The sequence below is a fragment of the Typha latifolia genome, chromosome 12 (genome assembly GCF_019914945.1).
Source record: "Typha latifolia isolate L0001 chromosome 12, TyphaL0001v2, whole genome shotgun sequence".
Taxonomy (NCBI): domain Eukaryota; kingdom Viridiplantae; phylum Streptophyta; class Magnoliopsida; order Poales; family Typhaceae; genus Typha; species Typha latifolia.
In genome coordinates this window covers 5,173,333-5,245,421 of record NC_133097.1, presented here as the reverse complement: position 1 = coordinate 5,245,421, position 72,089 = coordinate 5,173,333, and the positions used below count along the sequence as shown (strand labels likewise).

The following is a 72,089-nucleotide window of genomic DNA, read 5'->3' as shown; positions in this document are numbered from 1 at the left end:
CTCATGCCAAGAACACTGAATGATTTATTTTAATCACAGCCCTCTAATTTGTTTAAAAGCTACTAAAAACGAGCAACTTTTTTTAAAGAGAAATTTGCATATAACATTCTTTCTTTTAACGAAATTATAATTTACGCCCAACAATTTTACTATTTATAAATCTGATCTTATAATTTAGCGAATATATGCAGAAAATAATCTGCTATTAGATCTGATAGTTATACTTAACAAAACATCTGAGTTAAGTTAACTATAAAAAATAAAATTATAAAAGTATCCTCAACCAAGTCATACTAAGGATATTTAAGTTATTTTAGAAATAATATATCTCTACTTAACTTAACGAAATATTTTCACGGTGTTAATTCAAATCTAACTCAGGATATTTTCTACGCATATTCGCTAAAGCTAAATTTGTAAATAATAAAAATATAAGGTGCAAATTTCTCCCCTTTTTTTTTTTAAAGAAGAAGAAAAGAATACCTACTCAGCTAAATAAATTTATAACTCATTTACCCCGAATGAAATATTTAGTAATTAAAAAAAAACAAAGAAAAATTGAGTGACATGCAGTTGGTAACAATGATATTTTGTGATTTTAATTAATAGTTGGCATATGGTTAGTCCTTGAAGCAATGATGCAAACTCCCATCCATTTCACTTCATTTGGGAAACAGATAAGATATGGCAGTGAGAGGCCTCACCATATAGAATTCAAGGACTTAAAAAGGGTGATAAAAATGAGGAATTGGAGCACTGGAGCAAATGCCCCCACTTTATCTATTGGAAAGTGCGAGGTGATTAAATAGCAAGCAATTGGAGGGGTGAACCAAAAATATTTGCTGCCATATATAATTATTTTACTTTATCTATTTATCATAATAGATTTTACTATGCATTTATATTTACTTGAATAAACTTTACTATATTTATTAGAATAGATTTTACTAGGGCTTTCTTTTGTGTTTGTTTATCTCTATCAATCCGGAGCTATCGAGTTGGAATTGAAAATAATTTCGAGCTTAGATTTAGGATTAAGATGAGTTCTAATTTAACTATAATAATATAGGTATTATAAAAATATAAACTAATAAAAAAGATATGATATGATTAAAATTTAGAACTAAAGTCTATATATCAGAGTAAATAATAATCAATTTAAGCAAAATTTAGAACATAATAGAATTATAGTATTATATAAAAAGTATAGATAATTCTTTTTTTATCCCATGGACTATCATCATTTTTATCAATGGCTCTTTGAACTCTTTTTTTTGTATATAATAACCCTCTAAACTTTTACTTTTAGTATATAATGACCATCTAATGAAGGGGTCAAGTGAGGTATTTCTGATAGTTCAGGAGATCATTATAAAAATGGATGATAGTTCAAGCGATGAAAATAAAATTATTCCTAAAAAATATTGCTCATATATATATATATATATATATATATATATATATATATATATATATATATATTCGAGCCTTATCAAGCCTACTTGATCAGCTAGCTCGCACATGATCAAGCTTGGTTTAAAATTATTTTGCCAGCACTAGCTCTATCAATAAAGTGAATTTATTTATATTTGTAGCTAAGTAAAATCTAAATGGTTTTCAATTTTGCAACATCACCCGTTTTTGTTGTAACTAAGTAATCACATGATATATATAACTAAGTTTCATTAGTTCTATAAAGTAAAACAAAAGCTAATCCTGCAAAAAGAAAAACCGTTTTGATAGTTGGAGAAAATGACCCTAAAAAGTTTAGTATTTTCGTCCGAGAAATTAATATTTGCATAGCAATTCAAAATTTCTTTCTCATTTAACTTTTTCTTTTCCCGTTTTAGTTCGATTAGATACAAAGTTTCATCATGTGTGCCAATATTACTATTATATCTATCATAATACATTTTAATGCTAGATGCCACCTTTGCCTAAAAAAAATCATGTCTATAAAAAAATAAAGAAAAATAATATTTAAACTGACTTAATATAAGTACACATATTAATTATAGTATTTTGAAAATATTTTTTATTTTTAATAATATATACTCACCTTATACTATTCTTCAAACTTAAAATAAAAATATAGGTTAATACATCGTACCATTCTATATTTATGCCTAAAATCACTTTACTCATACTTTAAAAAGTCTTAAATCAATCGTGTACTTATGACTAAAATGAGACTGTTAGTTTTCCTGTTAAATTTATTTTTACTGAGTACAATGGCTATTTTAATCATTTATAGTAGTATCTTTTTAAAACCTCAGTGTATTTTGTCTAACAAATGCGATGGGGGTATTTTGATCATTTTGGCGTTGCTCATTTAAGTTTGATAGAAAAAATTAACAGTCTCATTTTATTCATAAGTACAGATATTAGTTTAAGACTTTTTGAAGTAATAAATTAATTTTGTAGGGTATTTTATAAATCACACCCTATATTTTACCTATTTCGTGATTCACACATCGTCTTTGATGATTTTATAATCCGGCCCCTCATTTTTCTCTATAATTCTCATTTAAACACCATGAAGTTTTTTTGACTAACTAATATCGATCAAATTACTAAAATACTGTCACCACTATTTTTTCTCCTCTCTGCCCATCCTCTAAAAAAGGCATGAATAATTTAAGTATTTATAAATTATTTCATATATAACAGAAGATTTCTTTGCTGGTACCATTTAAATTAACGAATGATGTTAAATGAGAATTATAAATAAAAAGTAGGGGACGGGTTACAAAAACCTCAAAGACCGAACGTGAATCATAAAATAGATAAAATATATCGTGTAATTTATAAAATTCCCATATATTTAACCCTAAAAGTATACTTTCAAGCTATATATACAGAGAGAGAGAACACCTAGTTAAAGGAGAGAAAGTGCAAGAACAAGACCCATACCTAAAAAGTTCTAATCTGAATTGGATTCCACTTATTATGTCAAATCCTCTTGCCTAATCTATGCTCATGCGCAACAATACACACACACACACACACATATATAGAATTTAAATAAGCACACCAAATTCCATTGGTAAAGATATCCTTCCTCCCACTATATTTTGTCTGTCACCTTCACGGCCTCACCTTCAAATGTTTTGATATTTTTTATGAGTCGTAACCTCTTTAAACACATGCAGGATGTGGTAATCAATGCCGTGGTACGAAGTCCACCACTAGAGCAATAAACGACAACAAATGTCTCCAACTCTCTCTCAAATCTAATACCTAAAACGTGGGAGGAGATTAATTTTTAATGGGAGGAGATTTTTAATGGATGCTGTCGGCCGCTCTCCAGTATGTCTTCTTCTTCTTCTTCTTCTTCTTCTTCTTCTTTTGTTTTATATGGAATTAGTAGCAAACACTATGTGATTAGGTCACTTGGTGCATTGTTATTCTAGAATCGTCTGGTTTGAGTTTAGTGGTAAAGAAAAATATGGTGTTTAATTATGAAATATGCTAAGAGTATGATTATTATCTATCATCTAATATGAAAAAAGAATAAGGTTAAGGATCTGCTTGAAAGAGCGACATAGGGCTTACAATACAAGCATGTAAGCTCGTTGCACACTTGCAGCTTATAAGCTTTGCAATTAGGGTCACTATTTTTTCTTCATTTCACAAGGTTGCGAGCTTGTAAGCTTGCAACGAGCTTATAGGGTTTAAGTACAAGCCCATAAACCCGTTGTTAACTTGTAAGCTTGTAATTCTGCAGCCATTAAGTTATGTTTTGTTTCCAACTTTTAAGGTTACAAACCCCTAAGCATTAGGGTCACTGTTATTTTTTTAGTCTAGCGGGCTTGTAACCTGATACGATTCGATCCATATTGGCTCCACGCGTGGTATTGGGTTTATTGGGATAAGCCTATTTATCTAGTTGAGTTTGTTAGAAGCAATAAAATCATTTTTGTCGGGGCGCGTTCGAACGCAGGGACCGCATTCGAATGGGGGTGCAAACGCTTGCACACGTTCGTAAAAACAGATAATGCAAATTGCGCGTTCGAACAAAATCGAGCCGTTCGAACGCGGTCGTTCTAATGCTTGCATACGTTCGCATCGATAGAGAACGAAAATTCCATGTTCGAACACGATCAGGAGCGTTCGAATGCACCGCGGCAAAAGTGTGGGTTTTGTTAGGGTTGTTTGGAGTTATTTAACTTAGTTGAAGAGTTCTTAGGGTGAGTATGTGGAGGAAACCCTAATTGGAGTTAATGATGATGATAATTGAATTGGCATTGGCCTTTATCTCCTTCTCTACTTATTTCTACCCATTGGCGCCCTCTCCCTCATCCCTTCTTCCACCGCCCAAGTCTTTGGTCAGCCTCTTCTAGCTTCTAACTCCCTCTCTTCTACAACAACTTCTCCCCTTTCATACCAAGAACTAAACTTAGCATCTATCTAGCCATTGGTGGGCTATCAAGCTAAGATCTAATCGACCTTCGACCACTTTTTGATCGATATCTTGAGATCTAACCGTCTGAATCCCGTGATCTTAGATTCTTTGAAAAACTCTCTCCAAGAGAAACAATATATCTAAAATTTAGGAGGATCCATTGGTTAGATTGTTCGCAGATTCCCTTGGAAGTTACATGCTTCATCGAGTTTAGAACCGTTACGGATCGGATTAGGTCGTGTGTAAGATTTTTTTTTTTTTAAGAGTTCATCATTATTACAAATTTCATTAAAAAGCTATTCCGGGCATAGAAGCTTGCAAACCTATAACTAGCGGTGTAATAGTTCCGAGCTTGATGGAGTATGTATTTGTGAATGAGCTTGAATTAAAGTTATTTCAATTTGAGCCAATTTTAAGCTAATTTTGAGTTCAATCCTAAACTAGCCAATCAATAAACAATTTCAAACCTTAATCAATTCAAGCCAAATTTTGAGCCTGATCAAGCTTGAATTAAAATAAGTTTAACTTAGACTTGAATCAAGCTTAAAATAAAGTATAATTCAAAATTTAAAACTAAACTCAATAAGATCAAAGTACATAACAATCTACTTAAGTAAATCTTAGAATATAATAAAAATTATAATATAGTAGAAAATATTAATCATATTATATATATTAATTATTTTGTGTTTTATCGGGCCTTAGTGAGCTTATTTGATTGAGCTGACTTATAATCAAACTTTGCTTGAAATTATTTTGAGCCTATTTTAAATATCAAGCTCAGTTCAACTCATTTTCGAGCTCGAGCCAAGCTCAAGCCGGGTTGATTTTTTTGACAACCCTATCTATAACCACGTTATAAATTATTATGAGTCTTAATAAGTTTAGAATTTTTGGGCAGAAAATGTTACGAACCAGCCTAATCTGATTCGTAACGGTTCTGGACTCGATGAAATTCGTAACTTTCAAGGAAATCTGAGAACAATCTAACCAACGGATCCTTCTAAATTTTGGATATGTTGTTGCTCTTAGAGAGAACTTTCCAATGAATTAAGATCACAAGATTCGGACGGTTAGATCTCAAGATATCGACCAAATAGTGGCCAAAGGTTAATTAAATCCTAGCTTGATAGCCCACCAATGGCTAAATAGATGCTAGGTTTAGTTCTTGGTGTGAAGGGGGAGAAGTTGATATAGAAGAGGGTGGTTAGAAGCTGGAAGATGCTGAATAAAGATTTGGGCGGTGGAAGAAGGGAAGAGGAAGAGGGCGCAATGGCTAGAGACAAGTAGAGAATGAGATAAAGGCCAAAGCCAATTCAATTATCATCATACAACTTCAACTAGGGTTTTCTCCACATATATATAGAAGTTGAAACACCCACTTCCAAAAATCACGTGTTCCTCACATGGAGAGTTCCACATGACCTGTTAGTGAAATAATCTCATAAAGTATCTAGATAAGTCTAGAAATACTATAATAATCCAACAAATAATCCAAAGTTATAATTATCACAAGCCTCAACAAGCTTCTAGGAATACAAGTCCATACATAAATTTTTTAAGCATAAAAACCCTCGCAAGGGGCTAAGTCCAACTAGAAATAATAGAATAAATAATACTAAATAAAGAAATAAATCTGCTACTCCTCGATATCCATGTCCTCCATAATTAGCTCTGAAATATTTCTACCAAAATGGCGGTGAGCACGAGGCCCAACAAGTAAAACCCAATAGTAATCTATGAATATTGTATTACATGATAAATATAAATGCAAATTCATAAACATATCAAGGAAATGTGTACAGTACAACTTTTAATAACTTTCATCGTCATAGCTCAATTATATAAATATCTACACAGAAACTGAGTCACTAATGACATGTCTCATAAAGCAACATAGTATCGATGGGGACTAGTCATCTAGCGGTATTATCGCCCATACATGCCTGGCGACGCTACATATGACCAGTTGTCTATAGCCATCAGACTAACGACCCCAGTCGTAGGCCTATCATCACCGATCTAATAAATTATTGCACAGAGCAGTTTCATTACTTGTAGCTGAATCATCGTACAGAGCAGAATCATCGCATATGACGGGTAAGAGCACACAGCTCGATAGACGCACTGACCTTACGTCCTCGGGTACCGCTAGAACTATAACCTTACCTCTCAATCATCTTTTCTAATATCATACTAGGCTAGTCTTCAATTGGGGCAGTGTAATCACCTAAATGCTTCACCAGCTAACGATCTCAGGTGTAGGCTGCAAATATAATACTATATAATAAACTCTACCCTTAACCTCGGGTTGAGTAGGTGAGAGGGGCACTACCTAGTTAAGACTCGACTAACAATAATACATGCACGTGGTGCCATGACTTTGATACGATCATGCCTCTGGCTATGGAGCTCTGATACCAGCTTGATACGATCACGCCTTTTTGGTAAAGGGTCGATCTCTTCTAATTCTTGATCTGGACTAGATCTGGCACAGAACTTTGAAATAAGATCCCAAAATATTCCGCCGTTGGATCGATGTGACATTTTTATATATTGTCGCCCTAGAAAAGAGCTTTCCAACAAATCAAGTTTTAGGCGAATCGGAGTTGTGGATCTCGAGATACCGTCCGATTAGTGGACGAACATCAGGATGCTCTGTTTTGGATTCGTGGATGGAGGCACAAGATCCTAGGTAATGATGGTTGGTGGAGGACCGGCGTTAATGTGGTGGCACCGGTGAAAAGTGATGGTGGAAGGGTTGTGGTTGATGGAAGGATTAGGGCAAGTGTGGGATAGATTGGACGCAGGGGGAGAAGAGGGCCACCCCTAAGGGACTAGGGTGATTAGCCGGACGAGGGAGGTTAGAAGCGGCGTCGCCGGGGATTGAGAGAACGGGAGCGAAGAAGACGAAGGAGGCAAGACAGAACTCAATCTCAATAATCAATATCAATTTGGTTGCCTACCACATCCTTTTATAGGCTAACCAACAACTCAAATTAACCATAAAAACACAATTTTCGTCGACCGCGTTTGAACTCGCCCGACCGCGTTCGAACGCACCGAGTTCGCTCTTTTGGATTTGCGAACGTGATGCAGGCGTTCGAATGCGCGATCGAACGTGCCTGTCGGTATTTGCGAACGCGATGCAGGCGTTCACAGTGCGTTCGAACGCACAGTACATTTTCTTCACCACGTTCACAACCCCGTTCACAAACCGCGTTCGAACTCACTCCACCCGTGTTCGAACGCGACTTACAAAAAACTTATTTTAATGGAAATTAAACACTAAAACATGAAATAAAAATACTCCTAAAGTGAATCCATGCTCGAGACGACGTCGGTGAAGTCCGAATCGTATCAATCCACTACGCTTCCGTAACCTTGTCCTCAAGGTTTGAAGTTTGGAAAGCGATCCATGATATCTGACTCTAGCTCCCAGGTAGACTCGTCAGTAGATTTGCCCAGCCACTCAATTAGCACTTCAGTCTCTAATCTGGTCCCATGGCGTCTTCTCCTGCGGCCTAATACTCGGACCGGTTCAGTGGGGCCATCCTCCTCCATTAGTTCGGGTAAGGCCGAACCCACCACATGGTTAGGCCCGATCTGGGACTTCAATGCTGATACATAGAAGACCGGATGTATCCTGGTTCCTTCGGTAGGTCCAACCATGTAAGCTCTTTTGGACCGATTCGTTGTAGCACTCGGTAAGGACCGTAGTACTTGTAACCTAACTTTTGGTTCAAAATTGGTCTCAATGTGGATTGCCAATACGGTTGAGCTCGAACGAACACCAATTGATCCACCTCAAATTCTCGCTCACGTCGGCCTTTGTCATGAGTTTGCTTCATGCGGTTTTGGGCTGTGGCTAGGTGAGTCTTGAGCAGTCTCAATGTTTCATCTCGATCAGCAAGCTCCAAGTCAAGCTCGGTCCTATCCGCCGCCGCGAGTCTATCATAAGCACGCAAGACAGGGGGAGTGCGCCCATAAACCGCCTCAAAGGGGGTCATGCTGATGCTAGAGTGATGAGCAGTATTGTATGACCACTCAGCCCATGGAAGGAATTTGACCCAATCCTTTGGTCGTTCCGCCACAAAGCATCGCAAGTATTGCTCCAGTCCACGATTCACCACCTCGGTTTGGCCATCCGTCTCGGGGTGATAAGCTGAACTCAGGTTGATTTGAGTCCCTTGCAATCTGAAGAACTCGGACCAAAACTCACTGATGAAGATGCGATCCCGGTCTGACACTATCGTCCTAGGCATCCCATGCAAGCGTGCCACTTCCCGAACAAATATTTCAGCAACCCTTTTTGCTGAAAACGGGTGAGACAATGTTATGAAATGAGCATATTTGCTTAATCTATCCACCACAACAAATACCACCGATTGTCCCCGAACCTCCGGCAGCCCCTCGATGAAGTCCATGGAGATATCCTCCCAAATACGCTCTGGTATAGGTAGTGGTTGTAGCAGCCCGCTAGGCTTGAGTGCCCCTGATTTGACTCGTTGGCAGATTTGTCATTCACGCACATACTTCTTCACGTCCATCTTCATCGTTGTCCATGTACAGTTTTGGGCCAGCCGCTTGTAGGTACGTAATACCCCTTCATGCCTTGCTATAGGAGTATCATGGAAGTGTGCCATCAATAGTCTCCGTAGCTCTTCATTCCGGGGTACCTTGATTCGCCCGCACTCTAGTACTAACCCATCGCGCTCCTCGTGCTCGGGGTGGCTTGAGGGGTTCTCTCTCAACTCCTCCATGAGTTGGACCAGCTCACTATCCTCTGCACTAGCTCTCCGCAGATCTGAGAAGAAAGGAAAGGTGGGCGCCGAGAAAGAAGCGAGCTCCCTTGCGACCCCTTCATTTGGAAGTTCAAGCAGCGGTTGGCTTCCATCTAGCAGCACTCTCTTGTCATTTCTCCAAAACGTCAATGTGAAGCTTGTAAAATCAAATGTCACGGGCCCCAAGCTTCGGAGCCATTGGGTCCCCAAAATAATATCGGCACCTTGCAAGGCCAACGGATAAAGATCCAATGTGAAAGTTTGGCCTTGCACCTTCAATTCTGCACCTCCACAAATAGAATCCGCTCGCAATGTGGTGCCATCTCTAATCATCACATCGAACCCTTCCATGGGTTCCGACTCGAGCCCAATCTTCCTAAGGAGCCTCTTGTCAATGAAGTTGTGGGTGGACCCGGTGTCAATCAAGATTCTCACTGTGGTTTTCTTGACTACCCCGTTCACCCGCAAGGTCTTTGGCGCAGCTGTCCTCGAATAGGCGTGGAGGGAGATTTCGGCTATCATGTCCTCCACGGGTTGCTCCTCAGCTTCTTCTCCTTGATGTCTAGCCACATCTGCACCTTCAGGTGCAAACTCGTCCTCCGCTTCCTCCAATCCATCGATTAGCATCACCGATGCCATCGGTTTAGCACAGCGATGCCCGGGTACAAACTTCTCATCACAACGGAAGCATAGGCCCTTGGCTCTTCTTTTTTCTACTTGGGCTGGTGTGAGTGCTCGTCCTGGACCTCTATGTGCATACTTCACATCTTGGGATGGCTTCAAGGGTGCTCGAGGAGGTACCACTGTAGTAGCAACCCTTGGTACTCCGATAGTATTTTCCTTGGCTTGTTGAAGAAGGTTTCGGCCACGCCCGTATTTCCCACAGCATCTCCATCATCATTTGATTATTGATGGCCATTTGTCTGGAAAGAGACCCCAACACGGCTTGAACACTAGGTTCTTCCGTATTCCGATTAGATCGGGCGGTTCCACGGGTGGAAGTCCCCGCAACCGTTTCTCCCTTATCTATTGGGATAATCTCTTCTTCATCATCTCGCCATGCAGCCATGGATCTGGTTGTCGTCATTGGAAGCGCTTGTTGGAGGAACGGTGGCTCTGATACCAGCTTGATACGATCACGCCTCTTGCTATGGAGCTCTGATACCGGCTTGATACGATCACGCCTTTTTGGTAAAGGGTCGATCTCTTCCATTTCTTGATCTGGACTAGATCTGGCACGGAACTTTGAAATAAAATCCCAAAATATTCCGCCGTTGGATCGATGTGAAATTTTGATTTGTTGTCGCCCAGAAAAGAGCTTTCCAAAAAATCAAGTTTCAGGCGAATTGGAGTTGTGGATCTCGAGATACCGTCCGATTAGTGGACGAACATCAGGATGCTCTGTTTTGGATTCGTGGATGGAGGCAAGAGATCCTAGGTAATGATGGTTGGTGGAGGACCGGCGTTAATGTGGTGGCACCGGTGAAAAGTGATGGTGGAAGGGTTGTGGTTGATGGAAGGATTAGGGCAAGTGTGGGATAGATTGGACGAAGGGGGAGAAGAGGGCCACCCCTAAGGGACTAGGGTGATTAGCCGGACGAGGGAGGTTAGAAGCGGCGTCGCCGGGGATTGAGAGAACGGGAGCGAAGAAGACGAAGGAGGCAAGGCAAAACTCAATCTCAATAATCAATATCAATTTGGTTGCCTACCACATCCTTTTATAGGCTAACCAACAACTCAAATTAACCCTAAAAAAATAATTTTTGTCGACCGCGTTCGAACTCGCCCGACCGCGTTCGAACGCACCGAGTTCGCTCTTCTGGATTTGCGAACGCGATGCAGGCATTCGAACGCGCCTGTCGGTATTTGCGAACGCGATTCTGGCGTTCACAGTGCGTTCGAACGCACCGCATTCGAACGCACAGTACATTTTCTTCACCACGTTCACAACTCCGTTCACAAACCGCGTTCGAACTCACTCCACCCGCGTTCGAACGCGACTTACATAAAACTTATTTTAATGGAAATTAAACACTAAAACATGAAATAAAAACACTCCTAAAGTGAATCCATGCTCGAGACGACGTCGGTGAAGTTCGAATCGTATCAGACTTCTATTATTTATTATATTATGATCATCAAAGTAACATGTACTATGAACAATGCATGGAGTCTATTATATATGTGAAATAAGTAGGAATTGACATGTAATTAATGCAAGTAAGAAATAACATATAAATATTATAAGCAAGAAATGGCATGTAATTAATACAGGTAAGAAATGACATAAGTATACATTATTCGTAGCCTAATATAGGATTCTACTCGCGTGGGATATCTCTAAAATCCGTCTCACTCTCCTAATCAGTCAGCTCCTCCTAAATTTCGAGATCTTCCCCGTATAGTAATGGGTCTAATAATTTATAAATAAAATAAACATAAGATTGATGAACTTATAGGACTAACTACCTTATATAAATTAAATTTGATTTTCTAGGTTTGAGTAGTTGATTTGGTTTTGTATTTATCCTTTCTTATTAATATATTATTTTGCATTACTTTAAAATGATCATTTATGGTAAAATTAGAGTCAATCACATTTGCAAGCGTAAATGATAATTGAAAAGACTAATAAATTCAAATGACTATTTCAATTATGTATTGTTCCTAATTTTATTAATAACATGGTTGAGAAAATAACATAAATAAAGGAAATATAGCTAACAAAAGTTAAAGAAAAATAAAAGACTAATAATGATTAGCCTATGGTCCATATGTTGGACTGGGCTCAAAGCCCAACATTGCTTAGGTGAAAAGGAGGGTTGCTAACCTACCCACAGCCCACTAAGCCAAAAAAGGGGGGGTGGACTGAGCTCTAGAGACCAGTCCATTGAGGCCTTAGAAAAGGCTTGTGGGTGTGGGCTGCGGTCCACCCCACAGCCTAGATGAGAATGCGGTGGGGTTTGGCCCAACCCCCACCCCTTCTCATCGTCTCCTTCCTAGAGAAGAAAACCGAGGAGAAGGAAAAATTGAAAAGAAAAGTGGTGCTGTTGCCAGTGATCCCCGTCGCCAGCAGCCAAGATCAATCGGCTCCCCAAGTCAACTTGGGTTGTAGGTAAGTTTGAACCATCGGCCAGTGTGGCCGATGGTGAGAGTTGAGGAACTCCATGGCCGGCGGCCATGGAGCTTCCTAGTTTAGTGAAAGATAGGCTCCAAGCCTTCATCTCGAGTACCCACCTCTTCCATGTGAAGAGGTGAGTCAATCGAGGCAGACGAGCGAGGCCACCACCGCCAGTGTTGGTCGCTTGTGTCCAAGTAGCTCGGTGGTGGGAGGCGACATGGCATCGCCTCCCTCGCGCCCCGTGGGTACCCAAATTGGGTACCCACGGCAAGGGGCTAATGCAGGGAAACTTTCCGGACGGATTGGTAGTCGATCCGAAGTTGACGGCCAGCGAATTTCTCCGGCGAAGGTATAAACATTTAACTAGAATTCATCTATGACTTACAGAGAATTATTCAAATTAATTTAAAAGGGAAGATAGAGACTAACCCAAGGATTGAAGTGAGGGGTTTTGGTTGGCCGCTGGCGCTCCAGTGACCCGCTGCCTGTGACGAAGGCTTCAACGGCTCAGAGGAGAAAAGAGAGAAAGGGGTGGAAGAGCGAAAGGGAGAAATTGCGAGAAGTCCAAAACCGAAGGGGAGAGGTTTGGAGTTTAAATAGAGATGAGGCGGAGAGGGGAGCCGAGTGGAGTTAGCTCCACTCCAACGCACTTCTCTCCCACCTTTCGCAACTGACTACGAGAAGTGGGGGAGAAGGAGAAAGAGTCAGCGTACGCGCCAAGCGTGTGCGCTTGAATTTTTTTTTTACATGGGTGTTACAGAGGCTCACCCTAAGAACTCCTCAACTAAGTTAAACAATTCTAAACAACCCTAATAAATCCTAACAAAACCCATAGTTTCGCCGCAGTGCGTTTGAACGCGCCCGATCGCATTCGAACGCGTCATTTGCATTCACTGTTTTTGCGAATATTGTGTAGGCATTCGCACCCCCCATTCGAACGCGATCTCTACGTTCGAACTCATCCCGACAAAAATAATTTTATTGCTTCTAACAAACTCAACTAGATAAATAGGCTCATCCCAATAAATGCAATGTCACACATGGAGCCAATACGGATCGAATCGTATCACTCTACTAAGCTTCCATTCATCTTGTCCTCAAGGTGTCAGCTCAGGATATCAATCCATGAAGTCGGCTCCAGGCATCCATGTCGCCTCATCCAGTATGCGTCCTTGCCACTCCACCAAAATCTCAATCACCCACTCGTCCTGGACTCGAGTGCGTCGGCAAGCTAGAATCTAAACTGTAGTAGGAGTACTTGGTTCGGATTTAGACTCATCGACTTCTGTCATTGTTAGCTTGGGTGGAACAACTCCAATGGGCTCGGTAGAGGGGACTCGAGCCTTAAGATTTGAGATGTGAAATACTGGGTGTTTCCACGCCTCCATAGGTAAGTCTAGGCGGTATGCTACAGACCTACTTCTCTCGATCACTTGGTATAGTCTATAAAATTTTGGAGCTTACTTTTGACTAGGAATAGGTCTAACCGAGCTTTGTCGATATGGTTGGATCTTGATGTAGACCCAATCCCCAATCGAAAAGAACCTCTCTTGGTGCCTCTAGTTGTAGACTTGCTTTATCCTATTTTGGGCAGCCGCTAAGTGTATCTTGAGTCTCCTCAACACCTCATCACGATCTCGCAAAACTACAACCACCTTAGTTTGATCAGTTCGGGCTGATGGCAAGTATGTATGCAAGGTGGGAGGTGGCTGCCCATAGACGGCCTCAAACGGAGTCATGCCAATGGCTGAATGAAAAGCCATATTGTATAACCACTCAGCCCATGGCAAATAAAATATCCATTATCCCGGTTGCTTACCAACAAAACACCTCAAGTACTGTTCTAAGCAACGATTTAGCACCTCGGATTGGCCGTCCGTTTGAGGATGATAGGCTGAACTCATCCGAAAGGTAGTCCCTTGGAGCGCAAAGAATTCCTACCAAAATTGACTCACAAATATAGAATCACAATCTGAAATAATCAATTTTCGCATACCATGCATCTTGGCCACGTCGCGCACATAAACCTCCGCAATCTTTTTTGTCGTGTAAGGATGCACTAAAGTTGAAAAATGTGCATACTTGCTGAGACGATCTACCACCACCAATATAACAGAATGTCCTTTGGCCTTGGGTAGACCATCAATGAAATCCATGGTGACATCCTCCCAAACCTTCATTGGAATCGGAAGCGGTTGAAGCAATCCAGCAGGTTTTGCCGACTCCGTCTTTGCTCTTTAGCACACTTCACAAGCATTGACATAGGCATGTACATCTTTCTTCATCCCAACCCATATGCAACTCTAACTCAACCTTTTTTAGGTGCGCAACACCCCTTCATGTCCAATCATGGGGGAGTCATGGAAGTGGCGCATCAACTGCAAGCGTAGATGACGGTCAGCTAGAACAATGATCTTACCCTTGTCTATCAAGAGTTCGTCCTTCATCAACACTCCTTGTCTACCACTAGGATCTACAACAAGGTCATCCATAATCTTCATGGTATCCGGATCATTCTTGTAGGCCTCCCGCAACTGTTAGAAAAAAGGAAAAATTGGTGCTAAAATTGCTGCCAACTCGACTGGATTCAGACATCTAGATAAGGCGTCAGTGGTGCTATTTTTAATCCCCTTTTTATAAACGATCTCGTAGTCGTATCCAAGTAGCTTAGACACCCACCTTTGCTGGGCTGGTGTGTATATGTGCTGCCCAAGAAACTATGGTAAACTCCTTTGATCTGTGCGGATCGTGAAGCGTTGCCCGATGAGATAAGGCCTCCACTTGGTGATAGCATGAATGATGGCGAGCATCTCTATTTCATCGGTAGATAGCAGCTGTGATTGCTCGGAAAGAGCCTTGCTTATGTAGGCCATGGGTTTGTCTTCTTGCATTAAAACAATCCCCACATCGACTCCGAATGCATCGCACTCAATGGTGAACAGTTTGGTAGAATCTACTAAAGCAAGGACCGGGGCTGAGATCATCGCCTTCTTCAAGGCTTCAAATGCTTCCCTCGCTTTGTCCATCCATGAGAATGCACCCTTCCTCAGGAAGGCCATGAGGGGAGCCACAATCTTGCCATAGTTTGCTACAAACCGGCGATAATAGCCGGTGAAATCGAGGAAACCACGTAGCTCCTTGATAGTCTTTGGCAGCGACCAATCCACTATGCTTTGGATCTTCTTAGGGTCAGCTTCCATGCCATCTTTAGATATGATGTGACCCAGGTAGTCGACCTTTTGTTGCCCCCATGAACACTTGGAGTCCTTTGCTTTTAACTCGTGTTGCTGAAGTAGGCCAAGTACCGTCTAAAGATATCCCAAATGTTCCTCCCATATACGGCTGTATACTAATATATTATCAAAGAATATCAGCATATATTGCCTCAAATAAGGCCTAAAGATATCATTCATTAAGCTCTGAAAGGGGGCGGGAGCATTGGTAAGACCAAAAGTCATAACGAGGAACTCGTAGTGTCTATCATGAGTTCTAAACGCCGTCTTGTGCACATTGAATGGTACCCAGCCCGCAAATCCAGCTTAGAGAAATAACATGCACCCGCCAATTCATCCAGCAACTCTTCAATCATCGGAATGGGGTACCGATCTTTGACGGTGATGGAATTGAGAGCTCGATAGTCTACACTAAACCACCACGACCTATCCTTCTTCCGCACGAGTAAGACTTGTGAAGAATAGGAGCTTCTACTTGGCCTTGTCACCCCGCTGGATAATATCTCTTGGACCATCTTTGTTATAGCCTCCTTTTGGATGAATGGATATCGGTATGGCATTGGCTGGACCCACCCCGGCTATGATCTCGATGCGATGGTCTTGCTACCTAGGTGGTGGCAGTCCATGAGGATGCTGGAATACATCTTTAAATTCCTACAAACAGCCTTTAAATCAACGGGTAAGTGTGCTGAATCATCCACGTCTTTGGCCCTTTCGATGAGTTGCATGAGGAACCCGCGGCACCCGGGTTTCGACAACCCTTCTAGTACTATAACGCTCCAAATGTTTCCATGTTTGATGCAGCCGTTAACTAGATCGGTTTGCCTTCGTAACTGAACTCCATCGCCATAGTGGTGAAGTTGAAGGTGACCGGTCCAAGATTTCGAAGCCATTGCACCCCAATCACTAAGTCGGCTCCTCGAAGAGCCAACGGGTAAAGGTCAATTCGGAAGTCATGGCCCTGAATTTGCAGCTGGACTTCACGGCATATGCTCTCCGTTCTCAACATGGTGCCATCTCCGATGATCACATCAAAGCTGTTAGAATGCTTAGACTCTAATCCCAACCGCCTCACCATCCGTAAATCCACAAAATTATGGGTGCTGCCTGAATCAATAAGAATTAGTACCTTTTTCTTCTTAATCACACCTTCGACCTAAAGAGTTTTTGGAGTCGACTCGCCGACAAGCGAATGAAAGGAGAGTTTGACTTGAACTTCAAGTTGTTTGTCATCTTCAGTGTGGCCCACTTCTTCCACTTGCTGCCCCTCAAGATCTTCAATAGGATCATCCTCTATCATCACTTCCATGAGCATGATGGCTGTGGGCTTTTTGGCATATATGTAGCCCGGTGTGAAGCGCTCGTCACAATAGAAGCATAAACCCTTCGAGCGCCGATCTTTGACCTCTCCTGGTGTGAGGTGTCGCCCTATCACCCGTGGCTGTCCCGTAGGGTTTGGCCGATTAAGGTTTGGCCGAACCCACCCCGAACGTGCCACGCCCGAGACCGGTGGTCTAGGGTTAACACGCGGGTCAGTAATGCTCCAAGTGGGATGGTGAGTAGCCTTCAATTCCTTTATCTTTTCTTCCATCATTTGAGCCCCTGAGAAGGCCTCTAGCAAGGTGGTAGGACAAGTACCTATGACTTCCGCTTGGATATCACGACAAAGCCCGGAGATGAAAGTACTTTTGAGGGATGAGTCCGACCATCCGTGGACTCTATTGTTGATTCTTTCGAACTTCTCTTGATAGGCTCTTACAAAAGTCTTTTGGGTTATGATACATTTAGTTAGGATAGGCTCTTACAGAACTTCTCTTGATAGGCCCTTATGAACGCCTGCATCAGGTTCACAAATACATAGAACACATATTATGCGTTCGAACATGGTCGGGTGAGTTCGAACGCCCGCGTTGGAATGCCTGCATTGCGTTCGCACATACAGAGAACACATATTGTGCGGTCGAACGTAATCGGGCACGTTCGAACGCGATCGGCGAAAATCCTCTAGAAATTAGGGTTACTTATTATTTTTGAACTTGTTGGCTAGCCTCTATATATATGTGGATGGCAGCAAAATCCATTATGCTATTAGAATATTGATTTCTTGCCTCTCTATCATCTATCTGCCATAATCTCCCTCCTCTCTCTTCACCATCCTTCTATCTCTACCATTGCAAGGTTTCTCCTAACTTCTAATCTCCCTCGACTGTTCGAGCCCCCTCTTCTTTGGAATTTTGACCACTTCATTCCCTTCTTCTATATCCCTAAATCACATCCACAATTCACCTTCATCTCCATATCCATCCATAACCCTAACATCCACTCCACCCGTCACTACCACCATCACCTACGTTATTCCATGTTTTTGTCCTAGATGTATTTTGAATCTGCAAAGGATGTAAATACGAACATTGTAGATCAGGAAGAAATGGATATAATATAATTAGTTTCATAATTTTATGACTACCGGAGAATATTTGAAGAATATGTTCCCACAGTTGTGCAGACTAATTTTTATAATACATCGAGATCTTGAAGGAATCATTACGTAGCCTATCTTTAGTTCGAGTACTCATCAATTGATATTAGAGCTCATCAAATTGGTATCAGAGCTTATCAAATTAATATCAGAGCTTATCAAATTAGTATCAGAGCAGGCGAACCTCAGACATTCATTAATGGTTGAAACAAGGAAGATGACATCAACAAGGAGACCTATGGAGAGCACACCGACAAGAAAAGATTCAATCCACGATGATCCTAACCGTGAGGCCGATTCCTTTGGAACGACCCCGGCAGGACCGAGTCAACCAATCTACAAGTGGAAATATGGATGAAATAAAGAGCATATTCCATACATTGATGCATAGAGTTGACACAATTTAAAAGGATCACAATGATTTCAAGGAATATTTATGAATCGATTTGATTCGTCATCTCCTCGATGACGATCAAAGTTTCAAGAAGGACCAGCGGTGGGACCTTATCGAACTGATACCCCACAGGTCTAGGTGCGTCATGTGAGTGTCAATGATCCCCTCTTACCTATGCCTACACATCATCCCCCACCTCCGTTACAAAACCCAAGACCGGCGGTGGTGGAACCCGAGAGTCATGCGGCACTAGTGTGCTTCGTCGATGAGGAGGATTGGCTCTTTAAGGATGAGGTTGATCCTTTTGGAGATGGTGATGGATGTGCTCGAGGATTTAGAGAAGGTCATCCACATGCCCAAATGTTTAGACCTAAACCAAGGATCTTTCGAGAACCCAATAATGCTATTCGGGGGAGAACTACACGCTTGGACTTTCTAAATTCCAAGGCGGTGATCCAACGGATAAGGTGTTTCAAGTTGAACAATATTTTGATTGTCAAGGTACAGTAGAAGATGCAAAGGTTCAGATGGCAAGCTTTCACCTACAAGGAACAACGGCATATGAAGATTTTACTGCCACATTAAGCAAGATGGTTCAAAGGACGACCATATTAGAGCACCAAGCTGGGTTCGAAAGAGTTAGTAGTCGTTGTGAGCCACCTTAGCCTGAACTGACATTGATAAACACATTTATTTCAAGGCTGCAGGATGAGATACAAGCGGATGTTCGTGCTCTTTATCCTACTACTCTTGAGGAGGCCTTTGAGAAGGCCGTGAGGATGTTGCAAAAGGATAAGGCTCTCAAGATGGCAGCAAAAACAAATTGGGGGCAACCAAGATGGGCGATTTGCACCTAGAACACCGGCTAGAAATTCTGTGGGTTCAAAAATAGCAGTTGCGAGTACTAGACCACGATCACCTTTGAGACCTTCTTTCGATGTTAGAGGAGGCACAAGACCCCGTTTGAACTCTCACACTTGCCTAGGTGGAGGAGCGAAGAGCGAAGGGCCTTTGCTTTCAATGTGATGAACGTTTCACCCCCGGTCATCAGTATTCTAAATCGATCGGGAGTGTGATGCTTATCGACAATCTTGAGGAGGATGATGAGGTTGTCGATGAGGGAGAGTGTCCAGAGGAGGTCCATGAGGAGGTCGTTATGGAGGGTGGAGGAAGATATCCAAGTTGAAATATCGATGCATGCATATTCGGGTACTTTCGCACCGAGGATATTACGAGTAGACGGACTCGTTAGAAAGCATTGTGTACACATCCTTATTAATTCGGGGAGTACACACAACTTTCTAGACGAGAACTTAGTAAGGAGATTGGGTTTGGATGTCGAACCGACCACGGGATTTGACGTTGCTATTGGAGACGGCACAAAGCTTAAGGCTGAGAGCTTCTGTCGCCAGGTCGGTATACGAGTGCAAGGACATGACATCATTGTGGACTTATATCCATTGGCGCTGCGAGGAGCGAATATTGTCCTTGGTACTCAGTGGCTACAAAGCTTGGGACCCATCATATTTGATTTCCGAAGCATGTGGATGAAATTTAAACAAGGAAACAAAGATGTGCGGCTTGATGGCGTTCGGTCTTCCCCGATTCCTGCGATGCAGCCTATGGAGAGGCTGCCTTATGCGTATGATTTGGCATATCTTCTTCAGTTAGGACCAACAGGAGATGAGCCTCGAAGGAGTTCAGGTACTACCATTGAATTGTCTAATTTATTATATAACTTTTCTAAACTGTTTGAGAAGCCACAGGAGTTGCCACCGAGGAGAGCGACGGACCATCGCATAGAGATTGTACCCGGGGTTGCACCGGCGAATGTGAGGCCATATTGGTATCCACATGTGCAAAAATAATTTATCTCAAAGATGGTAGTCGAGATGTTGGAGCAAAGCCTTGTTCAACCAAGTCATAGCTCATACTCATCCCCCGTGCTATTGGTGCGAAAAAAGGATGTGACATGACATTTTTGTGTTGACTATTGAGCACTAAATGTTATTACCATCAATGAGGTATCCTATTCCAGTTATCAAGGAGTTGCTGGACGAGCTTGTAGGGGTGACTATATTTAGTAAGCTTGACTTAAGGGCCGGGTATTATCAAATTAGAGTTCACCCGGCAAATGTGCACAAAACTGCATTTCGAATTCCAAACGAACATTATGAGTTTCGGGTGATGCCTTTTGGTCTCACCAATGCTCAAGCTACCTTTCAAGGCCTCATGAATGATATATTTCGGCCTCTATTGCAAATGTATGTCTTAGTATTCTTTGACAATATTTTGGTGTATAGCAGGACAGAATTTGGAGTATTGAGGGTAAGGTGGGAGAAGCGTGGTGGGCTGATACATTTAGTTAGGATCTTTTCTTATTGCATTAGTTGTTTATTTTCATTAAAATAAAATTCATATAGGTCGCGTTCGAATGTAGGAGGGGTCACGTTCGAACGTCCTTGTAAATGCCTGCATTAGATTCGCAAATACAAAGAACGCATATTATGTCTTTGAACGCGGTCGGGGGAGTTCGAACGCCCGTGTTCGAACGTCTGCATCGCGTTCGTACATACAGAGAATGCATATTATGCGTTTGAATGCGATCGGGCGCGTTCGAACGCGATCGACAGGAATCCTCTAGAAATTAGGGTTACTTATTATTTTAGGACTTGTTGGCTAGCCTCTATATATATGTGGATGGCAGTCAAATTTATTAAGCTATTGGAATATTGATTTGCTGCCTCTCTATCATCTATGTACCATAATCTCCCTCTTCCCTCTTCACCATCCTTCTACCTCCACTATTGGAAAGGTTTCTCCTAACTTCTAATCTCCCTCGACTGTCAAGCTCTCCTCTTCTTTAGGATCTTGACCACTTCATTCCCTTCGTCTATATCCGTGAATCACATCCACAATCCACCTTCATCTCCATATCCATCCATAACTCTAACATCCATTCCACCCGTCACCACCACTATCACCCACGTTATTCTGTATTTTTGTCCCAGTTTTATTTCGAATCTATGAAAGACATAAATACAAAAGTTGTAGATCATGAAGTAACGGATCTAATACACTTAGTTTCGTAATTTTCTAACTACCGTATAATATTTGATGAATATTTTACCATGGTCGCACAAACTGATTCCTATAATACATCCAGATCTTGAAGGAATCGTTGTGTAGCCTATCTTTGGCTTGAGTACTCATCAATTGGTATCAGAGCTCATCAGGTTAGTTTCGTCAAGATGGCTTAGAAGTTTTCGTAATCGGCAAACTCCTCCCAAGTGGCGAAGGGGTGTGCGCGATGCGCTGCTTGATACACCTTCAAGATAGAATGAGGCCAGAAGCACCTTTTGGTGATTAGTTGTCCCTTTATAAGTGAATAATTGCTCCACCCTATAAATCCAATCCAATGGGTCACCACCGCTGAACTTAGGAAAATTGATTCGAACGGTGCGGGGTTATAGCATTTGGTCGCGTCCGTTCTCGCATCCTTGGCGAAGCAGCTCTTGTTGTTGGACCCTTGGCTGATGTGGGGGCTCCTCCCACTCATCCCAAGGCTCCTCCTCTAGATGTGGGGCCATAGGTTCCCTCGGGTGCAAGGGAGGTAAGTCTATGCGGCGCCCGTGCAGTTTGTCGTGTTATTGCCATGGTGCCTCCAGGATCGGTCCTCGTTGGTTCCCCTCTCTAGGTAAGGGACGTTCTTCATGTCTTCGATGATGCTCAGGGGTACGCCTTAGAGGGTATTCATTCGTATCAATAAGGGTGTCCTTGATCTCCAACAATGTTCGCCTCATAAGCGCTAGGGTTTGTGCAAGATCAGGGGGGTCTTTTGTTTGTCCTTGTTAACTCTGAGGGAATGGAGATCTTGACATAGCCATGTGGTCCATCTCCAAGTCTTGATCACTTACTTGTGGTGGCCATGGCAGTCCGAGCAATGTTGGCTTTGATACCAGTTGTTATGAACCGGCCTAATTCAATCCGCAACGGTTCTAGACTTGATGAAGCACGTAAGTTCCAAGGGGATCTGCGAACAATCTAACCAACTAATCCTCCTAAAGTTTGGATATGTTGTTGCTCTTAGAGAGAGCTTTCCAACGAATCTAAGATCACAGGATTTGGATAGCTAGACCTCAAGATATTGACCAAACAGTGGCTGAAGGTCAATTAAATCCTAGCTTGATAGCCCACCAATGGCTAGGTAGATGCTAGGTTTAGTTCTTGGTGTGAACGGGGAGAGGTTGATGTAGAAGAGGGTGGTTAGAAGCTGGAAGTGTAACACCCCCGCCCAACACGGGCACGTGCACGGCCACGCGCCCTCATGGCACGCGAGGCGCACGCGACAGGTCGAGCAGGGCCCGTCACACACAGATACTCTCCTGTGCACATATAATCATGACATCATCAAATAAAACCTACTAACTTATCTATGATCACATAATCCATCACCAAATAAATCATACTATTTACCAAATAAACCTATTAACATATGAATATTCAAATCCACAGTAATATACACTAGACCACTACGTAATCTAGCAGGACCCACATAGGCCACAACAAACCATCAAGATACAACTAAAACAACTAATACAAGAGTACACTATGATTCGACCTGTATTATATAAATCATCGTCTAATATAAAAAGGTACAATTATCAAATACTAGTACAACTCAATTTCTATATAAACTATCATCTATACCGTCTCGCATCTATAGCTCATCTCATCATCGCTCTAAAATATTTTCTCAATATATCTCAAGTCGCTATCATGTACCATATATCTAAGGGGTTAGAAAAGAAATAAAGAGAGTCATGAGGAAAAGGCTCAGTGAATAGACCTTACCCCGAATCAGTGAAGTCAAACAGAGAATAAATTATGTACTGGATAATATGAATCAGAAAGAGTATTATGTCATGAATGAATATATAAATGTATTCTCAATAATACATCAATGAAAAGTAGATAACATATCATAACTGATAAAAGTATATAATCCTCGATAATGAGTAAACAAATATCCATGTCATACTATCATCATAACTTTCTCTCAACTATGACACATGATGCATACCGACCATGACCATGCTATGATATCAAATGCAACCATATGATGTATATTGACCACTCGATAATTAGGTAATCAGATGATAATGAAATTATATGCATTTCTCAACATCTTAGCTATCAATGTCATCTCTATATGCATCATTATACTAAACCACTGTGCACAGTCAACACCTGGTACCCGGTCTCAACATCATGTCCGAAAGCTTAGAGCATACTTCGCCACCCGCAAGAGTATCTCAAATATAACCATACCTCGCTATCCGCTAGGGTATCAACATCCATCCAGACCGGGCACTTTCCTAGCTGATAGAAACCTCGTGAGGATAACTCGCCACATATGCCCTGGTGAACGGCATGTGTCCGAATATTTGCTGCGCACACAGACTAACGATCTCGAACGTAAGGCCAACAGGATCGCGACTATGTCGAGCGATCAATCATCTCCAGGCACGCCCTAACCCTCGCGCCCACTCGGGTATCCTCACGCTTTCTATCAACTATCCAATCAATCACATTTCATGCTTTCCTTCTAAATGATAGATCATATGCATATATCCAGTACAATAACAAGTCAATGCGTAACAGGAATTTAGGTGGAATAGGAATTAAGAGAAAAATGATGCAATATAGTCTCCAACTATGTATCTAACACATGCATACTCCCGCTAGTCTATCACATGCACACTCATGCTAGAGATCAACTCGGTATACAATCATAACAGTCGAATTATCTCTAATCATCTCTATATATCACCAATGTACTCATATCTCAGATCAGCCTAATCAAATGCATGATAAAATATGCTCGACTATAATCATCTCTAGATAAAGTCATATAATCATGCTGGGGGCCAAAATATGCATGTATATAATATATAATATAACCTAATTTGAGAAAGTCATCTAAGAGATAAGACTACTCACTGATCAAAGATGCAAATTATGTATCCCTTACATCTGCCAATCAACCAAGTGACATTCATCGCTAGTAAGGTCCACGGGGTTTCAAATAAGAGGTTCAGGATATGAAAATATTTAAGTAGTATGAATTTAGTCGTTTATCTAATTAGAATTAATTTAAGTAACATATAGAGGTTTTTTAGGTTTAGAATCACTTCTTTTTATTTTTGATTACATAACTAGATCTATCTTATAGATACGATTCAAATACTATAATTATACTATTATCATAAAATGCTAATTATAGTATAAGGAGAACAAGTATGTTTCCTTTTATATCAAAATATTTCTAAATATATAATTACAAAATAAAATAAAATAAAAGGCTAAATAACTATAAGTATAGACAAGGTCTAATTATAATTAATTTTATAATTCATACTCCATCTCGATTAATTAGGGACTATGCAGTCTTTACTCGATAAGATAATAAATAAATAACTAAATAAGCCTAGTATTTTATTTGTTGCAGAATAATAATAATATATAATAAATTAATAGAATTACTTAAAATGTATATCATAAGAATATTAGAATATAAATCTAATAATTATAATTTACAAATCTATCTATTAATCTAATAGACATATAAGTAAATAAATAAATAAATATAAGTATTACCTATATTTATACCTAATTAATCATTAATTATACAAATTATAATTAATAATAATCATATTGGAGAATATATAATATTATTAAAATAGTTAATGTCTAAATAATCTATTTGTATTAATTAAGAAGGAAATACCTAATAAATAACCTAAATAAAATAAAATAACATAGCATAAATAAATAATAAATCAGTGCCATCAGTGCTGGGCCGAGCCCAACACTGTGCAGAAAGAGAAGGAGAAGAAGCCGAGGGAGAAGAAGAAGAAAGGAAAAAGGAAAAGAAAGAAGAAGAAGAAGAAGAGAAGAAGCGAGGAGGGGACCTAGCAGCGGGGAGGGGCTGATACGATCACACCTCTAGCTATGGAGCTCTGATACCAGCTTGATACGATCTCTCCTTTGGGGCTAAAGATCGATCTCTTCCGATTCTCAGATCTGGACTAGATCTTGCACGGAACTTTGAAATAAGATCCCGAAATATTCCGCCGTTGGATCGATGTGAAATTTTGATATGTTGTTACCCTAGAAAATATATTTCTAACAAATCTAGTTTCAGGCGAATCGGAGTTGTGGATCTCGAGATATCGTCCGTTTAGTGGACGAACGTCAGGATGCTCTATTTTCGATTCGTGGATAGAGGCACGAGATCCTAGGTAATGATGGTTGGTGGAGGACCGGCGTTAATCGGGTGGCACCGGTGAAAAAGTGGTGGTGGATGGGTTATGATTGATGGAAAGGTTAGGACAAGTGTTGGATAGATTGGACGAAGGGGGAGAAGAGGGCCACCCCTAAGGGACTAGGGTGATTAGCCGGACGAGGGAGGTTAGAAGCGGCGTCGCCGGGGATTGAGAGAACGGGAGCGAAGAAGACGAAGGAGGCAAGGCAAAACTCAATCTCAATAATCAATGATAATTTTGGTTGCCCTACACATCCTTTTATAGGCTAACCAACAACTCACATTAACCCTAAAACATAATTTTCGCCAACCGCGTTCGAACTCACTCCACCCGCGTTCGAACACGACTTACAGAAAACCTATTTTAATGGAAATTAAACACTAAAACATGAAATAAAAACACTCCTAAAGTGAATCCATGCTCGAGACGACGTCGGTGAAGTCCGAATCGTATCAATCCACCACGCTTCCGCAACCTTGTCCTCAAGGTTTGAAATTTGGGAAGCGATCTTTGAACTCTGACTCAAGCTCCTCCATGGTATGATCTTCTGCATTGGTTCCCCACATATCTGAAGATATAGGAAATGTTGGTGCTGAGAAAGAGGCAAGCTTAATTGTGTCAGGTTGGCGCGAAAGGGCATCAGCCGCTCGATTTTCGATCAGCAAGTTCCAAGTCAAGCTCGGTCCGATCTGTCGCTGCGAGTCTTTCGTAGGCACACAAGATAGGGGTAGTGCGACCATAACCGCCTCAAAGGGGTTCATCCTCAGTCGAGCTTGGATACTCGTACTCCAACTAGTCCAAGGTGAAATTCGGGTCCATCTACATTGAGTCCACTTGGTCTCAGGTGGTCGAACCAATTGACTCAATGTCAGTTCAGCAATAGAAATCTGGTACATCCGATTGCGCTCGGGAGGTCGAGTTAGATGCAGTTGGTGTATCCAGATTAGGTTCTCCCAGTGACTCAAGTTAGGTTCAGCTAGCCAAACTGATTGTTGGTTGTGCTCATAATCATTCTGCCCACTCCATGGATTAGGATCCGAGTCAAATGTATCCTGGTATAAGCAAACTCGTCTTAAGTCAAGTAGAGGGTTTCTGATCATGTCCCTTATTTGACTTAACTGAGTCCCAAAGTCCAGAGATGACTCCCACTTGACTTGACCCCTTTGGCTCTTAGGTCCAACCCAACTAATGTCTAGCAATTCCACCTGGTTAAGCCCAACAATGTAGCCTTCTTGAAATTCTAACCACTTAGAGTCTTCAAAAAAATTTGAAATCCCTAATCTTTCTCTCTTAGTTCCATCTCTATTAGCCATTGCCATAGGAGTTGCCTTAGCACGTGGCAGCCTTGGGCGAGTAGTGACCACCTCCGGTAGTTGCTTAAGTAGGGTTCCCGACGGTGTGGCGGTAGTCGGCGGCGATGGAAGGCCGAAGTTGGCCCAAAAATAAAATCTTCAGGTCCTTCTCTCGTCCCGTTGCAGCCATGGCAAGGAGCCTTTGGTCATCCGGAATACTACAATAGTTCTTTGGTGAGGCCCCTATTGGGGTGGCAATGGTTGACCTTCTTTGGGAAGGCTGAGGTTGACAAAAACAAAATCTTCATCTCCTTCTTCATTTTGTCGTAGCCATGGCAGGGAGCTTTCGATCGTTTGGGTGAGAAAATCATTAGCCCACAAGGTCTTTACGAGGCTGTCAGAGGCTGGTGCTGCCGTGGTTGGAAGATTGCGGCCTTCTCCTTCGAGTTGTAGCTCGGCGGGGAGCTGCAACATCATCGCCGGTGATGGCACTATCGTAGTCGACTGTCGATTGACCGAGGAGAATGGTGGAAGGTCACTAGAGGCCATACATGATTTCTTCATAGTTCTTGACTCGGCGTGGTTGCGAATGAAGGTGGTGTAAGGCGGCCCAAGTCTTTGGAACTTGCGGTTACGGATCATCTCCTCACCATTGATGAGGATTCCTGATGAGGAATATCCAGCGGCCACGTGTGGTCTTCCTCCATTCAACAGTGGTTCGCACGGTTGTCGACTCGTCGAAGAACTCCGTTCTGACATCAAAAGAACATTTCCAACCGTCGAGCTTGCCAAAGGAAACTGCTGCCTTGAAGCTAGACTCTTCGCCGTTTCTGCAAGGATCGGGAATGGTGCAGCCAGCCCTTCACAGTTTGTCGATGAGGTCTCCGGTGCATGGGATGATGTGGAGGTTCCGAGGGCTGCTACAATGGTTGAGGATCCCATTGTAGCCGACAGCCGTTTCTTGCAGCTAACCATGGGTCGAGGTGTAGAAGCTCGATCTTGCCTGATAGCCGAACTCTCCCCAACTTTTGTGATGAACGGGGAGGCCGTGGAGGATGTTGGGTATGTTGCAGAGGGTTCCCCATGCTGCCTTGTGATTGCCCTGCTTGTTGAAGAAGGTCTCGGCCACGCCCGTATTTCCCACAGCATCTCCATCATCATTTGATTATTGATGGCCATCTATCTGGAAAGAGACCCCAACACGGCTTGAACGCTAGGTTCTTCCGTATTCTGATTAGATCGGGCGGTTCCACGGGTGGAAGTCCTTGCAATCATTTCTACCTCCTCTATTGGGAGAATCTCTTCTTCATCATCTCGCCGTGCAGCCATGGATCTGGTTGTCGTCATTGGAAGTGCTTGTCCGAGGAAAGGTGGCTCTGATACCAGCTTGATACGATCACACCTCTGGCTATGGAGCTCTGATACCAGCTTGATACGATCTCTCCTTTGGGGCTAAAGATCGATCTCTTCCGATTCTCAGATCTGGACTAGATCTTGCACGGAACTTTGAAATAAGATCCCAAAATATTCCGCCGTTGGATCGATGTGAAAGTTTGATATGTTGTTACCCTAGAAAATATATTTCTAACAAATCTAGTTTCAGGCGAATCGGAGTTGTGGATCTCGAGATATCGTCCGTTTAGTGGATGAACGTCAGGATGCTCTATTTTCGATTCGTGGATAGAGGCACGAGATCCTAGGTAATGATGGTTGGTGGAGGACCGGCGTTAATCGGGTGGCACCGGTGAAAAAGTGGTGGTGGATGGGTTATGATTGATGGAAAGGTTAGGACAAGTGTTGGATAGATTGGACGAAGGGGGAGAAGAGGGCCACCCCTAAGGGACTAGGGTGATTAGCCGGACGAGGGAGGTTAGAAGCGGCGTCGCCGGGGATTGAGAGAACGGGAGCGAAGAAGACGAAGGAGGCAAGGCAAAACTCAATCTCAATAATCAATGATAATTTTGGTTGCCCTACACATCCTTTTATAGGCTAACCAACAACTCACATTAACCCTAAAACATAATTTTCGCCGACCGCGTTCGAACTCACTCCACCCGCGTTCGAACGCGACTTACAGAAAACCTATTTTAATGGAAATTAAACACTAAAACATGAAATAAAAACACTCCTAAAGTGAATCCATGCTCGAGACGACGTCGGTGAAGTCCGAATCGTATCAGGGGCTTGGCCGCTGCTAGCCAGCCAGCGGCTGGCCTCTTGCTGGCAGCTCTATTCCGATGAACCCGAGAGAGAGAGAGAAAGAGAGAGAGAAAGAGAGACAGAGAGGGAGGGAGAGAGACAGAGAGGTAGAGGGAGAGAAGAGAAGGGAGGGGATGAGGGAGCACCGGTCGCTTCTCGGCGACGGCTGGTCGAAGAAGATGGTAGTAGAGAAAGAGAGAGAGATAGAGAGAAATAGAGAAAGAGAGAGGAAGAGAGAGAAGAAGGAAGATGAGGAAGGAGGAGGAGGAGGAGGCTCACTGGTGTCGGTAGCACGTCGGTGAAAGCCACGACGATGGTCCGAAGTGGCCGGCGTCAGCATACCGAGATGGGGAAGTTTAAGAGAGAGGAACGAGAGAGAGAGCATTTGAGAAGGAGAGAGAATGAGAGGGAAACAGATAGAGAGAGAGAGGCTATGGTGGAGATGACAGCGGCGGCGGGGCCTGCCCCAGCCAGCTAGCGGCAGCCGGTTTGGCTGCGGCAACAACAGCTGGGGCGCGTGGCACCCCCCCCCCCTGCCAACACACACAAGCTGCTCATGCAACTTGCATGGGCACGAGGCCGACCATAGTCGTGCCCTTTTCTTTTTAAGGTTGGGTTGTTACAAGAAGAGGTCGAACAAAAACTTGGGTGTTGTAAGAAGGGAGGAGGGAGAGGGCGCCAATGGCTAGAGACAAGTAGAGAAGGGGATAAAGGTCAAAGCCAATCAATTATCATCATAAAACTCCAATTAGAGTTTCCTCCACATATATTTAGAGGCTCACCCTAAGAACTCCTCAACTAAGTTAAACAACTCCAAACAACCCTAACAAATCCTAACAAAACCCATACTTTCGCCACGGTGCGTTTGAACGCGCCTAATCACGTTCGAATGCGGAATTTCCGTTCTCTGTCAATGCGAACGTTGTGTAGGCATTCGAACGACCCAATTCCATTTTAACGCATCATTTGTGTTCTCTGTTTTTGTGAACGTTGTGCAGGCGTTCGCACCCCCATTCGAATGCGGTCCGTACGTTCGAACGCGCCCCGACAAAAATGATTTTATTGCTACTAACAAACTCAGCTAGATAAATAGGCTCATCCCAATGAACCCAATATCACGCGTGGAGCCAATAGTGAAACGAATCGTATTAGAAAATATATTCATCTCAGAGAAAAATTAAAAATAGTGAAAGTATTGATTATATTATTACTTTGTTGTGATGTGACATAGTAAAAATGCTGATTTTGGAGAGAAAATTAATGATATCAATATCAAAATATTATTATTAAATTTATAGAAAGAATTAAATGATGGGCATTTTAGGGAGTGATTTGCACAGTAAACTAATATAATTTACACTTTTGCATTCTTATCCATTTTAGTTTTTCTATGCATATTTGCCCATTTTAACTATAAATCGATCATAATGCCTTACTTCTATCAAGTATTAAAAAACAAAATTACATAAAAAGAGAAAGAGGCACGAATGGAGAGATAAATTATATATTTCTTCTATAATTTTCCCTTACAGCAACGTAAGAAAACTTATTAAATTTTTAAAGTTTAACCTAGAATTCTTCAACATACTCCCTCCTTTTCACCTCTCTAATTAAAACTTTAGCTAAAAATTTTACCTCTGCATCGCTATGTTATAGTCATTTCTATATAAAAAGTGCTATAAGAGTGGATGAGCATAAAATATATTTTTTTATTATGAAGGTGAAAGTATCCCTCTCTTACTTATTAAAAATAATTCAATTGTTTAAAAATGAACGAAAAAAATCATGTTTCATATATACTCCAAAATTCAAATAGTTCCAAATGCAATTTAATTACAACAAATCAATACTTGGGCTATTTCCTTTAATAATACTTTGTTGTGGAAGAGTTATCAAGTGATGCATTAGTTATCTTAGCACGGTAGTTTGGAGCAAATGTGACTTGGCTTAAATTCCATCAATATATTTATCTATTATGTATATAGATTATTTTTTGAGTGAGTAATTATGGATCAGAAATATATACCCATGAACTCCATCAATATATTTATGAAACCCATAAAATGACATTGGAAGTATGTACTACAAAATTTGTATTCTTTTTATATTTCACACCACTTAATAAGTTGTAATGCATCCATACCAAATTAAATGATATTACCATTAAGTATTATAATCAAATATAATTTTACACCCATATTACATATCTTATTACAAACCAAAAAAAATATACAAATAATCACAACTCATAGGGCATAAAATTAATTTATGTATAGAAAGGAATGCTTTCACATAATTTACTAGCATAAAATAATAGTAAAGTATAAATACAAGATAATATTAAAAATTATTTCGACTACTATTGTTCTTTTCACTGGCGCAGTTGAATGGACTTAAACCAGAAGGGTTACCTTGACTTAGGTCTGCCTTATTGTAAGGTGTTGGGTTAAGCCATGCAATGAGTACAACCCTGTGTTTAGTTGCCAACATTGAGTTTGGAACCCTAAACAAACTGCCGCTGGATGATGAAAATAGACAGACAATTTTAAGCCCATTATCCATCCCGAAAAAGACAGTAGATAAATTAGATTAGAAGCATCAATTATCTGAAAATTTGGATTCATTTCTTATCTCAAATATTCGTAGATTACTAAAAATAGTTTCCAAATAACTAATATTTCAAAGCGCTATTATAAATTAATATAGGTATAATTCAAGTCTCTAAGAAAGATTTAGTTTAAATTTTCATCAACCTACATAGTTATAGTAAAATTATAAACTTACATTTAATCTTTTTGTTCCAATATTTTATTTGGAGGCTGCTTTAGTATGTTAAGATAATTTTTTTCTCACCACATTAGAAATTTTGGCAGTTGAGAAAAAAAATTAAAATATATTAATTTTTAACGTCAGAGAAGAGAGAGAAGTAGAAATTTTTTTTTATATACTTTATAAAGATTATAAGATCTATACGGTGCAATAGTAATTTTGGCATTTTGAACAAAGTTGGGTGTAACTGCAAAATAAAAGTAGAACAGGTAAGAGCAACAAAAACCTAAAATATTGTTTTACGATGCAATTTGCTCCATTTTATAATTTGAAAATTTTTCAAACTCATGCTCTTTTATATTTTCTCTCTTCTCTATTTGATTTTGAACTTGGTTAAATAGGCTGAAGTATTTGGTAAATGAACATGACTAGGGTCCCTAAGCAACTTCATAGAGTTACATTGAAGTGTTTGGTAACTAAACATGGCTAGGGTAGCTAATCAACTTCAAAGAGAAGCCCTAACTTTATAGGTTCCAAATTTAAAGGGATCTCCATGAAGTGCATCATTTTAATAACGAATTAAATGGTTTCTAAAACTTTAAATCAAAGAAAAGAAAAGAAAACGAGAGCTCCAATGGAGGCCTTCATCTTCATTTTATTCATGCCCTCAATATGTATACATTATGGGCGGGCAAAGGCCTAGCCCATGCCGCCCACTACCATATCGGGCTCGGGTCGAGCCGGGCCTAAATTGAGCTCGGGTCGGGCTGAGCCCGGCTAAAACTAGGCGGGTTTGGGCCGAGTTTGGGTAGGTCGGGCCTAATGATCATGTCTAGGTCTACTAACCATTTACTCTTTAAGCTTATGTAAAATATTAGTTTATTAATTCTTTCTTTTTACATTTAATCCTACATATTTTATAGTAAAAAAAATATTTTAAATATTATAATATTGTATAATATTTTAAGTGTTATTATATTTTATATTCAAAACTAATAAAATTTAGGGAGCATACTGCAAAATCTGTCCAAAAACCATTATTGAAGGGTATGAGCTATTTTTATCTATGTAGACTACAATTCTGACAATAATTTGAATACTAAAGTTGTAGATCGAAAAGTCATGAAACCACTCGAATTAGTTTCATAATTTTTAGCATCAATATTATCCTCGATCTATGCAGAACTGCCTATGATTCGGACCGACCTTATCATATCAGGAGGCTAGGTCAAAGATGAGAGGAGAGATTAGGGGAATGATTAGTTCTCAATTCATGTTTAATACAAGTTGTACTTCACATTATATACTAGAGGCTAAACGGTTAACTCAAACTGTAATTATTAACCAAACTGTATCAAATCCATCAACAAACTAAATTGATTAACACAAGTTGAATTTAAACTAAATCTAATGTTGAATTAAACAACTAGCTAAATAAATGACTCAAGCCATGAGCCTAATGTCCACAAGGTTGTCCGGTCTGACCCGAATCACATCATAGATCTCTAAATTATTATCATTAATTCTCACAATGACTCACTAATTTATTTTCTGTAACACTTTAACCATCTCAACTAAATATTGAATATGAACACCCTATGTTTATTAAATAGATTGTGTTGATTTGCCAATAGAATAGTGCTCAAAAACCATAAAAGAGGCTCATATTAAATGAGTGTACTTATCTAAGTTCAAATCCCAAATTTTGCAACTTTAACCCTATTATACTTAATTTAAACTCATTTGCAGACTTTGTTTATTTATTGAATTATAAAAATATATACAGCATGTATTATGACTTCAACCCTATTATAAGAAAATTTATAATTTAACTATATTTGATCTTTTTAATTTGTAATAATAAACTCTGCTGTGTGCATTCTATCATAACAAAATGTGCATAAAAAAAACCTTAGACATACTATTAATTGTCGAAAATGATGTACATAGAGACCAAACACATCACCATCTCATCCTTTTCTCCTAAAATCTTTCACATCTTCAACATCACATTCAACTCTTTCATCTTTTGTCACTCCCCATCATCCTCCTTAGCTCCTCTTGTATCCACTACTGGTGTTGTCAAGCATATGTTCCCTTATCTCACCTTCTATCCACCTTAAGCACTACCACTACTATCTCCTCTCTCATCTTTATCCACTCAATGATAAGTAGTTGCAATTACTTTTGGTAGGCTAGGTTGATGGATTGAATTAGATTATTCCACCTCAGAATAGGTCCTTGAACTAGTCTTGCATACTTGTCTAATTCATATGGGCCTGTCAACATAACAAATGAGAGAAAAGATGAGAATTTCAAATAGGAATAAGTGGGTAGTTGAGCAGCTCAAGTCAAGAATAGGAGACCACAACAAGCCATCCAAAAAGTGGAATAAGTTACTTATTCACTTGGATAAGATAGAGGCATTGGAATAAATGGTGGTCCAATTAGTTGCAAGTTTCTCATGACGTGAGGCAAAGATTGGGTTCTTCTTGTTTCACTAACGCACTCAAGAAATCTATCAACTAGATGCAGGCAAAAGTTAGTCTACTGTTTAATCACTTACTCTAAATGTGATATTCAAAGTAGTTTGAAAAATTAGATGCAAGATTAGGGGTGTAAAGGAGCCGAGATTGATTGAGCCTGAGTCTGATCAAGTTCGGAAATTATGTTCGGGCCTAACTAGCTTGATAGAATTTGAGCTAACGAGCTTTGTTCGAGATCGAGCTTTAAACGAGCCCAATTTGGGCCTATTTCAAGGTGAGTTCAATTCAAGTCTAAGCCTAAATTGAATAAGGCTTTAAGGTTTAACTTGTAAAATGATTAAAAGAATAAAAACATGTAATACTTAGAACTAATCATCATATTATAAAAATGAGGATAGACATTATAACAAGTCCAAAATTTGGCATAGAACTAATTATCAAATTATTAGAATTTGGCTTAGAGCGAGTGCAAATTTTACCCTTTTCTTTTTGTAAGAGAGAAGTGAAACCTAATGTGATCTTAGAAAAGAAATAGTAAATATGATAACCATATATATAATATAATAATATATATATATATATATATATCAATTAAGTATTTTAATCATATCTAATCTTTGGAAAACAATGTAATTTGTCTCGATCAAGGGACAAAAACTGTTGACTTTGAATTTGGTAAACGATCCATAATAAAAAATAATTAAAGTCCTAGTTTCAACAATTAAGCCATTTGAACCACGCAATCATTCATCTAATTAGTTGCTTAGATCCAATTACAACTAATTCTATGTGGAGTGCAGTTTGAGAAAAGTGAAGCTACACGTAACACTATGGTCAACTTGTTTGAGTTGAGAATGCTCATTGTAATTTTTAATATATTTTTATAAGAGAAAATGTTTATGTAAGAATTTGTATTATTTTTTTAATCATATACTTAGACAAAAGGACTAGAATCCAAACTATGCAATAATGCATAAAGCTCTGATGAAAAATCTAAGAAAAATTATTCATAAATGTGTCAAGGGGGGGGAGTGGTAAGAAGTCAATCGTGGAGCTACAGTAATGATTTGTAAGAATGTGTTGGATAATTCACTCATGCTGTAATATTGTAATAGTAAACTTAGGGTAATTATACTTTACCCTCCTATGATTTATTTTAATTTTAATTTAGCTCATTTTACTTTAATTTAAACACTTAACGCTCTCTATGATTCAGACCAAATTATAAATGTTAAGCTTTTCAATTCAAAATTGTCAACCATAATGTGTCCGGGAGGCAGAGTTGAACCTATGACCTTTATCATGAGTTGGTAAAACTTAGTCGCTGAGCTCCAATAATGATTTATAAGGATGTTTTGGATAATGCACTAATGCAGTCGTATTATAATAGTATACTTATGTAGGGTGAATTACAATTTACTCTCGTACGGTTTAGTTCAATTTTAATTTAGCTTATTTAGATAATCCGATCCTAGGGGTATATTTATGATGATGGTGGTGGGCATATGAGTGGTAAGATTTACAAGGTGTAGATAGATGGGTTGATGGTGATGATGATGGCAAGGGTGATGGTGATGGTGATGATAATGGCAAGGGTGATGATGATGGTGTACATAGATATGAGATATAGAGAAAATGATGAGGGAGAAATGGCTGACCCTGTGGGTCCAGGGATATCAAAAGATGATAGAGGGAGGAGGACAACGATCTTGGCGGTGGACGATGATTAGGTTGAATAAACGGGAGGAAGATCGAGAGAGAAGAGATAAAGGTGAGAAAATAGAGATAGCGACAAATCAATTATTTTTTTAATAATACCCTAGATTAGATTGCTCTCCACATATATAAAGGTTAACCCTAAATCAAACAAACATTGAAAATATACATATTCCGACTGAGATCGGCATTGGGCATTCAAACGCCTTATCGGGCATTTAAATGCCTAGATGAAGATTGCACTCGACTTGCAGTGTCATGAGGCTATTTGAGTGACCCTCAAGGCATTTGAATGTCCCAACCTGAGGCTAGAAATCCTCCAAAACTAATAAACAACTATACCTAAATAAGCGATTTTGTTTTAGCAAACCCAATGCCCCCCTATGAGGTGACCCGATTGAGTTTAAATCACATCACTCTATCATGTTTCCACTCACCTTATTCTCAAAGTGAGAAATCAGGGAAGCAGTCCTATTGGCTCGGGTGAAGTTATTAATGGGCGTGGCAATTTCAACATATCCATCACTGTCCAAGGTGGCTTAAGCAGCCCTACCCTCTACCATAAGGTGGCACTGATTTGGTGTTGATTCCCATCAAACCTCACATGTCAATCGTTTAGCTTTGAAATTCATCCATATCTTTGTGAAGTTAAAGGTGATCGTACTCAAACTATAGTGCTATTGGGTGCAAATCACAATATCTACTCACCAAAGAGTCAACAGATGAAAGTTTAATGTCAATAAGTGTTCTTGAATCTTCAATTTACCATGGCATTACGGCAAATGCTCTCCGCTCTCAAAGTGGCGTCATCTCAAATCATCACATCGAAGCTCGAGATCATCTTTCATGTCAATCCAATCTTTCATATCAGGCGCTCATCCAAGAAATTGTGAGTGCTTCTAGTGTTAATGAATATCTATACTATATTCTTCTTCACAGTGGTGTTAACCAGAAGAGCCTTCAGTGTGGCAGAACTAGCATAATCATATAAGAAAATCTTGGCATGGACTTCCTTGTTATCCTCCAGTGCCTCTCGAATAGTGGACTCTTCATCTACATTATCCTCCGCTAGTCCATTATCTTCATCTTCCTTTGTTTCTCCCAATAGCATTATCGAGGCCATTGATTAGGCACATTTGTGCCTTGGTGTGTATCTCTCATCATGGTAGAAGCACGACCCTATCGCCCTTCGTTCCTCCACCTAAGCTAGTGTTAGTCGATGAATAGGGGCTGTCAAGAGCCCCCTAACCTCTAGAAGAAGCCTTAGTGTGAGGCGAGCGATTCCTTACTAGCCGCATTAGTCCCCTCTCAGGGACAAGTGTGGCCGCCATTAATTGAGGTGGGTTCCTTGCCTTCATTGCTATTCATTCACTCTGCGCCATGTTTTAAAGCTCCCTTATCTTCTCGTCCATCATTTGAGCCATAGTGAAAGCCTCTAGCAAGATCTGTGGTCGACGGCTTTCACCTCCGCTTGGGTGTCCTGTCGAAAGCTGCTAATGAAGGTACTTTTCATGCCGAGTCATGCACCCAACCGTTGGCTAGGTTGCTCACCCTTTCACTCTTATTGGTACACTCGAATGAGTGCATTTTAGGTTAGCTTGGTTAGTATTGCTTAGAAGTCTTCGTATTCAATTAGACCAAACTATATACATACAACATCGACGAACTCATTCCATGAGTCGAACGACCTCTCTTTGGGTGACTTGGTACCACCGTTTGATGACTTCCTCAAATTGGAATAATGCTAAGAGTACTTTGTGATGCTTCCCTGTCCCTTGATAGGAGAAGAATTACTTAGTGTGGTAGTTCTAGTCAAGATGATCTTCGCTGCCAAACGTGTGAAATTCAAGCCACATCATTCGGCATTGAAATCCCATATCTCGGCGGCCTTCTTTCCTTGGGTTTACTCGGGCATGGCGTCGGACAACCATGGCCCTTAGATAGGGTCATCGAGGTGCCGGGGTCCTCGTATTTTTCCTAGTCTTCAAAGTCTTCGATCGACAACTTGGATGGAGGTCGATGATGATTGGCAGCCGTATGGGGTCACCTTGACATTGGGGTAGGCAACAAGGGCTCCCTTGATGGTCGCATACATCTCAAAAATTCTCCATCACGTGTCGAAAGAGGCACGTTTGGTTGTAAACAGGGGGCTTCGCTATCATGAGGTGCCATTGCTTTTGCTGCTATTAATGTGCTTAATTTGTGTGGGTGTGACACTATGAATCTAGTGGTAGGCATTTAGTATGAGGAACGACGACTCTAATACTAATTGATATGGTCTGATGATGGTGGTGGCCAGTTGGGTGGTAAGATCTATAATGTATATAGATGAAGAGGCTACTAGATATGATGATGGCGAGCGTGGTGGTGATAGCATGGATAGATATGAGATTTAGAGGAGAAGAAAGGAGGGAGAAATGGTCAGCCCTATTGATCTAGGGGAATCGATACATGTTATAAGAAGGAGGACGACGAGATGTAAATTTTTTTGAAGAGGATATCTCATTTTAACATAAGCTACTACGACAATTTTCAAAATAATTATCCCAAAGTAACTAAAAATTATGCACATACAAAAAAAAACATTAATTTTAAAGGTTATATCCGTAAATAAATTTTTTAGAAAGGTCTATTAATAATATAAAAAAAAGAGAAGCTTTTGAGGGTTAAATTTTGTGGTTCAATTAACTGGACCTGTTCCGCTTTCTGTCCCACTTGATAGATTGGATGCTCGACTATGTACATATTTTGTTCGTTTCATATTGCGGTCAAATTTAGGGGTCCAAATAACTGACCAAAGACAACATAAAGAGGGTTTCGACGAGTCCCGCTCCCTTTTTTGTCTCTCTCATCCAAAGATCGCTGTCCAACGTGGGTGCGGAATTTTCTCACCCAATCCCTCCAATTGTTCAAAATTAACAAATCGAGGAAAAGAAATGGAAGCATATTTAAAAACTAAAGAAGTCATATTTACAAAAAAGTACATCGGAGGTTGTAAATCACAAAAGAATAGAACTGAATCGTAGAAACCTCTTAAACTGGGGTGCTATTTGACAAATTCTTGAAATCCACCACACGACCATCGAGTATTCAGGTCTCCACAATCGAGAAAGGACATTGCCTACCATAATAAACAACAAGAGAAGCCATAAAAGAAATGAGTACAAAAGAAATGAATGCAGTCTTCTTTTGCCTTTGCGTCCACACCAACCTTCCTCTATCCTTCCTCACTCTCCATTAAATTACTCTCCAAAAATAACAATTATTATTAGAGGGAAATTGACAGTAGTTTATAGGGTAGGCCTCAATTTATTTTTATCCCCCATGTAAGTATTATATTTCATTAAAGTATAGATTATTAAGAATTAGATAATTTTTTGAGGGGTAAAATATAATTTTCCGTTATTGTTATTACCAAACAAAAGCCCGTTAAAAAAATTTAATAAATTATATACCTTCCCTCCTCCATTCCATTACTTGTTCACTCCTCTCTCTCTTTCTCTCTCTCTTCTCAAGATCTCTTCTTTCCATAAATATTACCACCACCAGTCCAATAACTACCACCAATAGAGAAGGAGAAGGGGAAAGGACCCATCTTTTCCTCTCTTCGCCTCATGGGGCGGCGTTTGAAGCCATTGGAGCATGTGGGTGTGCCATGTTTCTTGGTCTCGGCCATGGTGGTCTTCTTGCTCTTCCTCTTCTTGGTCAACTTGGACTATGGGTTCCTATGGACTGGGGGAGAGAGGTGGGGGTTGGGAGTGGAGGTTGGCGGAGGAGGAAGGGAGAGTGGAAACAAAGAAGGTGGCGGTGGTGGCGGTGGTTTGGGGTGTGATTGGTTCGATGGGGAGTGGGTTTGGGATGGGAGGTATCCGTTGTATGAATCAAAGGAGTGTCCTTTCTTGGACGAGGGGTTTCGCTGCTCGGAGAATGGAAGGCCGGATCGATTCTATACCAAGTGGAGGTGGCAACCATCTCACTGCAACCTTCCAAGGTTTGCTTGCCATTATTATTGTCCCTTTCCTTTGATATCCTTTTCGAAATCCTTTTCGTTTCGGTTCTTGCTTTCTACTTTGAAGGAACTTTATCAAATTTTTGTCCAAAGGTGATCTTTTTAGTGGTTTTGAGAATAATTTCGGAATGTGTTTCTTTTGAAACTCGAATTCTTGAGTACAAGAAGAATAAGGGGGAACAAAGAAGATTGTTTATACTAACATTACTACATGTTCTTTTTTCTCTTGGATTTTTACGGTTTGGTTGTGATATTTTGGAATTGGGTCTTCTTTTGGAACTAGAATCCTTGAGTAAATGTTCTTCACTTATGGACGAGGTTGATTTAAAAGTTTTTTTTTGGGTTGTTTTCTTGGATAATTCCGAACTCCATCTTAAGGATTTTCGTCATCAACTCGCCATGAAGGTTTCATCACTACTATAAATGCAACTTTTAAATAATGTTAATTTCTCCGGCTTCTTTCATGGGATTTATTTGGCTTCTTTTGTTTGAATTCGAATCTGGTTGGTTTAATTACTTTTCTCAGGCTGGCCAAGAAGTCCGTGTCGGCGTTTTTAAATGCTTCCTTTTGATCTGAAAAATATAACAGTTGACAAGTACAAGGGAGGACATATTTATATCCAAGAATCCACCCCTTTTATCGGGTTCCTCGTGTCATCCTTTATTGGAACTCGAGATCTTTAAACGCTTTTTTTTTATAATCCTTTGAATCCAGAAAAAGGGCCAAGTTTTGCCAATTTTTTCAGAATTATTTGATTGGCTGGATTACTCTCTTGTTTCCAATGTCTTTCCTCGTGAACTATCGGATGTGTGTTAATGACTTTTCCTTTAGATCATTAAAGGTTGGCTTCTCCTTTATTTTGCATCCAGACCTTCATCAACTTTTAAATTTTTATACACATAAATGATCACAGTACTTCATAGATATCACCTATCGAATCTTTGATGTTTCTGAGAGAAGGATTTTTTTGGCTTAGATTTGATGCTAGAAAGATGCTGGAACTGCTGCGAAATAGAAGACTTGTATTTGTAGGAGACTCAATTGGAAGAAACCAATGGGAATCCCTCCTTTGCATGCTATCTGCTGCCGTTCCTGACAAGAATTCTATATATGAAGTCAATGGCAGCCCCATCACAAAGCATATGGGATTCTTGGTGTTCAAATTTAAGGACTATAACTGCACTGTTGAGTACTACAGAGCCCCTTTTCTAGTGGTTCAGGGTCGTGCACCTGCCGGAGTGCATGAGAAGGTGAAGACCACACTCAGGTTGGATACGATGGATTGGACTTCGATCCGATGGAAGGATGCTGATGTGCTCATCTTTAACACTGGGCACTGGTGGAACTATGAGAAAACAATCAGAGGGTAACTATATTGCTTCCTTTCTTTTATTCATCGAATTTGATTAGTTCATAGGTAGCTTACAGGAAATGGTAGGTTTAGAAAAGTAGGTTGCTGTTTTATAGGACATCTCTAATTCTCTATTGCCTGCTGCCTAATTTATCGGTTGGTTTGGTATGTTGCACTTGGTCATGCTTTTTGCATTTACATTATAAGATATTCAGATGAAAAGGACAGCTTCCTTCATTTTTTGAAACTACTGGCTATTTTCAAAACCATTAACATATGCTACAATATTGCTTTCATCAATTTGTTTAATTTGATTGTCTTGACTTTTCCCTTGTTTTCCATTGAATGACATATATAATAACAGGTATTGATCAACTATGATGCATTAAAGTTTTTACTTGTGGAAAGAGGAGGGCATATTTGCAGGCCTAATTGTACTTATATGTTTCACTATTTGATTTTGTCAGCTATCTTGTTTGATGAGGTCTTGTTTTACTATTTGATTTTGATGGTTATGTTGTCTTGGTAGTGCCTTGTCTTCTAAATAACAATTATTTCCATTGGGGCGATGACAAATCACACCACTTTCTTTAATTTACCTGCAATTGATATTATAATTTTTCTATAAAAAGGTGAAGGTTTAGAAATGCTGTCCAGCTCATGAAGCCAGACTCCACAGTAAAAGTTCGGATTTTCTTCTTCTCTCTTTTTTGTTTGTTTGTTTGTTTGTTTGTTTTAGATGCCCTATATTTCTTTCTAAGGTCACTGATGAAATGAAAGAGCATGGGATTGCTATTATTTTTGTCAAACAGGTCCATTTTAGTTTCTTTATTTCTTTTTTGCAGTTTCACAGCAAAGTGAAACATCACACTGACAACTTCTTGCTTTTAATAGTTTGAGTAAAGGAGGCTAATAAGAGAGTAATATTTGGGTTTTGGAGGATGTATTTGTAGCTGACTTATTTTAGAATTCCTCTTTCAATTAGGGGTTGTTACTTCCAAGAAGGAAATGAGGTGAAGATGGAGATGAGTGTAAACAGCGCTTATCAGAGATCCATAAGGACACTGTTTGAGTGGATTGAGAAGGAAGTTAATAGAAATAAGACCCACGTCATTTTCCGCTCATATGCTCCTGTCCATTTCAGGTTTGTACCTTTAATTAAGATTTTTCCTCTTTCTTATTTGACTTTTTATTTTACATATTTCTTAAACTTGTTCATAACATGATTGAATTGTTCAATGCCTGCATTAATGGCCTCATTTGTCTGATTCTGAAATAATATTCCAAAGCATATTTGTCATTCAAATGTGAGAAAGTGAAGACCAAAATTGTGATTACATGTTCATGAAATTATCCTTAGTTGTGGAGGATACTTGATAACATCTCAAACAGTTATTAATACAGGAATCAAAGTTCAATAGGCAGATAAGATGCCCTGGTTTCAAAGTTACATTTAGCCAGGAATTTGTCTAAGGTTACTTAGATGATTAATGAAATGTTATGCTTAGGTGTTTAATTGATCGGTTGCTATACATAACTGTTAGCTCAGAAATATGTAAATTGATTGCTCCTACAGAATGAAGGGAAATAAACAGCTTGTCTCTAAATGAAGTTTATGTTTTTTTTATAACTAGAAAAATCAACTTTAGCTAACTTTTCAAGTGTTCCACATAGTGGTGTCAAATAAGCTCGTTAGCTTGCAAGCCACTCAATCTCTGCTCATTTCTGGGTTGATTTGAGCTCACTCAGCTATTAAACAGCCAAGTCAAGGTTGTTTAAAAAGCTAGTCAAATTTGAGGTGGCCTGAGCTTGCTTGAGTTAAGCTTGAATTAGCTCATGTATGAATAGATTACAAATTAATATATACATTCATGCAACAACATTTGTAATGTAATTGCATAAGCACTGTAGGTAAGTGCTATTTCGGTCTGCTTTCAGAGCTATATTTGACCTTGGCTTGTTACTCCCCCAGTTCTATGTGCCAAACTTTCACACAATAGAACCCAAGATTGGACTGTAATGCTGTACATTTACCTTTGAATGTCAAGATTCATTGATGGTGACCAACAAAGGCTTTTGAAAATCCAATTGAGCAATTTGAGAATACCTAATTGTTGACATTTTCGTTTTCTTTTCACATGAATATGGTTCTTGGTACCCTGGAAAGAACTCAGTTGCCGCTAGAATCTTATATCCTTGTGTGACATGTCAGTATTTGTGAACACGGATAGCCTGTTTCTTGCCCATGAATTTTGGAAGCTTAAGATGCCAAACTAGCAATATCAACATCCTTTCTCTTCTTTCAAATTTCAAACAATTGTCCATTTTCCAGAAATTCTCTCTCCTAAGTTGTCAAATGATTTGTTCAGCTTAGCTAGAGGAGATAATATGAAAACCAAATTAGGGAGCCAAGTCTAACCAAAATGAGGAGTCAAACATCCTAACACTGCTAGGAATATTTATAGTCTATTGGATGCTCTGCATGTGAAAGACATGTTCTTAGACTAATAAGTATACCTCAAATGAACAAAGAGATCATTGATTTGTTCTCGCCTGCAATAGAGCGTCATTAGATTAGGTACCTGTTACCGTTCCAGTAGAAAATTTCTTGTTGTGTTCAATATATTTAGATCACATGCATAAGAGTGACATATGAATATGCTTTAGCTGTAATTTTCTGACTGTTTCATTGTAAAGTTTGCAATTATGTTTTGAGTTGAAATATCAAAGTGAAACCAAAGTGATTACACTCATTCGGTTTTTTCTCCTTGTGTTCTTTACTCAAACCAAAGTGACTAATGCTCCAGATATGAATGTGCTCTACAGAGGTGGTGACTGGAAGACAGGAGGTAGTTGTCACATTGAAACACTTCCAGAGTTGAATTCTCCACCCTCGTTGAAGCCATGGAATCATCTTCTAAAACCGTTTAGGAACGTATCCCTGGACAGTTCCGCAAAGACTGGTGTGCATAAGTTGGATTTTCTAAATGTCACCCAAATGACGGCTCGAAGGAAAGACGGCCATCTATCCATATTCTACCTTGGTGCATCAGGACCTGCCCCTCTCCATAAACAAGACTGCAGCCATTGGTGCTTGCCAGGGGTACCAGATGCTTGGAATGAGCTCCTCTATGCCCTCCTCATGAAGAGGGAGTCTATGATCCATCAAAATGCGAGCTTCTCGGGCTCGACTAGGGCAGAGGTTGATTGATCGAAGCTTTTGAACCACCAAACACATATTCTTGAGAAGGCATGCAAAAAGGCCATGCCTTTTTTCTTTTCTTTCTAGTTTTGTCTTTCTTTTTTCTTTTCTTTTTTCCTTTTTTTTATCCCTTTTCTTTGAAAAAAATATAGGATTGTCAATACAGGCTACAAATGGTAGTCAAATATAGATAAAATTTTCAGGTTTACTTTGTAAATATATAGAGGCTGGGCAAATCAACTTTGATTCATACAAAGACTATAATTATGTCTATATGATTGGAGAAAACTGGTTATAACAGCTGAAATTTTCAGAAAAAATTGTCATTTGTGATGTATTTGTTCTTAGATGTTGCTTGTTGTTATTTTACATTCAAACTCTCACACAAGGAAAAAAAAAAAATGAAGGTTTGCTTTACATAGATGTGATCCTGAGTGCACGACCCTTATTAACTAGTAGAAAAAATTGTATTTAATTTACCACATTTTCATCTGTTTCTGGATAACACTTTGCATTTCAATGTTCACAAATCGAGATCCTCTGTTTTACGAAATATGTGCAGGAAATATATTAGATTAATCTAATCCAATATGTCCATCCACTGCAAACTATTATTATGTAAAATATAAAAAATATCCCCTATCTTTTCTTTTTCTTTTTTTTTTATCTTAGGTTGTTAGTTTAATTTATAAAACTAACATGAGAGTATTTTTTTTATAAAGGATCATTTGTAAATATTACAAAAATAGTGCGTAAATTATAAACAAATAGGTGAAAAGGCAGAGGGCTACATGTAAATTATAATTATTAATTCCTAAAATTTCTAGAATTAATCATGCACGCTAAAATATTTGTTTTGAAAAGCTAGACCGGTAAGATTACGAGCTATCAAGTTGTTTTCCCTGCTCGAGTAGAGGACCTTGATAGAGAAGAACTTTTTTGTACAGTTTATTACATTCTTAGATTATGGGAGAGATCTACCAATCCAAAGACTCAAGTGAGAATTATCTATAGTGTAGCATATCTATAAGAATAAGGGTTTGGACATCCATTGCTATGGGAGCATTTCACGAGAAGAGCTGTTTGGTCATTGAGAGTAGATGCTGGTAATCGCTTTAATTACAAGCAACAGTGCTAATGCTTCCACAATACTCCTGGAGATGGGTGCTCAGCCAAAGCGATTCCCACACCATACCACCAACGTTTGATCATCCACCCAGCGGTTGAAATAGGGCTACTAATGTCTACTGGCTGATGATCCCATTAGTAGACATACTACTAAGCAACTCTTTTTTATTTGAAGTCATATTACTAGGAAATTATATGGCAATTACTTCTGGAAAAAGAAATATTAAGTTGCTTTTGAGTCCCCCGTAACAATATATGTCTTCACGCTTATAAGACAACACACCCATATTTCAATACAAAGTTTATGAACACTAAGTTGAATGCAATATTTTAACACTGTAGCAGTACGTTGGCCCAAACCTAAGGCCAAATATTTTTATTTATTATTATCAAAATAAAATTAAGGATATAATAATTATCTTTGATATAATACAAAGTGAAGGAAAATAGAGAAGAAATATATTTTGTTTTCTTATGAAATTACTATAAATATTATTTGATTTAATATAAGATAGGTTTATATTTTATTTTTTTATAATATAAAATATGTTGATAGGATAAATATAAGATGTACTTTTGATATATTAATATTTATATTCTAGAATATGAATATTATAATGTTTAGCTATTATTTTGAAATAATGAGTTATACTCTGAAATAAAAAGAAAATTATTTGCCTTTATTCACTTGTGTAATATGAATAGATTTTTTTAGAATAAGCCTCGTAACTTCTTATTATTCCTAGTCTTATTCAATTGGAGTTTTAAAAAATAATTATTTCATAATAATCTATAATTATTATTTTACCTCCTAGATTAGAGGGGGACTAATCGGTCAGCACACTGGAGGATTCACCAATTAACTTTTCCTTTTTCTATTTGCCATCAACTGCCCATGATTGTTATTGTTCTTGAACCACCCTAAAGTGAATGGCATGGCCTCCTCCTCCTCCTCCTCCTCCTCCCTCAAGCTGATCTACATTGCTCTCCTCCTCCTCTCCTTCCTCCTCTTCCTCCTCATCTTCCCTCCTCCTCCTCCTCTTCCTTCCCTTCTTCCCAACCCCTCCCCTAACTCTCGTCATCTCCTCCAATCCTCTCCCTCTTCCCCCTCTTCTTCCGCTTCCTCTCTTTGCTCCTCCATCCTCCACCACCCGATCTCCGATCGCTGCGCCATCTCCGCCTCCGATTGCCGTAACGGCCTCCTCAACTACTTCTCCATCCATTTCTGTCTCCTCTCCGGGAACCACCTCCTCTCCCTCCCCTTCCTCTCCCTCCTCCTCCTCCTCCACTTCGCCTTCCTGGCCGCCGCTGCCGGCGATCACTTCTCCCCCGTTGTCTCCCGCCTCGCCGCCACCCTCCGCCTCTCCCCTAGCATGGCCGCCGTCACCCTCCTCGCCCTCGGCAACGGCGCCCCCGACGTCTTCGCCTCCGCCGCTGCCCTCCGCTCCGGGCAGCCCCGCACCGGCCTCGCCGCCATACTATCTGCTGGGGCGTTCGTGTCGGCGTTCGTTGTCGGCGCCGTCGCAATCTACGCGGCGCCATTCCCCCTAAGCCCCGCGCCGTTCATCCGCGATGTGTTTTTCTACCTCGTGGCGGCGTCGGCGCTATTTTATGTGTATCTTAGTGCGGAGATCTTCCTCTGGCAGGCGGTTGGATTCGTGCTGTTCTATTTGTTCTTTGTTGGCTTTGTGTTTTATATGGATTTCGTGGTGGAAGGGAAGGTAGAGAAGGAAAGAGAGAAAGAAAAGGAGGTGGAGATGGGGATGGTGGTGGTGATGGAATCTAAGGAAGTGGCGGGAGAAGGCAATGAAACAAAATCTGGTGAAAGATTCTGCGGCTGGCTTGGTAAGGTATGCATTCCAATGATCCAAACTTGGATTTCATATCTATGAATTATAATTGATCTTTCTATCATAAAGTGAAGGATGTTATTAGCTTATTTATTATCAGAATGTCACTATAAAAGATAGGTATAGAGAAGATTACCTAGATCTAAGATGTGTTCATAGGAGGTTTGCAGTAATTTCATATAGCTTTTAAGGAAAATATTAGGTCAACTTATTTATGGTATTACTGGGTCATCTTGAGATAGTGCTATTAGGTAGAGAACCTTAAGATTGTTGAACATTGGAACGTGTAACACATGAAAGCCTGAGATACTCAATGCTTCAATGCTAAGAAATGCACTAATCTGCTTATGCGCAAGGACAATTTCTCAATAGGAGTCTGTTGATTGCTGAATTGCTCCAAGCTATGCCATGCTCAAATTTTTGATTAGGGAGTTCATGAAAGTTGATTAGTAGGTCATATGTCATTTCTTAAATATCTTCTTACTCTCGGTCCTTTTTGTTGCAAATGCACTGATCTAATATAATATATGTATGCAAGATATCAATGTCTAAGGTCTAGTCAACTTCTCATCATGCCCTCCCATGTAGTATTGAGCTGTAGTAACTTATGTTGCACGTAACTATCAGAAAGTAGAATTAGTAAATACTTGTTGATAATTTAGCTAGTTCCTTTCTTTGCATAGAGATATTTGAGTTTTAGAAGGTATGATTGCACCAGCTAAATTTAACTTGGTCAATCTGATGGAAAACTTGCTTGTCAGATTTTTAATTCATTCTCTTTCGTCTAAGTAGTTGATCTAGTACTCTCTCTATTTGGATTTGCATTTTGTGTCAAAATTGATGATCCTCGCTTGAAATGTTGAGCAAAGTCTAGATCAATTTCAATGTGAGGTTTTGGATGATGAGAGTATAAGGTTTATTTAATGGGAATCAATTAGTGCCATTGAGATCATAATGAGCATGACTGTCGTCATGAAATACTATTTAAAACTGTTGAAGATTCAATAGATTAAGGCTTGTATATTTTCTTGACTAGGACTTATGTTTAATATGTAATTTAAATGCTTTTCCTCTCAATTAAATCACTATTTATTAGGACTAGTTGCAGTTTTCTCCATGGATTGAAGTATCGGTCAATCCTGATTTGTATTGCTGAAACGGATTGGTCAATTCGGCTGATCCTTGATTTGAATCCTTCAAAAAGGAAGGTTGATACAACCAATATGGCACTTAAACTTCCATAAATATGCTATTGCTAACAAGTCTCTTGTGAACGGATCAACTCAAGCTTATCATTCTTCTTCTTTAAATCAGCTGCAGATTTTAAGAAAGATGTCACATTAAATTGTGTGTTTTTGACCAAATTAGCCCCCTTCTAAACTTTAGTTACCAAAATGGATTGCATCCTAGAGGGCTAGGGTTTGTTATTTCTTTTCTCTTTTGTCATTAAATTGCTGTGGTATTGCCTGATAGGATTCGTCGGGTCATAATCTATAAGATGGTATTAGAGCTTTTGTGGTCGGTTGACAAAAATCTATTCTTCAACGTGCTGCAAAGTTCTAGAGGATGTTGAAGACACAGATGACATCGGTCAAGGACTGTCTTGATGAGCTGGAGTTCATCAACAAGTAAGAAACAATTGGAGCATAGGGAAGCCATATAGACAATAAATAATAACATGGAGGAGATAAAGGAACAAATGCTGCATATTGTGAAGATGCTGGCCATGTTGGAGGGGAGACTGGCTACCGCTCCTGCTATGGCAGTTGAGGGTGTCTAGAATGGGTTGGGGGCGCGGAGGGCTTTAGCCTTGAGTCACCCATAATCCAAAGTTCTCGGAAGAAGATCCTCTAGGTTGGATAATGCGGAGCAATTTATTGCTTGTCAAGGAACACAATGAATAGGGTTTGGTTTCTCGTGTTCCATTTACTAGATTAGGTCCTGCTATGGTTTCAATGGTTTAAAAAATGAATTTGGTAGCAAGATTGGCCGAAGTTACTAGAGGGTTAACGACTTAACATTGATGTTTGGGCTATTGGAATATGATAAATTTTGATGAAGCCTTGAAGAGAACCTACATTAGATAAGGATAGTAAGCAAAGATTAGAATGATTTTGAGAAAGTAGCCTCGAGAGTCTACAAATAGCTAGAGTCGGCGCTGATGGTGGTTGCCTCATCGAAGAGCGATAGGAGATACAACTGAAAGTGAAACTTCTTAAGCCTCAGACGATAGCTCATGCCATGGACTTGGTAAAAATGAATGAGTATCGGTTTGCTTGGGAAGGTGGATGCAGACCCGGGCTTCTGTCTACGCCAACTGCAAGGTGATTTAGAAGCTTCCTGTAGACAACAAGACCCCGGGTCCAACGGGGGTTTAGCTATTAGGCATGATACAATCCACAGTTTCGTTGAATAATGATTTTTGACATTTGACTAAATAGATGTGAGAGCGACTAGAAAAAGGCTTGTGCTTCTAACTGTTACGAGAAGTTTGTTTACGAACGCCAATGCAAACAAGAACAATTGTTTGTTCTTGTAGCCGAATTGGACTGTGATGACACAATGGATTGGGAGATCGCTAGATCCTAAAAGATGTGGCTAAACCACTAGGAATTACTTTGCACATTTTATCTGGGTGTGTGACTTTGATTGATAGTGCACACATAACTTCATGACCAAGTCGATCATCCCGAAGCTTTAGTGTAAGAGACAGCTTACCCGTTTTTCGTATTGATAGGGAGATCTGTCGTGACTCGGAGGTCTGTTTGCTGGACTATCGTTTCTTCGTCAGTATGTATCCTTTGGGATTGTAAGACTTTGATATCTTCTTGGGGTTGTATTGTTTGCAAAGTTTAGGATAGTTGCCTTGGACTACAAAAGTTTACAATAGAGTTCGAGATGGCAGAAAAGAAGTATTGATTGCAAGATTGCAAGGGGATGTAGCGGGGTTTCAGATAGGAAAAATGGATTCGATGCAGCAGATGATGAGTCACAGAAAGGGGGAATTCTTAATGATGATGACAAAGGCAACTCCAATTGAATCGCTAACAGCAGCACAAAACTGATGGTACCCAAGTCAGGCGATTTGGACGTCGCGGACTGCAATCGGGAGTTGGAAAGGATGCCAAGGAAGGATGCTACGTGGGAAGATTATGAGGAGTAGGAGGTGTGGTTTTGATATCTAAACCCGGAGGATAACATTCATCTTCAAGGGGAAGGAATTGATAAGAACAAACGAAACTTGGATCAGGTGTTTGAAGGCCCAGTCATTTGTTTGAGTGTCCGGCTGGGTTCGCTGTTGTTTCGAATGAGTTCATAATGTTTTTGACTGAGAACAAAGTTTGTCAATGCATTTGAACGACCTTCCAATCATTGAAATGCCGGATGGCCAGATTCTTGAGAAATTTTAGTTATTTTCTGGGAGTTTGATTGTGTTAGGATTTCTTTGCTTTCCTTAGTGATTAGTCCAATTGGGAGATTATTAATAGGCTTTTACTTGAGTTGAGCAAGTAATAAAGTATTTTCTTCTCTTTCTTTTTCTCACAAGTCTAGCTAGGAGGCTAGGGGGTGTGTTTTCTCCTCTTTTGCTATTAAACTGCTGTGGTTTATCTTTAAAATAAGGTATCACTTGTATTATTTTAGCCTACTCTCAATATATCGCTACTGTACAGTATCCATGCTCTCAGAGAACAATTCATCTTCTGTACTTCATTCCACGAAATATCCTAGCCTCCATACACTAATTTCACCTGACTGCTAATAGAGCTAAACATCCTGAGCCTTGACAAATGGATTAACATTTGGAAGGATCTTAAACATCATGAAGATATCCATGCTCTCAAAAGGTCGATAATTAATCAGGTCCACTTCATTCCACAAGACTACCCTAATCTCTTACCCATTATGCCAGAGTGGTAGTAGCTAAACGCCATCCAATTGACCACTGCTTGGAAAACCTCAAAACATCATGAATTAAATGAATGCAATCTTGATCTTATTGAAACATTGTAAGAAATTACCATGATTACCTTGCAAGTGGAGCTTATTGAGTTAATGGCCTCACGTCAAAAATCTAAAGTAGTAGTTATATATATATATATATATATATATATATAACTACAGAATGTATATTTATTAAGAACATGAGATGAGTGAGTTCAATTAGTTCATCAGTTACTAATTACCTCAAGAGTAACGAATTGATATCAACATGAAGAAAGATTACATTGATTGAATATTTAAGACTACTGAGTTGCAACCTCATTGATTGATGAGAAAATAGAATGAGAAGATAACTACATGCAAGACCACTGGAAGATATTAAGATCCAATCTGATCGTCCTGAGAAAGACTTTCAAGGACTTCTATATGCAACTTTTCTGAATTCTGAAAATATGTGAGACAGAAATGGCCTTAATAAAGATATTGCTGCAGGATGCTGGTCGATAAGTTTACGTCATTACCTCTTCAAAGAATCTGTTGTACCTATGGAGCTGACCTTTTGTGGAATGGAAGTGAATCTATTTACCTTAAAGCACTGAATTTGTTTGATTATGACTGAACATAACAATGCATTCACAGATGTTTAAGTCATAAGAAGTAAGTTTGCTGGTTAGATTTGTAATAAATCAAAAGTTTTTTTGTCCACTTGTTGAACTAATTTAGATTTCCTTGTGTTTATTTTCTATATTGAATAGGATTATTGTATTTAGCACCTATTTTTATTATAAAGTCGATTTGAAAATGTTGTGTCCAATATAGCTTTTATTGGAACTCTTAGGTGTCCTTCCATGCTAGTAGAGTTTTCCTTTCATAGAGAGGTTCTAAAGTTGAACTCATATAAGTTCTATTTATCAAGATAAGGTTATGATTTTTTCTACTAATATGTCCAAAATAATGTAACTCAAATTTTTTCTATTCAGGGTTGTTTTTTCTCTTCCCCTGTTTACTTTCTTCTTTGTGCTTTCTTGTCTCGAACCATGGATAGTTTTCTCTTACTGTTCTTTTTTCTAACTCTTATGGAAAGAGCCATCATAATAGGTCTTGCTTAAGCCACCTTTGTGCTACTAGATTCCATTATATTCCTACTCCATGATTTTGATGATCAACATTTGAACAGGTCTACGTTAGACCACCAAACTATTGCAATATTTATTTTCACATTGGACACAATTATATTAACTCCTTTTGGATGATTGCATGATCTATGCAAGTAAGGTGTATCTCCATACCAATTGAATATTTAACTCCCCTCAAGAACCATCTCTTTCCTAGATTTGCCTCGTGGGAGTTCAAAACTGGGCTTGAATTCCAGTTGATAATCAATTGTAAAGGATTATCCCCTACTATGTAATCAGCCTTAACTTTGTCATATGCTCTTTATTGTTGGGAAGTCCTAATGACGGCTGTCATGTTATTGATCTCCTAATCATTTTCCTATATATCTAAGTCCATTATGTCTTTGATGATACCGGTCATAATTGCAACCATATACAGATAAAGAGGTTTATTAGTTTTCTGTTGTATTATTTCATGCCAAAGGAAGTGATTTTTCTTTGTATGCATAATCAATATATTTTTAATTACCATGCCTTTAAGATTTCCCTGTGATGTGCATTTAGTTAATGTGTATATTTATTGCCTTTGTTAATTTTATGTACTTATTTTGTTTTAAATACACTTCCCTATAGTTATGTAGCTCTAAATGTTCTAAATTTTAACCAGTTTTAGGATTCTATTTATCATGTTATTTTAAATAATCTTGTGTAAATGGCATACAACAATTCCTCAATACAGGTACTTTAGTTCATACATACATTTCTTTTCATGGTTCTAAATGGTGTACAGTCCTGACAGATCACAAAAGTTTGGGAAGTACCTGTTTCAACTATTCTGAGGCTCACCATACCATCAGCATCTCCTTCAGATTGGAACAGATTCTACATTTCGGCTAACATCAGTTTATGCCCTCTCATCCTCCTGTATTCTTTGAGCTCCTTCATTGCATTGGACAGTCAAATAGTATTCTTTCTCCCTCAGACCCGCTTTCCTCTCTGGGCAGTTGTTCTGTTTGTCAGCATCTGTCTTGCAACAACCCACTTTTGGTTTGAGGAAGAACCACCGGAAACTGAACCAATCATTATAAGCTTAATTTCTTTTATGATGAGTGTGTTTTGGATCTCGACTATGGCAGGGGAACTCATGAACTGTCTAGCAGCAATTGGGACCATCATGGAACTTCCCCCTGCTATCCTTGGTTTAACAGTTCTGGCATGGGGAAACTCAGTGGGGGACCTTGTTGCGGATGTGGCATTGGCCAAGGCCGGCCAGCCAGCCATGGCAATGGCAGGTTGCTTTGCGGGCCCTATGTTCAACATGCTTGTTGGGTTAGGAACAGCTCTTGTGATACAAACAACGAGGGTTTATCCTAGTGCTTATGTACTCCAATTCAATGTCAGCATTGTGGTTGCATTTGTATTCCTTCTGCTAAGCCTGATGGCTTCACTCCTGGTGATGACCTGGTTCAGGTTTCGGGTGCCTAGATTTTGGGGCTATTGCCTTGTTGGACTGTACCTCCTTTTCACTGCAGTGAGTTTAGCCCTTGCAGGATTTTTAGGATAGTATTCCTAATTATGTGGCATATCATACAAGATGGGTGATATTGATCTTGGCAAGGATTAACTTGAGAAATGAGTTATGTAGATGCCATACTGCAATCATCCATTTATATCGGATTCTTTAGGGTACTCGGGTACCTTACAATGAACGGACCTCTTATTTCCTTTAGTCAATGGTGGAAGCCCATTGAGATTGTTCGGCTGCTAGTGAGACATGGATGGTTCTCCAAACAAAAGACATCAACTGAGGAAGCTCACTGAAGGCATCTGATCTTCTGATAATGTGATTCAAAGTAGTATTTTATTTTTTAGTTATATTTTTGTCTTAAACATTTGTTGAGATGCATTTGGTGGAAATAGCACGTAGCAAGAAGATTAATTTCTCAGTGTTTATATATTCTATGTGACCTACATCATTTTTTCATTTTAGAGTACAAGTTTTCAGGATAGATGACATGAATGCCTCCAATTTTTCTGATAGCAAACAAAGAGATATCATTATATTTAGCAAAATATCAAGGAACTCATGCTTTGCATGTCCTTATGGGAATAGTTGATAACTAAATTTTTTTGGTTGTACCGCTAGGTTTTAAAAGCTTGGAGAGTCTATTTGCTTCGTTTCTTTTATTTCTTGCAGGATCAGGGTAGCAAGGTCCAGTTACAGTGCATAAAAAAGATATAACCAGTTCTGATGCTTGTTCTGGGAACTTATAGGTTGCTCTCTTTTTATTATTTATCTAGTCTGATAGATGCATATTCCTGGATGTGTTCTCTTATTCCGGAAAAAAGTGGGAACAGTATCTTAGAATTTCATTAATATTCTTCATTAGATTAACATATTGCATATAGCACCCTGCTTTTTAATAAAATTATGATTTATATTTTATATTTTTATTATTTACAAATTGGGCTATTATTTAGTGAATATGGATAGAAAATATCTTGCGATAGATTTGAATTAATAATATGAGAATATTCTGGTAAGTAGAAATATTTTCTAAAATGACTAAAATACTCTTATTTCTAAAATGATCAAAATGCCTTTAGTATGATTTAATTGAAAGTATATTTAGAATTTTATAAGTATATTTAACTTGGATGTTGGTTAAGTTTAACTAAAGATCTAATAACAAAGTATTTTTTGTACATTTTTATAAAATTTAGGGCTCAATTTGTAAATAGTAAAAATGTAGGGTATAAACTATAATTTTGTTAAAAGACAATGTGTTATATACAAATTTTTCTATACTTTAAAAAGAGAAAAGTGTGAGGAAGATAGTGAAGAGGTGGAGGAGGGTGGCAAAGCATTCTTCTTCGCCGTGTTAGGGTTTGTAGTGCTCTTTGTTCTCTCTTTCACTCTTTGTGTTATGGGAGAAGCCAGGACTTCGGCGTCCCTCCTGTCTTGCCATCCACCAACCAATTCTTCTTATGTTAGAGCTAAATGAGGGGGAGAAGCTACACTTCCAAGCCTCAGAGGAGGTAATTCGATTGGCTCTAGTTTGGGTTTGAATTAAGGATATCCCATTGAAGTATTGAAAGATTGATATTCTTGCTAGTTTAGCAGCACGACTCGAGCACCCTTCTCGTGTGGATGATATTACCTGTAAGCTCGTTCATTGTCATTGAGGCAAGTTCTCTCTGTAGATATTGACAACAAATATATCTTGGTTAAAATTCTTATGAAGACTTTTAAATTTTTTTACTCTGCTTGTGGGCATGTTGGACACATAGTGGCAAACTACTTAGATCCACCTAAGAAGAAGGCTCCTTTTTTTTTATCATTGCCACTTTGCTATCAAATTCGGGGGGAGTGACTTTCTCTGGTTTGGATCCTAGTGATGTGCAGACCCCTCCTTCTAGGATGATGACCTAACTTGTGGGGCTTGGTTGCCCATTGTACAGGAAGGTGGAAGAGGTGGCCAAGGTCAGCTAAGGAGCTTGAGTTGTGGTGGTCAAGTTGTGGGTGCTTATCATAGCTCTCACAACATGATTTAACTAGGTGACTTGGTTTCTAACTCTCCTTGTGTCACACTGAGATTGCAGCTCCATGAACCAATCCCCTGAAGGGCCATCACATGATGATTGCGCACCCCCTAGAGTTGAGAAGTTGGTTGCTTCGTCCTCAACTAAGGGTACACTTGGTCATGTGATGAAGTAGGCCTTAACCTTTGAAATGCCTAATGGTGGGCATTCACAATGCACCCAGTCATCTTCAACCCTTCTTGATACTGCTTATATGTTACGAAGTAAGATTGTCGCTTTTGCAAGGAAGGATGATCCTACCAATGTCTCATCATTCCAGATTAATTCTAAGGGGAAGACTCCTCTCTTTACCAAGTTTATAATGAGGGATTTTAGTCTTCTAGTCCGCTCCCCACTCACCTCTATCTTAGTTGAGATGAGAGCAGCCCCTATTTCCTTTTCAAGCCAAGATTTTTTATTTTGCGGTGCCTAAAATTAATTCATAGCAATGGAGGTAGACTAATCTCTTTATTTTATTCAGGAGGGCTTGGTTATAGAGATTGAATATGTCTCCCCTTTCTTCCTTAATCCCTATAAAACTCTAACTGAGAAAGATAAGAAGACTATTTGTTAGTTTTTTTGGCTCAATCCAAGTTGGCGTTCGAAGTGCGTTTGAATGCCTAGCAACTATTCGTATTTATAGAGAATTGTAAAAGAGCATTCAAACGCACTGGAGCAATTGTTCGAACGCCCTATAGAGTTTCTCTTTCGTAAGTCACACACACACACATATATTTATATATATATATATATTTTATGATCGGTTTTAAGTTTAAGAGATGATAGAAAAAGAGGATTTTGCGACAAGAGAAGGGGTTTTTGAGAGAGCACTCATTTATTGTATTTGAGAGAGATTGGAGGCTCAGAAATATTGTATTTGTATCTCTATTAGTGGATTGAAGTTTTGCATAGCCCGTGAATATAGGCATATCGCTAAACTACATATCTTGATTCTCATTCTCTCTTCTTTGTGGTTTGTATATATTTGGTATTCTTACTTGTGATTATCTTGGGTGATTAGAAATTCTCTACTTATAACATCTTGATGTGGATTTATCATTTGATATTGATATTAGCTTTACTAATATGTGTTTATCCAAATCTATTGTTATTCTATTTGTTCTTATTGTGGGTTTTAGAAATTACTTTCATGGCCCTTCATCCTATTGAATTATTGCACAAGACTATTGAGCCATTTGTTACCATGCTTGTTGAAGCGGAATATACTATTGCTTTGGATGTATTTCATGATGAATGGGAAGAGACCTTGGAAGAGGACCTAACTTCCCTAAAGAAAAATTGAACTAATGGATTTGAGCCATGACAAAGAGAACTCATTCATAAGAAGCCTAAAAAGAAAGGGTCAAAACCTTGCAAAAATAACAAGGCCTTTGGTAAAGATGATATCCCAGTGGAAGGGTTGAGCACCTCTATTTAATTTATGTCAATCATCACTCTAAATTATCGGGGGCATCTAAGTTGGATGCCCTAAGCCGATGCAAATAGCTAAGTTCTTATTTTAATCCTATCATGTTTAGTCATGTTTATAGACTAAGGTAAATGCTACTAAGGCTATCAAAATATTTCATAGGATGGGTGATGACTAGAAAGTTGAGGCTTTTTCAAATACATGGCTTTCAAAAGGGATCTTGATGATCTAAAAATTGAACGAGGTCAAAATTTGTTCTTTCTTCTCGTACTGTAAGTTCTTTAAGGAATTATTTTCTTTATAAGTTTGTAACCTTGAATCTTTGCTAGTGTATATGCTAGTATAAAATTGGTTGCTAGTAGAAAATTGTGGTTTGATTTAGGTATGTTAAATTTCTCGAATGCTTCTTGTATTTCTATTGGTGATTTTAATGTTATTACTAAAGCTGGGGCAAATAAAGAGGGAAAATCTTTCCTCTTGAACCCTAGAGTTTGGAATTTTAAAAATTATATATTGATCAAAAATGAATTAATCAATATGGGATGTGCTAGCTGTCTCTTTACATGGAGCAATAACTATTAAGGTAGAGTTAGGATTTGGGCATAGCTTGATAGAGCTTTGGCTAATTAGTCATAGATTTAAACCTTTCCTAACAAATCAATTATACATCTTCAATGGACTAGATCTTCTTTGCGTCATGATCCTCCCATGTCCAAGGAGGTCATTTAGATTTGAGTCTTTCTAGTATGAGTATGATGAAGTCAAAAGCCTTAATTATTTTTGATGGACTATGAATGCTGCTAATCATCTCTGTTCAATTGCTTGTAATCTTAACAATATTAAATATAAGATTTCATTTTAGAAGAAGAATAGTTTTGGTCGAATTGAAAATCACCTCAAGAAAATTATAATATATATTGCTAGTCTTAAGACAAAGGACCGTGAGAGATGCATTTTGCCTTATGAGACTAAGAGCCTTTAGATTGCTTATAGGAAACATATTACTTTCCTAAGAAAGATTGGCAAGAAATAGAAGGTCAAAGCTATGATTAGTTGGGTTAAGAAAGTTTATCATAATAGCAAAATTTTGAAATTGCCATTTTGATTAAGCATAGACAAAATCATATTATTTGTTTAACTAATGATGCTGACGTTTGCACTTATGAACAGAATGATTTTGTGAAGGCTTTTCTTATTTTTTATGGTAATATTTGGTCCAATCCTAGTAATGTTATTGTGGTGGGACCTTTGACCCTATTTCCCTTCTCCTAAATTTTCAAGCAATGATAATCTCACCAAATCTTTTACCTTTAAGGAGATTCCAAATGCTTTGTAGACTATGTCTTTTGGAAAAACCCCTAGGTTGATGGTTACCATATGAATTTCTTTTTGTAATCATTGAGATATTATGAGTCAATCAATTTATGAAGCATTTCTTCAATTCCAACATGCTTCCTTGTTACCTATTAAGTGGGGTAGAATCTATATTGTCTTGATGCTTAAGATTCCTCATCCTTTGGCTATTAATAAATTTTAACTTTTTTTCCCTTTGTAATGTTCTGTACAAGTTCTCAGCTAAGGTCATGATTAACTACATGAAACCCCTTCTATTTGGCTTGGTGAACCTTGAGTAGTATGTATTTGTGGTAGGTCGATCTATTTTGAATAACATTATTCTAGCTTAAGAAAATTAGAGATGATCTTTATATGGTTCTGAAATTAGATATGGAAAAAACCTAGGATATGCATAGCTAGGAGGTTGTCCTAGTACATTATAGTTTTTGCTGATTCTTTGATTAGATTGATTAAAACTTGCATTACTTCTACTTCCTATGTTTTCTTAATTAATAGTTCTGCTTCATGATGGTTAAAGTCAGCTTGTGGCCTTAGATAAGGTGATCTTTTTTCACTGTATTTATCTATTCTTTATGCATAAGTTTTAACGACTTTATTGAATCATAAGTGAACAATGGTGAGTTAGAATTCCTTTGCATCTCTTATAATACCAGAATTTACTATATTATGTTTGCTAATGACATCTTACTTGTTATTAAACCTACATCTAGTAATTGTGATATTCTTAATGCTGTTTGGATAAATATTTGATTCTTATAAATAAATATGTCAATCGGAGCAGTCTATTTCTTTATCTCTCTAAGTGGGCGAGTCCTATCCTTAGTCAAAACCTTGCTAGTTGGTCGAACGTTAGACATAATATATACCTTTATACCTCAGTATCCCTATCCGACCATTTTATACCCTATACTAGTCATTTTGAGCCTTTGAACTGTGTCAAGTGCAAACTTAATGGGTGGAAGAACCACTCTCTCCTATGTCAGGAGGTCTAATTGATCAAAAATATTATCCTTACCTTACCTACGTACTTCAGTACTATCGTGCCTTTGTCTATTTTAGATAAGGTTGATCATTCCATATGATCTTTCCTTTGGGATAAGAGTAGTTCTACCAAAGGTCTTCGTTTGGTTAGTTGGAAAAAAATGTGAATTCTCTATTTCTTATAGGAGTTTGGATATCCCAATCTATGAGATTGTCAAATTAGTCTGTTAGGCCTAGGGTCATATATTTGTTTATAAGAATAGATAAGGTTTGAAGCCAACTCATATGAGTATGAGATTTGTTACCCTTAGTGAAAGTGCGACTAACAAATATGTTATTTAATAAACATTCGATGATATTTTCTCATGCCTTATGGAGGACCTCTTTAAGGCTATTGGGCTAGTAAGATTACTTCGATGGTTAATGAACTTTGAATTTTTCAAATGCCTATTTTTTTAAAACTTACCTTTCTCAATGTTCATTTTTCTTAAAGGCATGGATGTTTCTTAGTTTATTGATAACCAATGGTGGTTTGCAAAGTGTTAAGTCTTACTTTAGTGATATTTCGGGTGAGATTATTTGTTTCCCACAATCTTTCTCACTTTGATGCTGAAAATAGTTGGGTTTGGGCTAGCATATTATTTGGAGATTGCCTCTTTCTTCTAAAATCAAAATTTTTATTTGGAAGATGATATGGTGTTGGCTACCACTAATGCCAAACTCCATGCCATATCGCTTGCCCTTAACTCTCTCTGCCCTATGTTTGTAGCTGAGAAGGAGAATGTTGAACACCTTATTAGTGTAGAGGAGATATGTTACTAGTGGGTGTATATCTTCTGAAGAAAGCTACTACTATGATGGCTTGGTGCATAACGGCACATGGATTCTAGTATCTTTGAAAAACGTAGAAATGGAATGGTCTTCGAATGGACTTTTCCTACCGTGCAGATTCTTCACAAAGTGTTGGTTATGACTGTGAAATCTTTCCAAGCCTTTAACAATCTTCTCACAAGCCTAAAGCTAAATGACGAATTGCCCATGATGTCACTTCCAATGGTTTTTGTTAAAATTAATATTAATAGATCTTTTTTTGTGGATCTAGTTCTAGATTCATCGATAAAAATGCCCATGGTAAGCCTTTTATCATATATGCTTCATATAATACTTCCAAGACCCTTTTCATGCGGAGGCTGAAGCTCTAAGTTAGCGCTCCTCAATGCCTACGAGCAATACCTAACCAATATTATTTTTGAATCTAACTTGACATTTTGATCTACATTTTGCATCACAAGCAAAATCCACCGTAGTATTACTACCACCTTTTATTAGATATTTTTTTTATCTCATTGGTTGTTTACACATTTCTTTTTATTATTATCAAGAAACCAAACAATTTCCCAACTAATTGGCTAATCTCAGTAAGAAGAAGTGGGTTTCTTTTTTGGTGGACTCTATTTCATATAATTTATTAGATATGTTGTATAGTGATACCATAAGTATTTGCCGAAATACCTAAGGTAGTTTTATGCTAGTTTTTGTTGCAATATAATTATTATTCTATATAAAAAAAAAAAGAGGTGGGGGAGGACTGCACTTGGGGGAGGCAAATTAATAGATCAAAAAGGAATAAGAGAAGGGTGGGTTGTATACTTAGACACAAACATAGGCTGGGCTAAGGTTTTGCTCACATATATATTCGAACAGTACTAAATTTGAGCCCTTAACTTGAATAGCTAATTTTTGAAACAAAGTAAAGCTAAATTATCCTTAGATTCCCTGAATTATGGCCAAGTATCATTTGTACCTTCTAAATAAAATACCTCCTAAAAAAATGTGACACTAGAAACTCTTTGAACTATTATAATCTCTATATAGGGATATCGCATCATTAATAGAAAAGTTATTTTTATAAAATTCTCCTATGTCCATATACATATTTGGGCTGTAGGAGAAGAGAAGAGGAGAGAGAGAGAGAGAGAGAGAGAGAGAGAGAGAGAGAGAGAGAGAGAGAGAGAGAGAGAGAGAGAGAGAGAGAGAGAGAGAGAGAGAAATCAGGCGATATTGAGAGATGAAGAAAGATTAGAAGCAATAATGATCATAGAACTTGATATATTTTTTTCCCAATGACTATAGGCATATATTATCTTTAAATCAAATATCAATATATTGAGTAGAGCCTAAAACATAAAAGAGATGAAAAATATGGCAACAATACACATGCCCAACATTTAACCATATTAGATAGTACCACAAAGTAAAACTATATATTAAGTCTAAGGGTGCAAATTAAAAACATTTACAACAAGATAACACTAAAGAATTTACTAGCAACCTTATGCCTTACAATGGCTCTGTTGTCATCCAACAGTTAAGGATGCATAGCCTTTTGAATACCTAAGAGTGGAGAAGTCAAAAACATCGACAAGCAAGTCCACAATGCCTACGAGCAATACCTAACCAATATTATTTTCGAATCTAACTTTAACATTTTTATCTACATTCTTCATCACAAGCAAAATTCTCCCTAGTGTTACTACCACCTTTTGGTAAATTTTTTTTTTCATCTCATTGATTGCTTACATATTTCTTCTTTTCTTTATTGTTATCGAGAAGCCAACCAACTTGCCAACTAGTTGGCTAATCTCAGTATAGGTTTTTTCTATTTGGGTAGACTCTGTTCCACATAATTTATTAGATTCGTTGTATATGGATACCGTAGGTATTTGCTGGAATACCTAAGGTTGTTTTATGCTAGTTTTTGTAATAATACAATCACTATTCTATATAAAAAAGAGGTAGTTGGGGGATGCAAATTAATAGATAAAAAAGAAATAAGAGAAGGGTGGGCTGCATGCTCAAAAACCAACACGGGTTAGGTTGAGATTATACTCACATCTATGTTCTAACAACACTAAATTTGAGGCCTTAATTTAAATAGTTTTATTCTTTGAAATAAAGGAAGGATAAATTATTCTTACATTCATTAAATTTTGATCTAATATCACTTATACCTCCTAAAGAAAATATCTCCTATAAAAATGTGACACTAGGAACTCTTCGAACTATTATAATCTTTATAAAATTGTCCTATGTCCATACACATATTTGGGCCGTAGGAGAAGAGAAAATTTGATAGAGATTGAGGGAAGAGAGAAATTGAGCGATATTGAGAGGATGAAGAAAGATTAGAAGCAATAATGATCATAAAATTTGAGATTTTTTTTTCTAGATAAAATGTTTCATAGGCGTATAGTTTCATTACAACAAACATCAATATTGAATAGATTCTAAGACATAAAAGGGAGAAAAAATTGGACAATGATCTCTTTGACATATGTTTGACACTTAATCACATTAGATAGCATAACAAAAAAAAAAAACCTATATATCAAGCTTAAGTACACAGAAAAATTTGCAACATGTTCCTTCCTACGGCTCTGTTGTGATACTGCAATTAGGATGCATAACTTTCAAATGCCTAAGAGTGGAGAAGTGAGAAAGATCAACAAGAATTTGATAAAAGACTCACCCCCACAAATTAAAATGATAGAAGCATAAACTAGAAAAGTAATTAGAAAATGATTAGATAAAGCCCCAAAACATATAGGAAAAAAAACCAAAATGAGAAGATCCTAGATAGTGTGACTAAATAAAGGCTAGAAGACCACACCCAAGACTAACCAAGCCACTTACTCGCAGCTGAGCTTCATCCTCACACCATTAATGATGACCATGGTGACAGTGAAGGCATTTGGGGAGGAGGGAGTAGAAGGAAAAGAGAAGGAGAAGGTAGAGTCGACTAGAGACAAGCACCACAATACTCGCTATAGAACATGAGATTTGAAGAAAGAAAAGTGGGGACGAGAAGAGGAAGAGAAGTTAGAGGGGGATTGAGAGTTTGAGGGCGAGTCATAGTTGTTAGATGAGGAAAATATTTAGAGAAAAAAAGGAGGGAAAATATTTACAAAGATTGGGAGAGAGAGAGAGAGAGTACAATTGTCTAAAAAAATTTGGGGATAAAGATGAGAGCAATTTAGTTACAAATTAGAGTATAAATGGTCATTCACATGCCAAATTCTGATGGGAAAAAAAGGCTATCGTAAGGGTCATTTTAAAATATTTAAATAGTTTAGAGAGTTTTAATAAATAATACTGAGTCATAATTCAAGAGATCTATATGTAATTTAATCTAAAATAACTAGGACATGCGTTATAGATGATATGGTTTAGATTTAGTTTTAAACCAGTTTAGTGATTAGTAAACTAATTAAGTATCCAAATAAGAGTTTAAGATAAAATAAGTTTAGCTCAACCTACTTAAAACTATTCTTCTATTTATGCTCCTTATCCATCCAAATATTTTATATTTATCAATTTCACTTCAATAAGTATTATTTCAATCCTTCTCTCTCTCCCCTCTCTCTCTCTAGATCTCTCTCCCAACAAGCTTTTTTTGTGCAATACATACAATGTGTGATGCAAAGTAGTCAACCACTGCTCATATAAATCCTTATGCAGTAGTACAGTCTATTATATTCCCCTTCAAATTAATGCTGGACTACCTCAATGATGCAATCTCAAGTGACACAAAAAGGCAAAGAATTTGCTATTTAACCAAATCAATATCCAAGCTTAAACAGCTCTTTTCCTTCAGTTCTCTGTTTCAATAATATCATGGCAAGTGAGCTTATCATGTAGGAATTAATTGTCCAAAAGTAAGTGATGGGCCAACTTAAATCTACAGAATTATGCTATGATTAGGTCTAAATTTATTTTACCTTCTATGATTTTATGTGTGTCACTTACACTTTTGTGGTTATGACTAAAATACGACTATTAATTTTTCTATTATATTTGACTAAATCATAGGTTAAAATAATGATTAGATTTTAGATAATAAAAGTATGATAAATATATTAAATCTACAAAATAGAGACTATCCTATACTTTATATGTGGCTACAGTTTATTAAGAGAAAGCAGTTTCTATGTTAGTAGATATTTGCAACTTTCCTGCTACAATATTTGGAAGCAAAATCTTCCATCATAGATGATTCAGTGCACCACTAAAAGGATGGAAATAGACCATAAAATAGCTTAGTTTGATTGATTCGTTAACAATAAAATGAATTTGCAGACTACTCCAATCTCTCTGTTAGGGCTATCAAAATAATTAAACTGATTCGATCAAGCTCCGCTCGTATTTAAAATGAGTCAAACTTGATATCGATTGAATTAGGCTCATATTTATTTTCAAGCTGAGCTTGAGCACAAATCAGCTTGATTAGGCTCATATATATACTATTGTATTAGATCATTGCGGCTTTTAAAGACCCTCAATATCATAATCCTTATTAACATATTATTATCTAAAAATCTCAGGTCAACATTTCTAAGCCCATTCAATACCAAGCCCCAAGCTTGAACAGAGCTGGGAGTTACACCCCATATATCAATCCATCTAATCTATTGCAACCTAAAACAACTTCACATCATCACTGCCTCCCAACAAACCTACCTCAATCTCAGGATGAAACTAAACCGAGCTGCTAAAAGTTCTTGTATGCATAGATAGAGAGAAAAAAAAATCACCCATCAAACTAAGTTGTCTGAACAACAACTTTGCACCTTCAACACTGTGAAGCAACCACTTATACATACAAATGGAATAAGACCTTACAACGACTTACTTTCATTTGTTTTCATCCACCTACAAAGTTTACGGTCGCAATTAAACAGAGCTGCCAAAAGTTCCACGGATAGAGATAAAAGAGAAAGCCTAGCAAACAATATAGTTGTCAAGATGGACCATGCTTTCATTCTTGTCATAACTATTACTATTGAATTTGAGATATATAAACACATTCCATGTGGGAGATAAGAGCTCCTAACTCGGTTACATTTAACTTGGTATACAACAACAAGAAAGCCCAACTTCTTACCCTCGCGACTTATATAAAATTTGATAAAGAATGTTAATGGAAAATTGATTTTGAAGTCAAGGATTTTGGCTCGTGGCTACTTTCTTTTTATGAAAAATGATGTTTGAATACCATTAAGAACATTCCTAAATATAAAAGCTTATGTTTTGGAGTAGCAAAAGTTCTCAAGAATGTTCGAACATCAATGCAAGAAAAATTCAAAAATCATGATTCAAAGGCATGACATTCAAATGAGATCTAGGTGTGACCAAATGTCATTTGGAATATATAGTAGATTGGAGTATCTCGTGGAATTTGTTTAAGATATTATTTACTTTTCTTGAAGAGGCATTTAAGGGTTATGAAAACTTAAGCTGAGTTGTCTTTTGAAGAGGCATTTAAGAGGCATTTAACAAAGTATATTAAATGCCTCCGCTTAAGTTTTCATAACCCTTAAATGCCTCTTTTAAGTTAAAAATATCTTTTAAGTTAGAATATAAAATTTTGCTTTTAAGGGTTTAATGTCTTCGTTTTGCTTTTAAAAAGATATCTTTTAAGGGTTTAATGTCTTTGTTTCTTAAAAGATATTTTTAACTTTGCTTAAAGAGGCATTTAACTTGGAGTCTTTTGAAGAACATGCTGAATCTCTCTCAACTTAGCATATCTATATCAGATCTGAAAGAATTATGTCTCGAGAGTCACTCGGACAGAAGAATCAATCTTGAGAGTCATTGAGATTAAGAAACCAATCATAGAAAGCGGTACATTGCGGAGCTTAGTGAGCAAAGTTGTTACAGATTAAGTCATGGAGATCAACGGATGATTTGTAAGTTTTCTTATAACTGCTACAAAATTTAATGATTAGTTTCTATCCAAGTTTTGATCAATGATTTTTTAACCGATTTGATATTTTTTTCATATTTATTGAATTGTATTATTAAAAAAATTTAATTGGTATCAGAGCATTCTTAAGAATTCGTGTTTTTCCATCAATGCCAATCTTACTGATCAAGAAGAGCTATGTAATACTGGATTGATCCAAATTAGATCTTACATATAATCACTAGTTAAGTTATCGAAGCGTCCACAAACTTTCTCTGAAAAAACACAAAAACAAAATAAATATTGGCAGGAAGAGTATAAATGTATTAGTAAAAGTTTCACGAGAGAGATGAGTTCAATTTTAGCACAAATAAGGGGTTTAATGTCTTCGTTTTGCTTTTCAATGGGTATAAATTGTTAGAATATAAAATTATAAAAATCACCATCATCTTTTAAGAATTTAAAGTTTTAATTGATGATCATAGGTTCAAATCCTATTTTGCTCATCTTTGCTTGAAAATATAAAACTCTCCTCATTTAAATTAACTCCACTTCTTAGGCACTAAATTTTTAGAGTAGTTAATAAGTTAACATATATATATATATATATATTTGATTTCTAAAAAGTAGAGGTTTTAACAAATTACCTCACTTTAGTGAAGTGACTTTTTTTCAACAAAGGAAGTTAATTTTACAACCAAACACTAGTAGAGAAATTATTAAAAGTGAGCACTTTCTTTCTTTATTTTCAAACAACCAAACACTTCCTAAGTGATACTGATTATACGTGGCCTTGTTTGCATTGACTTCAGGGGGTGTCCTTGAACTAGTTTAGGGACCCCTAATTTAGTACAAATTTTTTTTCTTAATCTAGTTTAGTATCTACTCTCCAAATAAATATTAATATATAAATTCTAATATTATTTTAAATTAATTCTAAGTTTACTCTTAATATGACTTAAATCTATTAATTTCATACCTTATCAATTTTGTCTCTCCTCTCTCTTTCAAAATATTCATATTTTATATTATAAAATATATCAAAATTAGATCCTATTGAGTCTCTCTTATCTCTTTATATTATATAAGTTAGCAAATATGCACTTAAACTCACAAATAATTATTATAGACACTATATAAGTTAGCAAATATACATTTCAACCTGCAAATGGTTATTATAGATATTAAATAAGCTAGCAAATATATACTTAAGCTAACAAATATGCATTTAAGCCAGCAAATGACTATTATAAATACTATGTAAGAAAATAAATATGCACTTAAGCCCACAAATACATATTATAATATTATAATATTATAGTAATATAATATTCATTAATTATAATATACCATATAATATTTGAATATTATAATAATGACCATGATACATTAAAAATGTATTTTGGTCTATCAAATTTATATTTCATTCATTTTCCTCCAAAAATATTTTTTTTTCGCCGTTTCATTTCACATCACAAATAGTAAATACATTCTTACCCTAATTTAGAATCAAACATCAAATTACCTTAGCTTAATTAAAAGCACCTAAATTAAGACTAAGAAATGGGGCCACCTAATCTAGTTCATAGCTTAGTCTCAAACCAAATAAGACAAGGATCTAAGTGTTATTTAACCTAAAATGAACCACATGTATAGGCTTAGCATTATCTAGTTTGTGATGCCAAGTACTCAACCACTTGTCATATAAATCCATATGCAGTAAAATCTATCATGTTTCCCTTCACATCAATGCTAGACTGCCTCCATGATGCTGAATGCATATGTCTAGTGACCAAAAAAAAAGGCCAAAAGACTTGCTATTTAACCAAATCAATATCATGATGCTGAATGCATATGTCTAGTGACACAAAAAAAGGCCAAAAGACTTGCTATTTAACCAAATCAATATCCAAGCTTAAACAGCTGTTTTCCTTCAGTTTTCTGTTTCAATAATATCATAGCAAGTGATCTTGTCATTGTCATGTAGGAATTAATTGTCTAAAAGTTGATGGTGGGCCAAATTAAACCTGCAGAATAGCTGCCATTTGTAGAGGAGAAGCAGTTTCATGTTAGCAGATATTTATCTGATAGAAAACAACATGACAACTTTGCAGTTATAACATCTTGAAGTAAACTCTTCCACAGTAAATGATTCAGTGCACCAACAAAAAGATGGAATAAGACCCTGGAATACCTTAGTTTGATTGTTTCGTTTGGTTCACCCCCCAAAACAACTTGTTGCAGACTAGCTGTCAAAATAATGAAGTTGGCTCATGTTTCATAAAGGAGTCATTACGCTCGAATTCAATTTCAAGCCGATATTGATTAGGCTATATAAAAATAAATATATATAGAATACATAAGATTCAATTTGATTACACGTTTGATTTGATTTTGCAGAGTATAAACCACTCATAATTCAATTCACTCGAGCTCGGTTTGAATTCGTAGTAGGCTCGAATTAGAAATAATCAATCCAAGCTCGATACTTTGGCTCAGGCTTGAAATTAATTTCAAGACAAGCTTAAACAGAGCTGGACTTATTCCCCTACCCATAATCACTTTGTATTCTAACACAAAAAAACTTCACATCATCAGTGCCTCAAAACAACCCACTCTAATCTCAGGATGAAACTGAACCCAGCTACCAAAAGTTCTTAGTTATTGAGAGGAAAAAGAAACAGTAGCAAACCTTGTATAGATTCATCAGTGCACCACCAAAAGAATCAAACTAAGTTGCCTCACAACAACTTTGCAACTTCAACAATTTGAAGCAACCACTTACAAAAAGATGGAATAAGACCTTAGAACAGATTATTTTGATTACTTTGTCCACCTAAAAGTTTACAGCCAATCTCAGGATAAAACTAAACAGAGCTGCCAAAAGTTCAAGGTATAGAGATGAAAGAGAACCGCTAGCAAACAATTCAGTTGTCAAGATGGGCCATGCTTTCATATTGTCATAACTTTTTGAACTTGAGACATATAAAACACAAGAAAGGCACACTTCTTACCTATTAGAGCTTTAATACAAAACCTTACATATCAAACTTGAAGATTATATCTAAGTTTGGAAAAGATAATTAGAGGAAGACAATAATTTGACATCAAGTTTTCACATAATTGAGCAACTATTTGGATTCTCATCACAGAACATGTTGGTATATGGCTCCCTATTCTCATAATGTGGGGGTTGTCCATACCCATATGCCATCGGGTGGAAGGCGGGGCCGCCATGGCCGCTGTTCATCATCATCCTCTGTCGCTGAATCATTGCCGCCAAATACTGTTGTTGTTGGTAGGGATTGGTGGCGGCAACCATCTCCGGTGCGGCCACCATTCCACCCTGGTAGTATCTTGGAACCATGCTCTGGGCTGTGGCGGCTGCGGGAAAATTCCCCATTTGGCCAATTGGAACATGCATGTTACCCATCTGGCCCATGCCACTGGAGGCATGGTCCATCAGGGTTGATTTGCCCAGTGCTTCAATCTTTCCACCACCACCCTTCTTCTCCCCATTTGGTGGATTGTCACTAATAGTACCATTTCCACCACCACCTATTTTGCTTCCTCCATTAACATTTGGTTGAAGAACACTCATTGGCTTCATCTTCTTAGGATCATTGTTGAGATCATCATCCAATCCATCTACATCATCCAAGTCCCCATCCTCATCATCCTCATCAAAATCGTCAAACTCATCATCGTAATCGCCGCCGTCCTCCGGCGGAAGGTTGGGCTTGACAGATTTCTGATCCTTTTGGGAAGAAAACTTCACATCTTTGAATTCTTTCACTTGCTGCTGCAATTGCATCAGACCCTTCTTGTCTCCACCTTTTTGGGGCTCCCCTTTCTCATTTTGCTGCTCTTCAACATTGCCCAGTTTGTAATTTTGGAGCTGGTTGTTGAGATTAAAGTTGATTTCCCCACCCTTTGAGGCCCAAATCTCTGCATGTTTTCCAGCCTTACTTAGCTTTTTTATGATTGTGGAAAGATCAACATTGCCTGACACAGTCACCTTTCCTTGCTCTGCATCTATGTTGGTTGTGTAAACCCCTAAATTAAAAGAAGAGGTTCAAATGTTTTGATCACAGAAGAAGAAAGAGATGAACAAAAGAGAAGTGAGGAAATTTTACCATCTATCTTGTGAAGCAATTTCTTGACCTTCTTCTTGCATCCATCACAGTGTATGTGCACTTTAAGAACAAAAGTCTACAAATTGATGACAAAGAGGAATTCTAAGCTAAAAGAAGCCCATGGGCATTAGCTTCTAATGAGTTCAGAAGAACTGAAGAGAAAGAGAGAAGAAAGGTGGTACCTTTATCTTGAGAAACTTTGTGGCTTCTTCTTTACTCATCCTTTCCACCCTCAAGCTATATGTGCTCAAATCAAGGAGGAAGAAGGTCACCGAATGGTAAAAACCCACACAAAGAAGAAATTTCTCACAGCAAAGTGGACTGCCCAGTGAGATGTTTTCTTGACAAAATTCAAGCGAGATGTTAATTTCTTATATAACATGGTGTTCCATCACATACACACAAAGATAGAGAGATTAAAGGAAGTCGGTTTGTTTGAAGGATTATTAAGAACTAATTAATCCTTTTTTTCCCTTACTCCTTGTAGAAGGGTCAGCTACAATATTTATATTTCTGAGAGGTGAGTAGATATAAAGACTGATTGCTACTTCATAGTTCTCTTGATGTCAGACCAAATGTGATTCAACTAATTTACAAAATTTTTTTTTTTTTTACATTATAAAATTTAGGATTTAAACCCGGGCCATTTTATTTGAGGTTAAAACACATAAGTAACTATACTACGATACATTAGCATATATTATAATATATATATATATATGTATGTATTATATTAAAAAATATATATTAAGCTAAGTCTAACTCGATTATTACTTCGAGCTAAAAATAAATATTAGTTGATATCATAGTGCAAAAAAATGAATTCTTATTTTTTGCCAGAAAAAAAATAGTGATAAATACTTTGTATCTTCTAAACTTGAAGAAGGGTATTTTGGTTGACAATTCTAAAAGAGTCAACAAGAAATTCAATCACAATTAAGATATTTTAAAAAAAATATACTGAAAATTATGATACTTTGAAGAATGTAGCATGAATTATAATAATTAAAAAGCTTTTGGTGGCAATTATGTGAAGAAACCATTCTATATTTTATAGGG

General features: G+C 38.1%; 3 protein-coding genes across 4 annotated transcripts; 2 read left to right on the top strand and 1 right to left on the bottom strand.

The window, feature by feature from the left end:
• The first annotated feature begins 39,498 nt into the window (after positions 1 to 39,498).
• Positions 39,499 to 45,025, top strand: LOC140798409 (protein trichome birefringence-like 11). 2 transcript variants are annotated; one of them, XM_073152222.1, is made up of 4 exons: positions 39,499 to 40,197; positions 41,193 to 41,582; positions 42,553 to 42,711; positions 44,375 to 44,537. In XM_073152222.1, exons 1-4 carry the CDS (start codon positions 39,821 to 39,823, stop codon positions 44,400 to 44,402), a joined length of 954 nt encoding a protein of 317 aa, XP_073008323.1. In that variant the 5' UTR covers positions 39,499 to 39,820; the 3' UTR covers positions 44,403 to 44,537. The 2 variants fall into 2 exon arrangements, with proteins under 2 accessions (XP_073008323.1, XP_073008322.1); XM_073152221.1 differs by having other exon boundaries at positions 39,655 to 40,197; positions 44,394 to 45,025.
• Positions 45,026 to 46,797: 1,772 nt separating this feature from the next.
• LOC140798395 (cation/calcium exchanger 5) lies at positions 46,798 to 54,750 on the top strand. Its single transcript, XM_073152204.1, has 2 exons — positions 46,798 to 47,747; positions 53,604 to 54,750. The coding sequence occupies exons 1-2, from the start codon at positions 46,833 to 46,835 to the stop codon at positions 54,366 to 54,368; spliced, it is 1,680 nt and encodes a 559-aa protein (XP_073008305.1). The 5' UTR covers positions 46,798 to 46,832; the 3' UTR covers positions 54,369 to 54,750.
• A 15,075-nt stretch (positions 54,751 to 69,825) lies between these two features.
• On the bottom strand, positions 69,826 to 71,562 carry LOC140799398 (uncharacterized). The gene is made up of 3 exons (XM_073153729.1): positions 71,213 to 71,562; positions 71,031 to 71,106; positions 69,826 to 70,950 (listed from the first exon to the last, which is right to left on the bottom strand). The coding sequence occupies exons 1-3, from the start codon at positions 71,249 to 71,251 to the stop codon at positions 70,010 to 70,012; spliced, it is 1,056 nt and encodes a 351-aa protein (XP_073009830.1). The 5' UTR covers positions 71,252 to 71,562; the 3' UTR covers positions 69,826 to 70,009.
• Between the last annotated feature and the right edge of the window lie 527 nt (positions 71,563 to 72,089).

Excerpts from the sequence above, each read along its gene's own strand:
- LOC140798409 (XM_073152221.1), top strand. The coding sequence starts at position 39,821 with ATGGGGCGGCGTTTGAAGCCATTGGAGCATGTGGGTGTGCCATGTTTC. Across the intron at positions 40,198-41,192 it reads TCTCACTGCAACCTTCCAAG|ATTTGATGCTAGAAAGATGC; the intron begins GTTTGCTTGCCA and ends TTTTTGGCTTAG. Across the intron at positions 41,583-42,552 it reads TATGAGAAAACAATCAGAGG|GGGTTGTTACTTCCAAGAAG; the intron begins GTAACTATATTG and ends TCTTTCAATTAG.
- LOC140798395 (XM_073152204.1), top strand. The coding sequence starts at position 46,833 with ATGGCCTCCTCCTCCTCCTCCTCCTCCTCCCTCAAGCTGATCTACATT. Across the intron at positions 47,748-53,603 it reads TCTGCGGCTGGCTTGGTAAG|ATCACAAAAGTTTGGGAAGT; the intron begins GTATGCATTCCA and ends CAGTCCTGACAG.
- LOC140799398 (XM_073153729.1), bottom strand. The coding sequence starts at position 71,251 with ATGAGTAAAGAAGAAGCCACAAAGTTTCTCAAGATAAAG. Across the intron at positions 71,107-71,212 it reads CAAAGTTTCTCAAGATAAAG|ACTTTTGTTCTTAAAGTGCA; the intron begins GTACCACCTTTC and ends ATCAATTTGTAG. Across the intron at positions 70,951-71,030 it reads ATTGCTTCACAAGATAGATG|GGGTTTACACAACCAACATA; the intron begins GTAAAATTTCCT and ends CTTTTAATTTAG.